This window comes from Aulonocara stuartgranti, assembly GCF_965226115.1.
Source record: "Aulonocara stuartgranti genome assembly, chromosome: 16".
Taxonomy (NCBI): Eukaryota; Metazoa; Chordata; class Actinopteri; order Cichliformes; family Cichlidae; genus Aulonocara; species Aulonocara stuartgranti.
Window position 1 is genome coordinate 10,969,693 of NC_138952.1, and position 72,089 is coordinate 11,041,781.

The window sequence follows — 72,089 nt, forward strand, 5'->3', positions numbered from 1 at the left end:
CTGTACTGTCAAAAACCATACAGTGGGGCAAAAAAGTATTTAGTCAGCCACCGATTGTGCAAGTTCCCCCACCTAAAATGATGACAGAGGTCATTAATTTGCACCAGAGGTACACTTCAACTGTGAGAGACAGAATGTGAAAAAAAAAAATCCATGAATCCACATGGTAGGATTTGTAAAGAATTTATTCGTAAATCAGGGTGGAAAATAAGTATTTGGTCAATAACAAAAATACAACTCAATACTTTGTAACATAACCTTTGTTGGCAATAACAGAGGTCAAACGTTTACTATAGGTCTTTACCAGGTTTGCACACACAGTAGCTGGTATTTTGGCCCATTCCTCCATGCAGATCTTCTCGAGAGCAGTGATGTTTTGGGGCTGTCGCCGAGCAACACGGACTTTCAACTCCCGCCACAGATTTTCTATGGGGTTGAGGTCTGGAGACTGGCTAGGCCACTCCAGGACTTTCAAATGCTTCTTACGGAGCCACTCCTTTGTTGCCCGGGCGGTGTGTTTTGGATCATTGTCATGTTGGAAGACCCAGCCTTGTTTCATCTTCAAAGTTCTCACTGATGGAAGGAGGTTTTGGCTCAAAATCTCACGATACATGGCCCCATTCATTCTGTCCTTAACACGGATCAGTCGTCCTGTCCCCTTGGCAGAAAAACAGCCCCATAGCATGATGTTTCCACCCCCATGCTTCACAGTAGGTATGGTGTTCGTGGGATGCAACTCAGTATTCTTCGTCCTCCAAACACGACGAGTTGAGTTTATACCAAAAAGTTCTACTTTGGTTTCATCTGACCACATGACATTCTCCCAATCCTCTGCTGTATCATCCATGTGCTCTCTGGCAAACTTCAGACGGGCCTGGACATGCACTGGCTTCAGCAGCGGAACACGTCTGGCACTGCGGGATTTGATTCCCTGCCGTTGTAGTGTGTTACTGATGGTGACCTTTGTTACTTTGGTGCCAGGTCTCTGCAGGTCATTCACCAGGTCCCCCCGTGTGGTTCTGGGATCTTTGCTCACCGTTCTCATGATCATTTTGACCCCACGGGATGAGATCTTGCGTGGAGCCCCAGATCGTGGGAGATTATCAGTGGTCTTGTATGTCTTCCATTTTCTGATGATTGCTCCCACAGTTGATTTTTTTCACACCAAGCTGCTTGCCTATTGTAGATTCACTCTTCCCGGTGTCCTTCGAAAGCTCTTTGGTCTTGGCCATGGCGGAGTTTGGAGTCTGACTGTTTGAGGCTGTGGACAGGTGTCTTTTATACAGATGATGAGTTCAAACAGGTGCCATTCATACAGGTAACGAGTGGGAGACAGAAAAGCGTCTTACAGAAGACGTTACAGGTCTGTGAGAGCCAGAGATTTTCCATGTTTGAGGTGACCAAATACTTATTTTCCACCCTAATTTACGAATAAATTCTTTACAAATCCTACCATGTGAATTCATGGATTTTTTTTTTTCACATTCTGTCTCTCACAGTTGAAGTGTACCTCTGGTGCAAATTACTGACCTCTGTCATCATTTTAAGTGGGGGAACATGCACAATCGGTGGCTGACTAAATACTTTTTTGCCCCACTGTAGTTCTAGCACGCAAGCTGGACCCAGAAGCAAACACAATATGCCGGGATGCATGCTGAATAACTTTATTTCTCAAACTAACGGTGACCCGGAATGATCAAAGGAAAACATCCAGTGTTAATATTAGAACCAAGGGACCGAGAGATAACAACTCGGGAACGCCGTGATTGGGACCGTGGGAGGATGCAAAAGAGAAGGGAAGAGAGTTACTGGGGAGCAGGGAGATAACAGCATACAACGGGGTAGAGCTATTTATCTTACAATCAGGGCTGGGCCGTGGGAACCGGAGGGGTGAGGGTCCGCGGGAGAGGGCTCCAGGAAGGCGGAGGAGATGATGACCGGTGGCTAATCTGAACTCCAGGCGAGCAGGAGGACGGGCAGGTGTAGGCTCAAACACGCCGAACAATAACCTTGGCACACAGTAGAAGGATTAACATAGTTCAAAAGAAACCTGAGATTCCACATCCACCTTCATGTGAGGGCCAAGTTGAATGGTGACTAACGGACTGGCGTGAAGCAGCCGGCTGTGCGGGGTTAAATGGTCCTCCTGATGATTGCCTGGAATGGGATGCAGGTGTGGAGACAACAGCCACACCCGTAGGCGTGGGCATCCCATCCGCTCCTCAGGCACCAGGCCGTGGACCATGACACTCTTACTGTATTGACTTTGCAATTTTCTCTGAAAACGATGTGATATTTGCAAACTACAGCTTGTCTATAACAAACATAATGCTTAAAAATAAGGGTATTCATAGATGAGCATGGCACCAGGACACATTAGGCCATAGGTTGATGATCGATTTTGTAATAGTTTCACCAAATTTGCAGCTGGATGTTCTACACTCTGGAGAACAAGATGATAAAAGATAATTAACAAGACCGACGACGGAATGGAGCAAGTGGCAACCACCTCCTATACATGGATGACATCAAGCTGTATGGCAGGAATTATCCATACCACTAGGATCAACATGAACGATATCAGAATGTTGTTTCGACTTGGAAAGTGTAGTTGATTTTTTTTATATGAAAAGTTGAGAATGTGGAAATTCAAATCCAATTTTGGACCACTTAAGAAACATTTGAATTTCCCTTGAGAAGAATAAAAAGGTTATTATCCTCTACAATTCTGAAAACCTGTGGAATTTATGGTAGTTAAAACAAACAAAAAACTCTGCCAAAGAGGAAGAATGCCATTGTCTCTAACTCTGTCTGGACCTCAAATTTAGCCGCGCCCACCTCATTCTCCTCCTCAGTGCTGCAGCCATAAATACTAGCAAAAGAGGTTGTCTTGTTTAGTTGGGAGATGAAGCTGAACTTATTGTTATGTATTCTTAGCATGTGAAGAATCTCTGGAATTGAATCTTGTAAAAGTATAAACCTGTTTGCTTTTTGTTTTGTGATTCCTGATGTTTGATTATTATTAGTTTGTCTTGTTCATTGTGTGACATTATGCAGAAAATAGGAAACTCAAGTGAGAGTGTATCATTTGTGCTGGCTGCTTATGGAAATGTTGGAGCTTTCAAATACCCATATTTTATCATAATATTGTTTTGGTATGTCTCTATATGTGTGGCCAACACAGTCCTTATTGTGGTTATACATGTGGACAGAAGACTGCATGAGCCAATGTATATTCTGCTCAGCAACTTATGTGTGAACGAAATAAACGCCAGCACAGCACTTTATCCTCTTTTGCTCTCACAGATGTTTTCAGATAGCCATGAAGTGACCCTGCCGTGGTGTTTTCTGCAGATGTGTTGTATGTACATAAGTGGGCCTGCTGAGTTTTGCAGTTTAACAGCTATGGCATATGACAGATATATTGCAATCTGCCATCCATTTAGCTATAATGTTATTATGAACACAGAAAGAGTGGGTATGTTGATTCTGCTTGTGTGGATTTTTTCATTTGTTAGTTTTTTACTCTCATTTTCATTCATCTTTGGTTTAAGGTTTTGTGGAAATATTATTGATAATGTATATTGTGACCACCAATTAATAATTAGACTTTCATGTTCAGTTCCAATCCAAAGCTCTATATCTATGATATTCTTTACGTTATTGAGTATTTTCATGCCATTCAGTCTTATTTCAATTTCTTACCTGAAGATTTTACGAGTTTGCCGTAAAACATCCACAGAAAACAAGCAGAAAGCCGTGACTACTTGCACCCCTCAGATCGTCTCTGTGTCAAACCTATTTGTCGGGTGCATTTTTCACTCTATTGATTTCAGCCTTCTAGCCCCTCAGATACCAGATGAAGTCCGTATAATTTTGCCTATGTATCTCCTCATTTGTCAACCAATGCTCACCCCATTTATGTATGGATTTAATTTGCCAAAGATAAGGCAAGCCTGTAAGATGCTTCTGTTTAAGAGAAAATAAATCTTTGTTCAGTAAGAGACTATCTTTCTATCGACAGCATCTCTGCCGTGTAGGAAAGTAACATTCAGCAATCTTCCTATAATTTGGAGATAAGCTGATTTTATTTTCTTAATGTATTTGAATTTACAAAAGACCTATGATATTCAAATTATTTTCTTTATTTTGCTAAAGCTACTTTGCAATATCTAATTTCCTCTAAACTCCAGGGCTCCAGAGTCTCAGCTTTCAGTGCTAATAGTATTAGTCTGGCAAGCAAAGCAATTAAATATACAAAGTTATATCTACATTATTTTCAAGCTGGAAACCACAGTTGACCTAACCTGTCAACTGATTCGCAATTGGTGGCATGTACAATCTCGTGGCAAAGCAAGATTCTTGGGCTCATGTCATATCCATTTCAGTCAGTTAAAATCTAAAATTTTTATCTTTGAGACATTAGTTAATTTAATCAGACTGACCTAAGATACAATGACTTTCCCCTCAAAGAAGATTTTCCCACAGTCATCAACACCATCAGAAAAATGGCAGTTAGGCTCTTTGATACATATTTAATCACTACACTGGTGAGGAGGAGAGAGGCCAGGAAACTACATTTACAATTTACATCACATACCACCTCTTACCTGATTCAGGGTTATAAGAAATAATTTTATTTAATTTTATTCTTTTTTATTTATTTTTTTGCTGTTGTTTAATATTTCATTTGTCCATTCTGAACTAACAACTGAACCGGAACAATTTAGAAATGTACAATGAAATTCGATAAACTACCTAGAAATAAAACTTAGTTAGCACACTTATTCATCAAAACATACACTTGCGTAAACAGTAAAAAAAACTGTCAAATTAGTTCTTTCAAAAATAAAGCACTTATATAAGAAAATTGTGTAAGAAGTACTTTGTAATATATCTTGCACTGAAACCTTTGTCTAATAAAAAAGACTTTTAAAAGAAAGAAAATTGTGCAGAAAAAGAAACACTAAGTTGTCTTGCACTAGATTTGTTATTAATGTATAGAATGTCTGAGTTCAGAGGAGAGTTCAGTGTGAATCTGGGATAAAAGCACTTTTCTTCTACATCATGTAGTGGTTGCTTCAATGGACCTTTAACATTTGTTGGCATTCATACAGCTGATGGGCAAGGTGAGGTGGGTCCTTTAGCATGTGGCATACTTTCTGCAGACCGTGGTCATAAGGTCAACACAGATGTAGCAAACTTGTCTACTTAAACTACGAGTTTCCTTCTTTGACAGTAACTTGTTAGATTTATTCTGAAACCAGAGTAAAACGCTAAACATCAAAATTGGTCAAATGAAATTACAAATATTAGACTTTGATATTTTTGTGTAGGCTGGCATATGAAATATTACAAACCATTCATCTTTGAATTTTAGTCAGGATCAAACCATAACAAACTGGATTCAAAATAGGAGGGATGATGAGGAATTTAATGGCCATGAAGTTCTTTAAATGCTGTGGTAGAGATGCTGAGCCAAACCTCGAGTACATGAGATCAAAAAGCAAAGCAATCGAGATATTAAGAAGACAAAATAAATGTGACACAAAAGTCTGTGTGAACTTTTTCCTGCTTGCTATGAACATGCAATGCATTCACTTTTGTTGAACCACAAGCAAGTTTGACAATTGACAAGTTCACACAGTAAAGCTTGTTTATGTTGGATACAAATAATTTAAGTGATGCTAAGCTTATAATGAGAATCTCAAAGCAGAGAGGAAGGACAGGACAGAGTGACTAACACAGCAGTCCTTTGTACAAAGATTAGAGAGTGATACTCCAGTGGTCTACATATAAGACATTAGGAGTAAAATAGTCTGCTTTTGTGTTTAAATTTAAAACAAAATCTAGAAAAAGGCATCACACATATGAGATTAGATGATTGTCAAAAGCAAATCTGGGGGGGAACCCAGCAGTCGCATAGAGTTAATACACCAAGAACACAAAAATATATACATGGGTTCATGTAGGGTTTGACCTTATAGTTAAAATAAGAGTGTTTACCATCAAAATGAAATAATAACACAATAATGTGAGAGAGAAAAGTTTGACTCTGTAGTTCACTGATGTACTGAAACCAGTCAGAGAAAACACAATTATACTAGACGTATTCATTTTGTTATCTTGATATGTAAAAACATCATTAACTATAATATTGGCACCTTTACTGTAAGTTCACTTGTTTTAGAGAGATGCAAAATTTAAGGCAGGATGTTGGAGAAAACTCCTCCTTCTACAGGGTGGGCCATTTATATGGATACACCGTAATAAAATGGGAATGGTTGGTGATATTAAAGTCCTGTTTGTGGCACATTAGTATATGTGAGGGGGCAAACTCCTCAAGATGGGTGGCGACCATGGTGGCTATTTAGAAGTCGGACATCTTGGATACAACTTTTGTTTTTTCAATAGGAAGAGGGCAAAACTTGCTACAGTGTAGCACTCGCCGCATGTCACTGGAGAGTGGCATTAGTCGAACATCCCTTCGGCGGATATTAGCTACTCACAAATGGCACCCTTACAAACTCCAGCTACTGCAGCATCTCAACGAGGATGACCCAGATCGGCGCACAGAATTTGCAGAATGGGCAAAACAAAAATTGGAGCAGGACCCTCAGTTCACACAGAAGATTTTGTTCAGTGATGAGGCAAACTTTTATGTGAATGGTGAAGTTAACAAACAAAACCACCGCTATTGGTCTGACACTAACCCACATTGGATGGATCCCTTCAAGACTGTTGGAACAACAAAAGTGATGGTTTGGTGTGGTATATGGGGTACAACGATAGTGGGTCCATTCTTCATCAATGGAAACCTCAAGGCCACTGGATATTTGAAATTGCTACATGATGATGTGTTTCCTTCTTTATGCACTGAAGCTGGCACGTTCCCTGAGTTTTTCCAGCAAGATGGTGGACCACCACATTATGGGTGAAAGGTCCGAGCATTCCTAGATGAACAGTTTCCTGGAAAGTGGATTGGTCGTCATGGGCCAGTTGAATGGCCCCCAAGGTCTCCCGATCTGACCCCCTTAGACTTTTATCTTTGGGGTCATCTGAAGGCAATTGTCCACGGTGTGAAGATACGAGATGTGCACCACCTGAAACTATGGATACTGCATGCCTGTGCTGGCATTTCTCCTGGAGTGTTGGTATCAGTGTGTGAAGAGTGGGAGAAGAGGGTTGCATTGACAATCCAACACAATGGGCAACACATTGAACACATTTTATAAGTGGTGAGAAACTTGTAAATAACTCATGAAAGAATAAAGTTAGGTTGAAACCAAGCACACCGTTGTTTTTCTTGTGACATTACCAATACGTTTGATGTGTCACATGGCCCTCTTCCTATTGAAAAAACAAAAGTTGTATCCAAGATGGCCGACTTCTAAATGGCCACCATGGTCACCACCCATCTTGAGGAGTTTGCCCCCTCACATATACTAATGTGCCACAAACAGGACTTTAATACCACCAACCATTCCCATTTTATTACGGTGTATCCATATAACTGGCCCACCCTGTACAGGGAGTGCAGAATTATTAGGCAAGTTGTATTTTTGAGGAATAATTTTATTATTGAACAACAACCATGTTCTCAATTAACCCAAAAAACTCATTAATATCAAAGCTGAATGTTTTTGAAAGTAGTTTTTAGTTTGTTTTTAGTTTTAGCTATTTTAGGGGGATATCTGTGTGTGCAGGTGACTATTACTGTGTATAATTATTAGGCAACTTAACAAAAAACAAATATATACCCATTTCAATTATTTATTTTTACCAGTGAAACCAATATAACATCTCCACATTCACAAATATACATTTCTGACATTCAAAAACAAAACAAAAACAAATCAGTGACCAATATAGCCACCTTTCTTTGCAAGGACACTCAAAAGCCTGCCATCCATGGATTCTGTCAGTGTTTTGATCTGTTCACCATCAACATTGCGTGCAGCAGCAACCACAGCCTCCCAGACACTGTTCAGAAAGGTGTACTGTTTTCCCTCCTTGTAAATCTCACATTTGATGATGGACCACAAGTTCTCAATGGGGTTCAGATCAGGTGAACAAGGAGGCCATGTCATTAGTTTTTCTTCTTTTATACCCTTTCTGTGGAGTACTGTGGAGGACGCGTGTGATGGAGCATTGTCCTGCATGAAAATCATGTTTTTCTTGAAGGATGCAGACTTCTTCCTGTACCACTGCTTGAAGAAGGTGTCTTCCAGAAACTGGCAGTAGGACTGGGAGTTGAGCTTGACTCCATCCTCAACCTGAAAAGGCCCCACAAGCTCATCTTTGATGATACCAGCCCAAACCAGTACTCCACCTCCACCTTGCTGGCGTCTGAGTCGGACTGGAGCTCTCTGCCCTTTACCAATCCAGCCACGGGCCCATCCATCTGGCCCATCAAGACTCACTCTCATTTCATCAGTCCATAAAACCTTAGAAAAACCAGTCTTCAGATATTTCTTGGCCCAGTCTTGACGTTTCAGCTTGTGTGTCTTGTTCAGTGGTGGTCGTCTTTCAGCCTTTCTTACCTTGGCCATGTCTCTGAGTATTGCACACCTTGTGCTTTTGGGCACTCCAGTGATGTTGCAGCTCTGAAATTTGGCCAAACTGGTGGCAAGTGGCATCTTGGCAGCTGCACGCTTGACTTTTCTCAGTTCATGGGCAGTTATTTTGCGCCTTGGTTTTTCCACACGCTTCTTGCGACGCTGTTGACTATTTTGAATGAAAGGCTTGATTGTTCGATGATCACGCTTTAGAAGCTTTGCAATTTTGAGACTGCTGCATCCCTCTGCAAGATATCTCACTATTTTTGACTTTTCTGAGCCTGTCAAGTCCTTCTTTTGCCAAAGGAAAGGACGTTGCCTAATAATTATGCACACCTGATATAGGGTGTTGATGTCATTAGACCACACCCCTTCTCATTACAGAGATGCACATCACCTAATATGCTTAATTGGTAGTAGGCTTTCGAGCCTATACAAGTAAGCCTATACAAGTAAGACAACATGCATGAAGAGGATGATGTGGACAAAATACTAATTTGCCTAATAATTCTGCACTCCCTGTATATTGCTGCCATGTCACTAGCTGACAGTTCAAAGGTTTTAAAATTCATACAGTTTAGGAATTCTATATTTCTATTTCTTTATTTTCTACCACAGTCAAAGGAAAGCAATCTTATCCTGTCTTTAGCCTACAATACTTTTGAAGGAGCAAATTAATGTTTCTCTCTGAGAAAGAAAATTAACAACATTTATCGAGAATAAAAAGTCTCTTTTTTAAAAAAATGGGAAAAGTGTGCCATTTTAATAATTGTTCATTAAGGGATGGATTCTTACATGAGGAAATCAGACAACAGTTTGATAAATATATTACATTAATTTTATAAAAAGAATTTGCATTTTTGTTTAAAAAATGTCCCTTTGAAAAATTATTTCAAACGATAAAATGCTTTTACTACTTTAGCAATGTATTTGGGATCCTTGTTTTACTGAAAAATGAAGATGTTGCCAAACATTCCCTGTGCAACCTCCCCACTGATGCCCCACAGACTTTATGTAAACGTTTGACAGCTTCTGGGTCTGAAAGTGAAGTGCCTTAAACCTGTATTCTTTTAAATGGCCCCTGGAGGATGACGTCAAGGTCAAGTTCGTGCCCATCAAGTTTCAACATTGTAGCAACATTTACCCGTAATGAAACTCTTAGACTCGTGTTCCCCAACCCTGCATGAACATATAGTTTACAGGTATTTTTAAAAACAACAACAACAACAACAACAATAATAATAATAATAATAATAATAATAATAATAATAATAATAATAATACTTATAATAGTATTAAAATGTAATAAAATAATAAAAGTGTTAAAATGTTAAGAGAATTTAAAACAAATAGTTTAGTATTTACAGTTTGTGTAAAACTGTGCAGTGAGGATTTAAGTGGTTTGAAGTGACAGTGTGTAGAGTCCAGCAGTTGTAGTGAGTGTGTGATGGTGTGTGCAGAATGTCAGCAAGCCTGATGGCTTGTGTGTAGAAACTGTCTCTATGTCTGCTAGTGTTTCTGAATGCTCCTGAACTGACTGCCGGATGGCAGGAGTGTGAAAAGTCTGGGGCTGGGGTGGCTGGGATCAGAGAGAATCTGTTGCATCTTCCTCATGCATTGAGATAGAGATCCTGCATGGCTGGCCGTTCAGTCCTGGCGATCCACTGAGCTGATCTCACCACCCTCTGCAGAGCTTTGCGGTCCAGAGCGTTACAGCTGCCATACCAGGTGGTGATGCAGCTAGTCAGAATATTTTCAATGGTGCAACAGTAGACGTTTGAGTATTCTGGAGTTCATTCTGAGTCTTCTCAGGCGCCGTAGAAAACATCTTGCTTTTGTGATAACACCTCGCTGATGTTGATGCCTAGGAATCTGAAGCAGCTGACTCTCTCCATCTCTCCTCCTCTCTCCATGTCTGTGGTTCCAAAAAGACAGCTGGTAAAACTAAAATGTAGTGCTAAGGTTGCCCATTTGATGTTTTGCTCTATGCTGGCCTCTCTCTCATATAATAATAATAATAATAATAATAATATTAATGGATTACATTTATATAGCGCTTTTCAAGACCCTCAAAGCACTTTACAATTCCACTATTCATTCACGCTCACATTCACACACTGGTGGAGGCCAGCTACAGTTGTAGCCACAGCTGCCCTGGGGCAGACTGACAGAAGACTGGCGAGGCTGCCATATCGCGCCATCGCCAGTCAGAACTTTTTTTGTGTTGATTTGCATTAACTCAAAAAAACTTTTTATAGTAACTATATTTTATGATGCTCTTTAGTTTTGTAGTTGTTTTATCAATGAATTATCAATCATTTCTTTGCTTTTTGGTCTACTTTATTCTGTAAAAGTTACATAAGATTGGGGAACTTTTTTCATTAAATATCTCCGGTAAGGAGATATTTCTCCATTATAGACTATTATCTCTCACTTGGGTCCTCACATGTAAGCATCTTAAGGTTTTCTAATTAGTCAGTGACAAATATTTGTCTATTTCAATGTTACTGGCTGTTTACAAGGTGGGAATAATTTCATTTATGAAATAAGCTCTAGTATACATAGTTTTGACTGTTATTTTCAGTAAAGATGAGTGTTGTACACATTGACCTGAGGTTTATTTGAATACAAATATATTTAAAAATAACAAATGCCCACAGAAAATATTTTTCTTTGTTCCTTAGTGCCTGATGTTAGTGGACTTCGAGCAGAGAGTTTAGCCCACAGTTACATCAGCCTGGAGACTGCTGCTCCCTGAGCATCACAAACACAATTAATGTCCTGGGGATAAAGGAGTGCCCTGGACTAATGACCCTGAGGCCTAATCATCATGTTTACTTGATAATCTTTTAGTATATTTTTATCTTCTGTTAGAAATAACATGCTAATCACATGTGCATGGAGTTGTTGTGAAAGAAAGGTCTCCAGAAAGATTGTTTGTTTTATTTCAACATATACACACAAATCAGTCATGCATGATGTTTACATCTTTAACTGAAGTCAGGGCTCTGACAGACAAAAATTTACATAAATGTGGTCATTTATTCTTGATATTATCATTGTTATTAATACTCAGGGGATTAAACATGCAACATTTCAGATTGGACATGCAACCTCTAATTTCCTCTGACCGTGGTTCAGGGGGTTGGGAAGCTCATCTGTAACCGGAAGGTTGCCGGTTTGATCCCCAGCTCCCTCTGTCCTGGTTGTTGTGCCCCTGGGCAAGACACTTTACCCTACCACCTACTGGTATTGGCCAGAGAGGCTAATGGCGCAAAATGGCAGCCTCTCTTCTGTCAGTCTGCCCCAGGGCAGCTGTGGCCACAACTGTCGTTTGCCTGCACCAGTGTGTGAATGTGAGAGTGAATGAACAGTGGAATTGTACAGCGCTTTGGGTGCCTAGAAAAGTGCTATATAAATGCAATCCATTATTATTATTACTCGTTACTTCAGTAATGAGTAATCTAACTAATTACTATTTCTATTGTTACAACGCTGTTACCTTTACTAACAAGAGACCTGCAGGTATCAGGCTTGGGATGTTCTCCTTTATAGTGGACAGAAATTATTTTTTGGAGTGGCACAAATCATTTGTGTGGCATCTTATTTAATGAAGAACACCTGATTGTTATGTAAATAGTTTGAAATGATTATTAAAAAAAAAAAGGTAGAAGGTAAATGGCTGCAAATAACTTTGTTTGCAAAAATTGTGCATAGGATTTTAAAATTTACAGTTTATATTTACATTTAAAGTTATGAAATATGATTCATTAAACATGTTTGTAGTTGTTAGAGTAAAAAGTATAACTTTTTCTATTCTGAGTTTATGTTTTTTTCTGATTTTAGATCAGTTGTGCTAATACAGTATGTCAAACTGAAAACATAAATGGAATTTATGTTTTCGCGAGGTTGTGCTGAAAAGAATGATACCAAACAAGGGAAAGTAAATAGTTTTTAAAGGTGAAATGTAGAGGGAAAATCAAAAGTAGTCATTGGTGGTTCAGGCCGAGCTGGATCGGATAGCGGTGTAGAGGTGGCAGAGGCTGGACCAGGCGAGGATGGTGCTGGACCAGACGGTGGCGTGGCAGCTGTGGATGGTGACGCTGCAGGTGACTGTGTGAAAGCTGCAGGCGATGGAGCAGGTGTTGGCACTGAAGGCAAGGGTGTTGTAGCAGTTGCCGGAAGAACTGCAGGCGACGATGAGGAAACCGTAGGTGATGGAGCAGTTGGTGGCACTGCAGGCAACGCTGATGGCTGGACGGGCTCCTCGGACCCTCCAGCAAAAGCAGGCTGGTGAACGAGCCCCTCGGACCCTCCAGCATAGGCAGACACAGGGCCAGCAGCCATGAGGGCTCTGGCAGACACAAAACAGAACCAGCAGGTTTAGGGGACCCCTGGCAGGGACAGAACAGTACCAACAGGTGCGCAGGTCTCTGGCGGGGACAAAACAGAATCAGCAGGTGCACAGGGAGCTCTGGCAGGTTTGATGCTGACTGGAGCTGAGTAGCACATTGGTTTGGCTCAGGCAGCGACAGCAGGGTGCAGTCCTCTGCTGGCTGAAACAGTTTTCCAACACACCCAACAGAGGATGAAGGTGGATGAGTGAACTCACTAGAGCTCTCAGCGAGTGCTGACGGCTGAGACTGCTCAGTTGAGTTCCCAGGTGAAGCTGCTAGCGTCTTAACCTCTAGGGGTCCAGAGTTGGCTGGTGGCTGACACCCAGCCCTGGAGGAAGTAACTGTCTCTATGAAGGCCAGCTTTAGAGAACCAGCAGATGTTATTGTATAGAGTGTTCCCTGCTTAGGATGAGATGGTGAGGATGGTGGCTGAATCAATGAGTGGGCTGACAGCTGAGCTAGCCGCAACTGAACAGGGGACTGAGGCAGCAGCAGCTGAACAGGGGACTGAGCCAGCGGCAATTGAAGTAATGGTTGAGGTGAAAATGGTGGTGGAGTTAGCGACTGAGCTACAGGTAGCGGGGCTGAAGACTGAGATACAGAGAGCAGAGCTAAGGGCTGACCTACAGGGAGCAGAGAGGATTGTGGTGGAGGTGTAACAGGAGGTGGAGTGGCTGACTGGATGGGTGACAACACTGGAGGCCGAACTGGTGGTAGCTGAGCAGGTGAGACTGCAGACTGAGCTAGTGGCAGCTGAACAGGAGGTTTGGGAGACTGAGCTGAGGGTAGCTGAGCCGGGGATTGATTAGGTGATAAATCAATCCCATGTCTTTTGCTGTACAAAACACAACCCCAATAAGTAATCAGTCCTACAGTTCAAATCAGAAATATTGTCCGTCCTACTCACCACAGCCAGCCGCTCTGAAATCCCGGGATCCGACTGTGGCGAGGGGCGTGGCAGAATATCCTTCGTCGGGCCAAGTAGCAAAACATTAGTTGCTAGACGAGAAGTGGGGGCGGGGAAACAAGGTGAAGCTTGTCCAGAAAGAAACCCTGTGCGAGCGGGTGAAGTAAGTAAGTAAGTAAAGTTTATTTATTAAGTGCTTTTCACAGACAGGCAGTCACAAACCACTGTACACAAATATTAAAATAAACAATACAATCAATAGACATTATACACCATGTAAAAGGTTAAATGTATGATGCAAAAAAATATAAATAAAGTAGATCAACAAAAGGCTTGTTTGAACAGAAAAGTTTTTAACTTCTTTTTAAAAGAATCAAGAAAACTTAATTGTAGTAGTAAACTGTTCCACAGCCTTGGTGCAACAGGCTGAAAGTGTCATGATCCTTGGTCTTTTGACACAGCATTTTGTGTTTTCTATTGTTGTGTTGTATTTTGGTTCTGGTTTTCTATTTCTTTAGGTTTTGTTCTTCCTCAGTTTAGTGTTTAGTCTTTTCTGCCTGTGTATTCCTGTGTCAAGTCCGCGTTTCTTAGTCTGTGTTTTTGCATGTGTGAGTTTCTGTTTTATTTTGTAGGTCTGTGTCCCTCTTCAGTGTTTCTAGGTTCACTCCCCTTGTCTCGTTATGTCCAATTACTCCCAGCCGTGCCTCCCTCCTTTTTCCCATTCCCTGATTGCCCTGTGTGTATTTAAGCCCTGTGTTTTCTTGTGTGCGTTGCTGGTTCGTCTGGGTATCTCCCTCCGTCATCGCTGGTTGTCTTTCTATGTCTCCCTGCGTCTCTAAGTTTCAGGTTTGTTTTCTATGCTTAGTTTTTCCCAGTTTAGGTTTTACTCAGTTCTGTTTTTCCGCCACCCTCACCTTTGTTTGTACATTACTCTCCTTAAATAAACCTAGATCCCACCAGCAAGTGCCTGCATCTTGGGCCCTTCATTAAGCGTGACAGAAAGGCTCTGTCCCCTTTTGTCTTCAGTCGTGTACGGGGAACAACCAACAGACTCTGAGTCTGTGAGCGGAGATGACGAGCATTAGTGTATTTTATAAGAAGCTTTGATAAATAATCTGGGGCCTGGCCATTTAGTGCTCTGTATGTTAAAACAAGAATTTTAAAGTGAATTCTAAACTCTATTGGGAGCCAATGTAAAGACTATAAGATGGGAGTAATGTGAGCACGTTTGGTAGAACGAGTTAGTAGTCTGGCTGCTGCATTTTGTATTGCCTGGAGGCGAGAGAGAGAGATTTATCCAAGTGTGGTAGCACGAGGTGGGAATAAAATAAATACTCTTCACAGTTTGAGAGACAACGACACCCTGGGAATTTCACCCAGAAAATACTAGAAGTAACACTAATCATCAGAAAGGCGCTTAGGTTTGTTTATATTCAGTGCAGAGATGAGGTTCAATGATAAAACAGTTTAACAATTTATTTATAATTATTTAAAACAGCATATAAAAGCACAATCATAAATATAAATATACAAACATTCTAAAAAAAGAACATTCAGAGCCGAGGCTTACCAGTGGAGGGGCCGGGATACCATGCACCAACTCAAAAAAAGAAAAGAAAACCCACCCATACACCATTGCAGCAGACTATCACCCACTCACACTAATAAACTAAAAAAAAGACAGGTGTGTAACACTCAAAAGATCCCGCCACCAAGGCACCCCCAGTCTCCTACACGTCAGGCCCTCCGCATCTGAATAAAAGAAAAAAAGAAAATTATAATATATTACAACAAAACCAATATGCAGCACTTGGGGATAACCCAACTGCAGGACCACACTGGTGATCCGCAGCTAGAAAAAGGGCCTTCCACCAGTGGCGTAACAAAAACCCAAACTACAAATCAAAACAACTGAAAAACAAACATACAACCTAAATAAAACTTTGGACGGAATCGCCGTATTGCTCCAACTTGCCGTCTGCCCGACTATAAGTTAATCATCCAGTCAATCAATGTGCACGCCAGCCGACTCCCGTAGCCGGCATGCATGTGGCCGCTGTCCACGCCGACGTCCAGTAAGGCTACTGGTCCCTCACTAAGGCCCACACTTCCAAGTAAACAGCGTCACGAATCATGAACGGAGTGGCTCATAGGAGGCTTCTACAGCTATGACCAGCCGCGATGAAGGCTTCAGAAGGGTAATCCGCAAATGATCTCTGTAACACCAAGGGAAGTCAGGTGACCAAAAAGGAGATTACAGGTAAGCGATTCAGGAATGCTCAAATGGCCACTATTTATACTAGTGCCCCCCTAATGCGCCAGGCCGAAAGTGGGTTGAACCAAGACATAACATTCATCCTGCCACACAAGCTAGTGAACAGGGAATTACAGTAATCTAAGCGTGATGATACAAATGCATGAATGAGTTTTACCAGTTCAGCTGAAGACACCTTATGTCGCAGTTTAGAGATGTTTCTTAAATGATAGAAACAGGAATGAGACAAAGATTTTACATGAGAGTCAACGCCCAGAGAAGAGTCAAATATTACTCCAAGATTTCGATTATTTGACTTGACAGAAGGACAGAAAGTGGCAAGAACCTGACTAATTTTAAAATGTAGCTCAGGAGGAGCTATGATCATGGTCTCAGTCTTGTTAGTATTTAGAACGAGGTAGTTGCTTGAAAGCCAATCAGAAACTTGAGTTAAGCACTGGACTAAGGTGGACAGCCTATCCAGCTGATGAGGCTTAAAGGACATATGCAGCTGAATGTCATCAGCATAAAAATGATAGGTCGCATATAAAAAGAAAATAATAATGGACCTAAAACTTAACCCTGTGGAACCCCACAGGTCTGTGCAGCAATGTCAGAGGTGAACCTGTCAGTCCTAACAGAAAAGGGCCTATCTGATAAATAGGAAGAAAACCAGTCTAGGGCAGAGCCAGATATATGAGCCAAAACCTTAAGCCTGTTAAGTAGCATTTTGTGGTCAATGGTATCAAAGGCTGCGCTAAGATCAAGCAAAATGATCCCAGAACAATACCCTGCATCAGATGCCATTAATAGATCATTATAGACTTTTAAGAGAGCAGTCTCTGTAGAGTGCTGCTTTTGAAAGCCAGACTGACAAGCAGTGTTGGGTAAGTTACTTTAAAATAGTAACTTAGTTACATTACTAGTTACTTCTCTCAAAAGTAACTCAGTTACTCCAAGTTACTCGTTACTCTTTCAAAGTAACTAGTTACTAGGGAAAGTAACTTTGGTTTTACTCAGAATTCTCTTGTTAATGTGTTGCTTCCATAACTTTGCCAGTCTTCTAGCTTGTTTACTTGCCACAAGTGCACTGTGCCACCTACCAATAGACAGGAAAAGATAATGTGCATATTTCCACGAGAGAAATCCCACGCCTGGACCGTCGTTGACCGCCGCCATGATTCTAGCCTACGTCACAGTGTCATGTGCGCCTTTTACATCCAACACAAAAACTGCAGTCGTGGTGCTTTCGATTGTACTCAGAACTCGGAAATTCTGCCTTCTGAATAGGAAGATGTTGGTAACACCAGACTGCAGATGAGCTGCATACAGGGCTGGACTGGGACAGAAAATTGGCCCGGACATTTTGACTAGAGACCGGCCCACCATTATAGGAAAAATTATAAAGCCTTTGAATGAAAACAAACGCTGTTGTGACAGTGATGTACACTGTTTTGATGGTATATATGTATCAATCGTTTGTTGTAAGACTCAGATAATTATTTTTTAAAAGCTAGACATTTTAAATGAGAATAAGATAGAAAAGTATTTCTTTGTGCCCCCCTCTCCCTGTTAATGCCCTACCTGGCCCCCCTGGCAAAACTTTGCTAGACCCGCCCCTGCACAGTTACCAGCTGTCAGCTACCTAAAAAAGGATCCTGGTGTTATTTGTCTCTCAGAAACAGTTCATAACTTCCCTTCAACTCATTCATGTTAACTAAAAGGTAAGCCTGTTTCTCCATCACCTGTTCAGCTCTGATGATTCAGTAAGGAAATCTCCTGGTTTCATCTTCATGTTTCCCTCTCACCAGATAACCAAACCATATCATGACCAGCAGCTTTTTTGCAGCTATGGCTCCAGCAAACATCAGCTGATACTAGAAATTAATATTAAATAAATTCTAACAACAGCTGATCAAGCTTAAACGTGCTGCTGTTGTTTAGCGCGACATCAGCTGGTTTCCTCTTTCGGTGCAAAGTGGGCGATAAACAAACAAGAGAGCCGATCAGCTGATCACTGATCAGTTTTCATGATTGAAGTAGAAACGGGAGAGGGAGGGGGAGAGGATGAGAGAAGCAGAGGCAGCTGTGCAGCGTAAAGACAGAATAACTCCAGCTTTGTGCCTTTTTCATTGTAGCTGAATTACGGGACAAACTCTGTTCCTTTTCACCTCAATAAGAAACGCGTAATATTTTCTCTGAATACCAGACGGGACGGTTGACAACTCTAATAACTTATGAACAAAATAAAGTTCAACATCATTAACTTCATAGCACCCACCCAGCTGACAGAAAAAGTCAGCATAACGAAAATAAACTCCACCTAAACTTCGTTTATATCTGACCCAGAGAGACTGCAGGTCATAACTTCTTACCTGAAGTTCAGTACACACTTGGACCGGCGGCCGCCTCGGGTCTCTTTTCCTTCTGCGTCCCCTTTCTCCAGCCCGAGAACGTGTTGCTTTCTCTCATCCACCTGCTAATGTTATTGAATCTGTGGAAGCTCCGCGATAGCCACCACACGAAGTAACGACCCTATCTAAATCCCAGTAACGACTAACGCGTTCCTGATTTTGGCATAATAACTAGTTACCGTGCTCGTTACCACAATAATAACGTAGTTACTGTAACGCGTTACTTAATAACGCGTTAGTCCCAACACTGCTGACAAGGGTCAAAAATGTGTAATTTACATAATAGGGACCTGAACTGATTTTCAACAATTTTTTCTAGTAATATACTTAAAAAATGGCCATTTTGAAACAGGTCAATAATTACTAGTGGAGCTAGGATCAAGATTCTGTTTCTTTTAATAGAATAATAGAAGTGAGCTGAATAACCAGAGGAGACCCAATACTAAGCGCTGTAGCCGATTAGCTATGGCTTGGCGAAATTCTTCCCCCTCGTGCTCCAGCCATAAGTTGATTAATCTATCCACCGAGTAAATGATATCCTCCCAGAGATTCTCGGGCGGGTCGAATGCTCCTGGGTCCATTGTGGCTGGTTCATACTGTCACATCCGCAGTGGCAGACGAGTGGAGGTTGGAAGTAGGATCCAAGATGCATGAGATGGTGATAGAACAAACAACAAAGGAGGTAAACTGAACAAACTCACATAAGACAAGGACCTTCAGAATAAAACAGGAAACTAAAAGACACAGGACCAGACAAGACACACGAGCAGACACAGTGACACCATGTACAGACAGAGGGAACATAGGCAGGCATAAAACAAAACTCTTAACACATAGCAAACCTAAACAAAAGACATAGCAGAATATTTTGTAGGTCTGTGTCCCTCTGTGTCCATGCGTCTCTAAGTTTCAGGTTTGTTCTGAGTCGTCATATATATCTATATCTATCTATCGATCTATCGATATATCTATATATATCTCTCTCTGATCCATCTCATTGACTGTATGATATTAAGCAGAAAATAGGAAAGTCAAGTTAGATTTTTTTTCATTTGTGCTGGCTGCTTGGAAAATGTTGCAGCTTTAAAATACATGTATTTTGTAATAATATTGTTCTGGTACCTCTTGATATGTGTGGCCAACACAGTCCTTATTGTGGTCATACATGTGGACAGAAGACTGCATGAGCCAATGTATATACTGCTCAGCAATTTATGCGAGAATGAAATAAATGGCAGCACATCACTGTATCCTTTTCTGCTCTCACAGATGTTTTCAGACAGTCATGAAGTGACCCTGCCATGGTGTTTTCTGCAGATGTGTTGTTTATACACAGGTGCACCTGCTGAGTTTAACAGCCATGGCCAATGACAGATATGTCTCAATCTGTCATCCATTACACTATAATGTCATTATGAAGACAGAGATCATTCTGCTTGTGTGGGTTTTTTCATTTCTTATTTTCATACTCTCATTTTCATTCATCTTTAGTTTGAAGTTTTGTGGAAATATTGTTGATAATGTGTATTGTGACCACAAATTAATATATAAACTTTCATGTTCAGCTTCAGTCCAAGGCTTTATATCTATCATATTCTTTGTCATAATTTCATACCTTTCAGTCTCTTATGTGAAGATTTTGAGAGTTTGTCGAAAAACAATTCAAGAAAACAAGCAGAAAGCTGTGACTACTTGCACCCATCAGATCGTCTCTGTGTCAAACCTGTTTGTTGGGTGTATTTGTTACTCTATTGACTTCAGGTTTTTAGTTTCTCTGGTACCAGATGAAGTCCGTACAATCTTGGCTATATACCTCCTCATTTGTCAACCAATGCTCACCCCATTTATGTATGGATTTAATTTGCCAAAGATAAGGCAATCATGTAAAAGTTTTCTGTTTCTGAGAAAATAAATGTCTTTGTTCAGTAAAGTACAGTCTCTGTTGTCTGGTGCAGAAACATAAAGCAACTGATTTCAGTGTCTACACACACACACTTAACACCTGATGTTCGGCCCCGGGCTGCTTTACTAATTGTGACATGAAATTATTTCATTGGTCAGTGTACATTACCTTTGGAACACCAGATGTGATATGAAAGTGGTAAGAGATTTCATCACTAAGTTTTAATTGAGGACAATGGAAATGTTGCAAGATAGTAAGTAGCACATTACATTCAGCATGCAATTATTCTCAGCTTTGCTCTTTGGCAATGGACAACATGGCAGCAATGCCACTATGTGACATGCTCAACACAAGCTCTCTAAATTTTGAGGGGACCACTAAATCAGGAGCACTGTCTACTTGTACCCCTTTAACTACACAGGCCCACTTCCTCAACAGCATACTAGGGTGTCCTGGTGCCACATGCACCCTATGGACAAATTGTCATGACCCTGTGCCTTCTCGGCTGACTCTGTATGGCTACAAGTGTTTTTGTTGTGCTGCATCTCTCTCTCTCCCCTGCACTGCGCTCTACCGGGGCGGAGTCATGACGGCTCCAGCCCCTGGCTCGAACACCTGCAAGCAATCATATCACTCACTTCTTAAGGCGGCTGCTGAGAGTGCTTCCTCGCTGGATTATTGTGTAACACTCGTCAGTGTCATCACTTATCTGAGCCTTTTTCTGAGTTTCTGTCGTGCCACTACTTACCTGCCTTTCCTCTCTGTGCCAGGATTCTCGCCAGCCTGAGGACCGCCGTTGGTGAGCTAAAGCCGGAGTCCGAGCTACCTGAGCTTCAGTGGATTTTGTACATAGCCCTCTTCTTCCCGTGCCTGTGCTTCCCGGAGACCCTCTTCCTGTGCCCCCTCACCTGTATATATTCGCACCTGGTGTCTGTGTGTGTAAATAAAACGTGAACTTTAGTGACGGTCTGACTCCGAGTCCCTCCTGAGCCTGACACAAATGGTGGTTTGCACAGAAGTCCATGAGCAGAACACAGTTCAGGTTCAGGTCAGGCAGGCTGTTTCTCCCATTCACACCCTTCCAAGTCACACTGTCTTTGCCAATATGAACATTGAAATCTCCCAGTTGGACAACAGATTCACCAGGTGAAGCACACACAAGGACCCCACCCAGGGACTCAAAGAAGGCCAGGTACTCTGTGTCAAGGAACAGGTTGTCCCCGACCTGAATGACAGTTCAAAGGCACACGGAACAAACCCAGCTATCCTTAGCTGCCACCCGGCATGCAGAACAACTGATACCTATGGTGCATCGTGGTATTGGGCCTACAGGAGGGTGATCCCATGTCCTTCTTCGGGCTGCACCTGGTGAAAGAGCTAAGGCTAAGGCACCTTCCCCAGGCCTGGTTCCAGTGAGGGGCCCTGGTAACTCTATCCTGGCCAGGTTAAACTGTTCTCTTGATGTTGTGCTCATAGGGGTTCCCCGCCCAACAACATAGCTCCTGAGATCCCTGGCACACACAAACCTCTCCACCACGATAAGATAGTGATTAACAGAGGGGGCTACTGTTATCTTTTGATAAGTGTTTTTCTACTACATGTTGACAACATTTTGACTCGCTTTAGCAATTTACAATTTCAACATTTATCATAATTTTTTGACAATGTCATAAATGGTTGTTTTTTTTTTAAACACACGGCAACAACTTGAAAATGACAAAGTAAATTGAGACTTTGATGAAATATACACTGTAAGCACAGGTGTACTGTGCTGATTGTCAGTTTTGCTCTCCCCGACTATGGCAAAGAATGACTCTACTTTGAGAAGGTACAAATCTCTGGATTTTATTTTTCTAATGAAATCATGCAAAATTATACACCTGGGTTGGGAAAAATAAGTGTATTTGATAGCTCCAGAACTGTCCAGCATTTTTACCTAAACTAAACTCAAACATGTTTTAAAGACAACTGGAATGAAGAGTGGCACAGATGTATAGTGAGGGTGCACTGGGAGTGTCTGGTAAAGGCCCCAACCTTTGAGATCTTCAATTTGACTTTGATGGTGTCAGGATCTCAACTTAAATGATATGGTTTTGTTGGCTTGTATATTTGACAGTTGAGTTCAGTGGGTCATAGTATAACGTAAAATTAGACTGCTGGACTGTTCAAAAAAATTTATGGTGAAATTTTAAATTTTCCTTAAGAACAAGAAAAAGGTATCTTGATTTCTTTGATGTAATAATTTTACAATGTATATTATTTAACACAAAAAAAAGTGAGAAATAACTTTCAAAAGAAAAGAATGCCATTAATTGGATCTCCCCCTCCAACTCCTCCTCCTCTGTGTTGCAGCTATAAATATTAGCAGAAGCTTATTTTTGTCTTGTTCAACCTGGAAGGAAGCAGCTGAGTTTATTGTTATGTGTTCTTAATATGTAAGAATCTGTGTAATTGAATCTTAAATCGTTTAAAGTATAAAACTACTTGCTGTTTGTTTTTGATTGCTAATGTGGACATTGTACAACAGGTGCAACAGCTGCTGAGAAGGATCGTGCCTTAATCAGGTAACACGTGTGAGTAAAACAGCATTTGAACATCATAGTAGAAACGTTTCTCAGCTATATTGATGTCTGGTATTTCTTTCCATATATCTAATGAATATAACATATAATTATTACTGATCTATCTTATTCACACTGTCATATTATGGAGAAAATGGGAAACTCAAGTGAGACTGTATCATTTGTGCTGGCTGCTTATGGAAATGTGGGAGAGTTAAAACACCTTTATTTCATTATAATACTGATATGGTATTTCTCAATATGTGTGGCCAACACAGTTCTTATTGTGGTCATACGTCTGGACAGAAGACTGCATGAGCCAATGTATATACTACTTTGTAATTTATGTTTGAGTGAAATAAATGGCAGCACATCACTGTATCCTCTTTTGCTCTCACAGATGTTTTCAGACAGCCACGAGGTGACTGTGCCGTGGTGTTTTCTGCAGATGTTTTGTTTGTACACAAGTGCTTCTGTTGAGATTTGTAGTTTAGCAGCCATGGCCTATGACAGATATATCTCAATCTGTAATCCATTCACCTATAATGTTATTATGAACACAGACAGAGTTTTTTTGATGATTCTGCTTGTGTGGGTGTATTCATTTCTTAGTGTTATTTTCTCATATTCATTCATCTTCAGTTTGAAGTTTTGTGGAAATATTATTCACAGCGTGTATTGTGACCACCAATTAATAATTAGACTTTCATGTGCAGTTCCAATCCAAAGCTTTATTTCTGACATATCCTTTGCCATTGTGAGTGCTTTCATACCCTTCAGTCTCATTTCATTTTCTTACCTGAGGATTTTGAGAGTTTGTCAAAAAACATCAAAAGAAAACAAGCAGAAAGCTGTGACTACTTGCACTCCTCAGATCATCTCTGTGTCAAACCTGTGTGTCGGGTGCATTTGTTACTTTATTGACTTCAGGTTTTTAGTTTCTCGGGTACCAGATGAAGTTCGTATAATTTTGCCTATGTATGTCCTCATTTTTCAACCTATGCTCACCCCATTTATGTATGGATTTAATTTGCCAAAGATAAGGCAATCATATCAAAGGTTTCTGTTTGAGAGAAAATAAATGTCTTTGTTTAAAATGAGGCTCTTTCAGAGCATCTTTGCTCTGTAGGAGAATAACATTCAGCAGATATATTTGAATTTTAAAAAACATGCAATACTTTAAAGTAAAATTGCAAAAGCTACTTTGCAACATGTAATTCTAAACAAAGCAATTTATTAAACACTCCAAAATTGTGTCTTTTTTTAAATTTATTTTAACTACCAGGCTCAGGTCACAGTGTAACCCTCTATAGTATTGTATTGCTCTTAATCAGGAAACAAAATACTCCAAAGGCCAAAGATGTGATATTCAACCCCTTTTCATGAAGTTCCACATAGAACACAGGAACACATAGGCCTACAATCACAATACAGATTAACTCATGCATGAACATACAAACAGAACCCCAGTTATTTTGTAATGAGAAAATCAAAGAACTGGATTTCTTTGCCTAGTGCCAATTCCACACCCGCGATAATGTGGCAGCTGCATGAGGCTCTAGTTCCAAAGTGGTTGCTGCCTGTAGTAATGGTAATCCCTGAATATGATAGTGGGCACTAAATTTCACTATATGTTTAGATTAGTTTTGGTAGGACAAGCATAGTGCAGTTATAAAATCAGCTAAAGCAAAGACTGAGGTGTGGGAGGCCATGGAATAAGACGTAGGGCCTACTGGGTGCAATCTTTGCAAAATTTAAGTTCACTCAGGAGAAGAAAACAGTCCTCTACTCAGACAGAGAATAGTGCTGGTCGGGTGCCACTTACTTTAAATTAAGATACCAAGATAGCAACAGACTCTGTGAGGGCCAATCTGCTCCACTGTGTCACTCAATTCTGGCCACACGGACAGGATTTGACCAACCTGCAGACAGCACATCATCAAACAGTGGACCGACTGTTTAGCAAACACTTCCTTTTCTTGATCTCCAAATTTTAAGAGTGGCTCTTACACAGAAAGTACTGAACTGGACAATAGCATTTTCCCCAAAAGAAAAATATGTCAAAAAATATGTCTTGTCATATATGCTTCATTCATGGTGTTACCTGTTCTGTGAATTTATACTGGTAGGGGATAATGATGGTAATTCCTTCCTTTGCCATTTTATAAATGTGAGATTGTGTCGAGCTGACACAATAGCATGAGCTGTTTATAGCATGACAGACACCAACCAGCAACAACCTTACAGCCACAGAGTTGCAGTCTTACACGCCTCTCTGCAGCTTCTCCCCTCCTGTTAACCCCCCCCCAAAGAAAAAAAAATTCCATTGAGACTGTGTCAGCTCCCAAACAGACAAAAAACAAACTAAAAACCAGCAATAAACAACTTAAACATAAAAAATCAAAAAGAAGAACAATATAGTATCCACATCTGAACCAAAGAGTAAAACAGTTAAATGTGGATTATTATATATTAGGTCTCTCTCCTCCAAGTCTCTGTTAGTGATGCGCGAATCATGAACAAATCGTTCAATACTCGAGAATCACTTTACTGACTCACGATTCACAAGCCCAACTGACTCACTGACTCATCCCTGTTGCTGTTAGCAAACTAATTTCATTAGTAGAAATATATCTAGCTTGTAATTAAAATTGTGGAGAAAAACACCACATCCAGTATCTTAACAAAAACATTTCTGCTCTGAACTGGAAGAAAGAACCCTGAGTAGAAGCTCACATCAAGACAATAGCTCCTTGGTTCACAGTAGCATCGCTCTGCTAACATGCTAACAGCTCATTTGAGCTACTCACTCCCTCCTTTCCTGAGCTGAATCTTAGCGTAAGCGAATCACTCAGGATTCACTCACCCCTTCCCTTCCCTTGCTGAATCATAGCGCAAACGACTCACGCAGGACTCACTCACCCCCTCCCTTCCTGTGCTGAACCATAGCGCGAACAATGGGCCTTTCTCAATATGCGTATTTGTGCATACTTGCGTTTTCGTGTACTCGTGATACGTCATCAGTCGGAGACCAAGTACTGTTCCAATTCAAAGTACGCATCAAGCTGAGAACGCGAAAAAGTCCCGGATGTGTTCTCGCTCTGCCCGTTTTATCGAGCATGCATCGGTGGTGACTTGTGTGGACTTGGTACAGCTAAATATCCCAGAATGCATTTCATCCAAAACTCAAACGCGGCAATGGCGGACGAGCGGGGCTAAAAACTTTTAAATATTACTCTTTCTGGGTCACAAAATAAACTTAAGTTCTTTTCAAGTGAGAATGTAGCTGTGTAAACTTCAAATACCTGCTCGATTTATCAAGATATCATATATTTCCAAATGCGCTCCGACGTTTTCGGAGACGTCTGTGACCTGCCAGCTCCATAGCAGATAGCGAGGATTATTACAGCCGGCGAGAACAGCGGATTCCCGGCACATCGTTTTCCACCCCCCTGCGGTCTTTTCGCTACTCAGGTTAAACAAACACCAAACCCCAGTAGCTGTCTATTGTATTGAGTGTCCACTAAAATAAAAATAAAAGCGTTCCAACATCTCACCTGCTTGTTTTTATTAAGGTATGTACACGTATGTACATGTACTGTCAGGGCTCTGTGTGCAGGCGGATGGAGAGGAGGATCCAAATGCGAGACTCTGAGACTGAATTGAAACTGAGAACCTTAGCTTTATTGCTGGTGCTAAACGACAACGTGAACTGAACAATGACACTGAGAACTGAACACACAGGCATAATTCTGAGGGTACGACACGACACCAAGCATGGGAAAACACAGGGCTTAAATACACAGGGTAGTAATGAGGGAATGGGCCACAGAAGGGAGACACAGCTGGGGGAGATCAGAGCTAACGAGACAGGGGGAACAAAGCTGCACACACTAACCTAAGACAAAGACTTTCACAATAAAACATAAAACATGAAACACTAATAATAAACATCACTACAACAAGAGAATGAGAAAACAATCCAAAACACCAAGATAACTGAAACACAAAGTACCAGAGAAACAAAGAATAATCCATGATGCAAAAGTAAACCAAAACATAAACTCAATTGCTGGGTCCAACGGACCCAGAACCGTGACATGTACACTATTTTTATTAATAGAGATTTCATTACTGAGGTTAAACATGATATACAAGTCACTTAGATCACTTCTAAATGTTAATGTTTGGTTTATTTCAGTGTTTTATTTGTTCCTGAGTAAACCGGTTTGGCTGTGATTAAAGTTAAGCTTCATAACATATTACTCATAGTTAAATTAAGAGGGGACGGCAGTAAAAACTCCGGACCTGTGACATCATCAAGTACGCTGGTGTTCCAATTGTACAAATCGCGAGTCCGTGCTCGTGTTCTCGGCGAGTCCGTACTCTCAATACTCAATACTTGAGAATTGAGAAAGGGCCAATCACTCACTCACTCACTCACCCCCTTCCTCCTCCTGGCTCACAGCTTCTTCTTCTTGCTTGCCAACCAATGTTAAGGCGCATTACCGCCCCCTGGCTCACAGCTCAGTGGACATTTAGATAAGAAAATATATATTTGACACATTTAAGGAAAATACTAATAAAATAAAAATAAACAAAATAAATGTTCCCTTTAGAATTTTTTTTTTTGCTTTTTTTTTGCTCTATAAAATAGTTATTTTCTTTTAGAATCACTCATCTTAGAATCAGAATCAGAATCAGAATCAGAATGGGTTTATTGCCAGATGTTGAGGTTTACAACATTAGGAAATTGCTGCATTAGGAAATATGCATGAAAAGAGAAACAAATTAAGTTTGAGTGAAAATGTACATTTTTTGCACTCTCTGGTCAACTGACTCAGTGACTCAAATGATCATATTACAAATGATCTTCTTATGGCCTCTGACAGTGGACTCATCTCTGTGCTTGTCCTGCTAGACCTCAGTGCAACATTCGATGCTGTTGACCATAATATCCTATTAGAGTGATTAGAACATGCTGTAGGTATTACAGGTACTGCACTGCAGTGGTTTGTATCATATCTATCTAATAGACTCCAATTTGTGCATGTAAATGGAGAGTCCTCTCCACACACTGAGGTCAAATATGGTGTTCCACAGGGTTCACTGCTAGGACCAATTCTGTTTACGTTATACATGCTTCCCTTAGGCAGTATCATTAGAAGACATAGCATAAATTTTCACTGCTATGCTGATGACACCCAGCTCTATCTATCCATGAAGCCAGATAACACACACCAATTAGTTAAACTGCAGGAATGTCTTAAAGACATAAAGACCTTGATGGCTGCTATCTTTCTGCTTCTTAATTCAGATAAAACTGAGGTTATTGTACTCGGCCCTGAAAATCTTAGAAATATGGTAACTAACCAGATTCTTACTCTGGATGGCATTGCCTTGGCCTCCAAGTAACGCTGTGAGGAATCTTGGAGTCATTTTTGACAAAGACATGTCCTTCAACGCACATATTAAACAAATATGTAAGACTGCGTTCTTCCATTTGCGCAACATCTCTAAAATTAGAAATATCCTGTCTCAGAGTGATGCTGAAAAACTAGTTCATGCATTTATTACTTCCAGGCTGGACTACTGTAATTCATTATTATCAGGATGTCCTAAAAGCAACATCCTGGGACTAGAAAGAGAGAGCATATTTCTCCTGTTTTGGCTTCCCTTCATTGGCTCCATTTGTTAAATCCAGAATTGAATTCGAAATCCTGCTCCTCACATACAAGGTCTTAAATAATCAGGCCCCATCTTATCTTAATGACCTTGTAGTACCGTATCACCCTATTAGAGCACTTCGCTCTCGCTCTGCAGGCCTACTTGTTCCTAGAGTATTTAAAAGTAGAATGGGAGGGAGAGCCTTCAGTTTTCAGGCCCCTCTTCTGTGGAACCAGCTTCCAGTTTGCATTCGGGAGACAAACACTATCTCTACTTTCAAGATTAGGCTTAAAACTTTCCTTTTTGCTAAAGCATATAGTTAGGGCTGGACCAGGTGACCCTGAATCCTCCCTTAGTTATGCTGCAATAGACATAGGCTGCCGGGGAATTCCCATGATGCATTGAGTTTTTCCTTTCCAGTCACCTTTCTCACTCACTATGTATTAATAGACCTCTCTGCATTGAATCATATCTGTTATTAACCTCTGTCTCTCTTCCACAGCATGTCTTTATCCTGCCTTCCTTCTCTCACCCCAACCGGTCCCAGCAGATGGCCGCCCCTCCCTGAGCCTGATTCTGCCGGAGGTTTCTTCCTGTTAAAAGGGAGTTTTCCTTCCCACTGTCGCCAAAGTGTTTGCTCATAGGGGGTCATATGATTGTTGGGTTGATGGTAGCATAAACACTCTGCTGTCTCACCAGCAAGTCCTGCCAAAAAGTTCTCCAGCACAATGGCATCCAGCAACCGATCCTCCTCTCTCATCAGACCAAGCTCCAGCCACCTAGCTGTAGCATCCCAGAGCTGACAGTTATACTTGCCTTCATCCAGCTAACCAGGAACAAACGGCAGTGTACCTCCAGAGAGGCCCAGCCAGTCTAGGATCGCTGTACTTAACATTATTAATATATATATATATATATATATATATATATATATATATATATATATATATATATATATATAAAGATTTTAGAACAATGAAATGTCCCAAGTACGGCTGGGCTATATCACACCGTTCACGGTAATACTGGTGTAATTTTGGGAAACGACAGGAAAATGAAATATCGTGATAGAATATGGGTAAAACGCGCATGCGCAGTGCCTATGTTTACATACGCACATGGCGGCGACGCAGAATAAGAAGAGCGAAAGTGGAACGTTAAATTAAACAGATGAACCAGAATTGGTTTGTAAAAATGCTGCAACTTCAGTGATGTGGAACTGGCGCTCGAAAATCTGTCAAATGTTTTAGTACAACTTTGCTAAGCTACGAAGCCGCACCGCTTGATGGATTGTCGGAGCATTACGGCTATATTAGGCAGGCGCCTTGCAGAGTGAGGAGCCAATTTCCACTGGAAATGCCTTTTGGTTAAACTGTCAGCAAGGAATTTGCAATCGCACTGTTACATTTTTATATAACTTTAATGGACATAAAAAAACAGCTGCTTGATTAAGTGAAAATACATTGATGGGGTTTTTTTGCACTAATAAAGTTGTGGAGTTGTAAAGTATTTTGTGTAGTGTCAATTATATCGTCAGTTATATCATCAGTTATATTGTTATCGCAAATTTTCAAATGTATATCGTGATAAATATTTTTGGTCATATCACCCTGCTCTAGTCCCAAGTACTGATTAACGAAAGGGAATACTGATACCTTCGGTTAAAATGTTTTTTGAATACATGTTGACAACATTTCGGCTCACCTTTGCATTATTACAATTTGAACAGTTCTCATAATTTTTTTGACAATGTCATAAAACAGAAGCACACAGCAACACCTTAATCAAAAATGACAAAGTAAATTGAAACTTTGATCAAATATCCACTCTAAGCAAAAATGTACTTTGATGATAGTCATGTTTTGCTCTTCCCGACTAGGGCAAAAAATGGCCTTGGCAAGGTACAAATCCACAATCGCCTTATCTCTGGATTTTCTTTTTCCAATTAAATCCTACAAAATTATACACCTGGCTTGGCACAAATCAATGTATTTGATAGCACCGGAATTGTCCAGCATTTTGACTAAACTAAAATCAAAGATGTTCAAAAGATGACTGGAGTGCAGAGGGGCACAGATGTATAGTGAGGGTGCACTATGAGTGTCTGGCAAAGGCCCCAACCTGTGAGATCTTCAATTCCCAAAACTAGCAAGGAAGGAAGGTAGTCTCATTTTTCCTCCTGGAAGAGGCTGGGAAGATCAAATCTGAATTGACTATGTTTCTCACCTCCATTGTTCAGGCAGCTGCACACATTTGTAGTTTCAAGGTAGCTGTTGCCTGTTGACACAGAAATACACAAACCAGAGGTGGACATGAGGTGTCAGTCCCATTGCTACTAGCCATTTGATGCACTTAGCACTAGCCACAACAACACTGATCGCAAGATGTGTGACTTGTTCCTGGTGGGACTTCACCAGGCCTCCACATTTTTATTGTTTATGTTCATTGTTTTTATGGATAGAATTTCTTGGCAGATTCAAATGCAGGATGCTTCAACTTTGGTGGTGTCAGGATCTCAACTTAAATGATATGGTTTTGTTGGCTTGTATATTTGATAGTTGAGTTCATTTGGTCATAGTACAACATAAATGACAACTGGATTTGAATGTGTAAGCTTAAGTTAAGTTTTGGACTACTTAACCCTCTGGGGTCGACGGACACGCCAGTGCGTCAAAATCAGGTGACAAATTTACGACGACACAGCAAAAAGATGCAGCGACCCAGAGTCTCCATTTCAACTTGGGTCGCAAGTGTGGACTTCGAGCTATACACCAGTTTTTAAACTGCGTTGATAGGCCACGTAAAAACAGAGTTATGATAAAAAAAATACATGCCATGTGTTTTTTCTGAATAAAACAGTGGTGTTAACAGCGGGAAGAAACGGTAAAAACAGCATTTTCTACAGATACTGCTAGCAAACACTCTCTGCTTGCGAGTGAAAAAAAAAAAGATGAATGTCATAGTTGCTCCAAAAAAGGTACCAAAGGCAGATTCCAGTGTAAAATCTGTCTCCACACGGAAAACAGGAATGATACACCTCCTGCTGTCAGACCTTCAGGGTTTAGGCCTCTGTTGTCATCCTACAATGTAAAGAAACTATATTTTGGAGTGGCACAAATCGTTTGTGTGCCTTCCTATTTGATGCAGAACACCTGATTGTTCTGTAAGTAGCTTTGAATGGTTATATAAAAAACGCCTGAGGCCTTGGCTGCATTTTTAGGTAAATAGTACCATATAACTTTGTTGTGTACAAAAAACTGTGCATAATTTGTAGACATGTACAATTTCTATTTGCATTTAAAAACATTGATGGAGAAATTTTAATTTCTCTTAAGACTAAGAAAAATGTATCTTGTTCCTCTACAATACTAAAGACTTGTAATATCTGATGTGTTGATGTAATAATGTTACAGTGTATCTTATTTAAAACAAACAAAAAAGTCAGACACGACTGTCAATAGAAAAGAATGCCACCGTTTGGCCCTCCTGCTCCTCCTCCTCTGCGTTGCAGCTATAAATATTAGCAGAAGCTTATTTTTGTCTTGTTCAACCTGGAGGGAAGCAGCTGATTTTAATGTTATGAGTTCTTAATATCTAAGAATCTGTGTAATTGAATCTTAAACTGTTTGTTTTTGATTGCTAATGTGGACATTGTACAACAGGTGCAACAGCTGCTGAGAAGGATCGTGCCTTAATCAGGTAACGTGTGTGTAAAACAGCATTTGAACGGTATCATAGTAGAAACGTTGCTCAGCTATATTGATGTCTGGTATTTCTTTCTAATGAATATAATATATCATTATTACTGATCTATCTTATCCACTGTAACATATTATGGAGAAAATGGAAAACTCAAGTGAGATTGTTTCATTTGTGCTGGCTGCTTATGGAAATATTGGAGGGTTGAAATACCTTTATTTCATTATAATACTGGTCTGGTACCTCTCTATATGTGTGGCAAACACAGTCCTTATTGTGGTCATACGTGTGGACAGAAGACTGCATGAGCCAATGTATATACTACTTTGTAATTTATGTGTGAACGAAATAAATGGCAGCACATCACTGTATCCTCTTTTGCTCTCACAGATGTTTTCAGACAGCCACGAGGTGACTGTGCCGTGGTGTTTTCTGCAGATGTGTTGTTTGTACACAAGTGCTCCTGCTGAATTTTGCAGTTTAGCAGCCATGGCCTATGACAGATATATCTCAATCTGTCATCCATTACGCTATAATGTCATTATGAACACAGAGAGAGTGTTTTTGTTGATTCTGCTTGTGTGGGTGTATTCATTTCTTAGTTTTATTTTCTCATTTTCATTCATCTTCAGTTTGAAGTTTTGTGGAAATATTATTCACAATGCGTATTGTGACCACCAATTAATAATTAGACTTTCATGTGCAGTTCCAATCCAAAGCTTTATTTCTAACATATCCTTTCTCTTATTGAGTGCTTTCATACCCTTCAGTCTCATTTCAGTCACTTACATGAAGATTTTGAGAGTTTGTCGAAAAACATCAAAAGAAAACAAGCAGAAAGCTGTGACTACTTGCATCCCTCAGATCATCTCTGTGTCAAATCTGTTTGTCGGGTGTATTTTTTACTTTATTGACTTCAAGTTTTTAGTATCTCAGGTACCAGATGAAGTTCGTATAATTTTGCCTATGTATTTCCTCATTTTTCAACCTATGCTCACCCCATTTATGTATGGATGTAAGTTGCCAAAGATAAGGCAATCATATCAAAGGTTTCTGTTTGAGAGAAAATAAATATCTTTGTTCAGAATGAGATTATCCTAGAGCATCTTTGCTCTGTAGGAGAATAAAGGAATTTGCTGCATATCTAACTGAAGTCACGATAAAATATGACTCCTTTCTTATTGTCGGGGATTTTAATATTCATGTGTGCTGTCCAGAAAAGCCCATGATTAAAGAATTTTTTAATCTTACTGATTCTTTTAATTTAGTTCGATGTGTGTCTGCACCCACGCAACATTGTGGTCACAGTCTCGATCTGGTTTTAGCGCAGTGATTGCCTGTTTTTAATCTGAAAGTCTCTGACCCTTTTTTCTCTGATCATATGCCGGTTCTGTTTGACATTTCTTTATCTAGAAATGAATTCAGGAGGCATGTCCTTGCTAAGACAACTCGTTTGTTAAATTCTTTCACTGCAGCTCGGTTCTCCACCTACTATAATCAGTTCTCCATTCCTGACACACTCCAATACGTAGAGGAACTACGGTTTCATACCAGTTGTCAGACTGCCTTGGATATTGTTGCCCCTCTAAAAATTAGGCATCCTAAGACTAAGTTTGAACCCTGGTTGAATGATGAAACTCGTTCTGCGAAGCGTGAATGTCGTAGGGCTGAGCGGAGATGGAAAAAAAGATAACTTACAGGTCCCTTCACAAAATTTAAGAGAGCGCTGGGCCTTATATCAGCTTACAATAAAAGAAGCAAAGCGGAAATACTTTGCAAACATTATTATGGTGAATTATCAGAAACCACATATATTGTTTAAGTTAACTGAGACTATTTTAAGCCCTCCCTCTGCTCTTAGTTCTAGTTCTTCACATGAAATGTGTGAAAAGTTTCTGCACTTCTTTATGAACAAGGTAGCCTCGGCTAGGGCGTGGATTATTTTGCCCACATCTGACCCCTCTGATCTTCCAATTTGCTCAGCTGTCTTTCAACAGTTTGAGTCGGTTACTCTTGCTCAGCTACAGGAGGTGGGGGATCATTTAAAGCCTGTAGGCTCACCTTATGATGCTACCCCTCCCCGTTTTCTGAAAGAAGTTTTTTCTACCATAGGTCCAACTATTTTAACCATTTTAAATAGCAGCCTTACCTCAGGTGTGGTTCCAAAGAATTTCAAAGATGCAATTGTGCAACCACTTCTTAAGAAACCTGGGCTAGATACAGGCTAAACTTTCTTTGCTTTGACAATTCTAAAACTGAAGTAATGGTGTTTAAACCTGCCTCCACTGCTGTTCCGTGTGTTGATTTGCAATCCCTGAAATCATTCTGTAAAACAGAGATTGTTAATCTGGGTTTTAAAATGGATCCTGAGCTTAAGCTTGAAAGCCAGTTCAGGTCGGTTGTAAGGTCTAGTTTCTTTCATCTCAGGCAGCTGGCCAAAATTAAGCACTTTCTTGCGAGACAGCAATTTGAAACAGTAATCCATGCTTTTGTAACCATTCAGCAGGATTACTGTGATTCTCTTTATTTTGGGGTGAGTCGATCTTCTGTTTTTTGACTGCAGCTAGTTCAGTTTCAGTTTGACTGCATGCCTTTTAACTGGGACTCGTAGATGCGAGCATATCACCCCAGTTTTATATTCACTTAATTGGCTGCCCGTGCATTTTAGGATCCATTTTAAGCTGCTTTTATTTGTTTTTAAATGTTTGTCCAATGCTGCCCCTCTGTACCTCTCTGAGCTTCTTCATCCATGCATACCTTCCCGATCCCTCAGGTCGGAAGACCAACTCCACCTGAGTGTGCCTAGTGTGCATTATAAATAATAATAATCTTTATAAATAAAGATGCTATGCTATGCTTATAACATTCAGCAATCATATTATGGTTCAGAGATATATTTGAAATTCCAAAAGACCCATGCAACTCTTTCTTTTTAAAATAATTTGGCAAAAGCTACTTTGCAACATGTAATATTCTCTGAACTGTAAACAAAGAAACGTATTAAATACTTTAAATATGTGTCTTTAAATGAATTTATTTAAAATTAACTATCAGGCTCTTGTCACCAGTGTTGGTCAAGTTACTTGAAAGTAATCTTGTTACATTACTGATTACTTATTTTCAAAAGTAATTAATTACTTAGTTACTTAGTTACTTTTTAAAAACACAATTTACAACCTGAATAGGTGATAAAGCGATAGATCTTTCAGCCCAATTCTACTTTTTCTGCATAATCAATCATACAAAATGTAATCAAATGGAAAAGTCTCTTTTTAAAATTTATTTTTATTAGTTTTAATCTTTTAACTTTATGCATCAAGCAAAAATTAAATTATATGCAACATTCTCTGACTGGAGGAAATTTGTTTAATATTTAACCCTATTTTCTGCACATTCCAGCACATAAAATAAAATTATTATTTTTTGCTTAGACTCAGTTTTTCAAATAAATGCAAGTGAAACACAGCAGAAAATAAATAAAATCAAAGACTCAGCAGTCCTGTTGCTCTATTTTCATCTGTATAGCAGGCGGATGTTTGCCCTGGTGCAGATGTGCCCTATGAAATAGCATAAAGGGTGGCACTGGCCACAACAGACTCGCAAAGAATCCTGAGCATTGTCTGACAAATGTTGAAAGACCTCAGTCGCCTTAGAAAGTAGACATGCATTCCTAGAAGGGTCATTTAGAAGGGATTCAAGTGGAGAAGGGTTCCACTTTGGTGGTTCAAGGTTCAAGGTTCAAGGTTCTTTATTTGTCACATGCATAGTTATACAAGTATAACACACAGTGAAATGTAGCCTTACATGCTCCTCGACATGTGCAAAAATTTGGGGGGGGGGGGGGGGGGTGTAGAGGAAGAACATTATATATATATATAGTATATACACTGGGTGAATGTGCAGTAGTAGCAGCAAGCAGGTGAATTCTGTACATTAATATGAATAGACATCTGACTATTTTACAGGATCGACAATATAAACATATTTAAAATTAAAGGAATTTGGAATGTACATTGTGCCTTGGTTTAGAGTGTCTGGAAGAGAGTCCTGTCTCAGTCAATTATAGATGATGTGAGAGGGCGGGTGTGTGTGTTTAGGGCACAGATGGCTTGGGGATAGAAGCTCCTCTTGAGTCTCTCTGTCCTTGCCCGGATGATGCGGAACCTTCTACCAGATTGCAGAAGTTGGAACAGTTTGTTGCCAGGATGGGACGGGTCCTTCAGTATCTGCGCTGCTCTAGTCCGGCATCTCCTGGTGTAGGTGTCCTGAAGCGGGGGGAGAGCAATCCTGCAGCAGCGTTCTGCTGTACGGATCACTCTCTGGCGAGCTTTTTGGTCCTTCACACAGCTGTTCCCAAACCACGATGTCATGTTCTGTGTGAGGATGCTCTCCACAGCGCCTGTATAGAAAATCCTGAGGATCTTTGGAGAGACTCTGAACTTCCTCAGTTGTCGTAGGTGATACAGGCGCTGCCTAGCCTTTTTGGTCTGGACCTGAATGTGGGCAGCCCATGTCAGGTCTGAGGAGATGTGGACACCAAGATACTTGAAGGACTGCACCCTCTCCACTGGAGCTCCATTGATGATAATGGGCTTGTAGTCTCTGTGCTGACCCCTTCTGAAGTCCACCACCAGCTCCTTGGTCTTGCAGACGTTCAGCTGGAGGTGGTTGTCCTGGCACCACAATGCCAGATTCTTCACTTCATCCATGTAGGCCGCCTCATCGTTGTTGGAGATGGCACCCAACACCACTGTGTCGTCAGCAAACTTCACAATGGTGTTGGAGCCATGGGTGGCCACACAGTCTGAAGTATAGAGGGAGTAGAGCAGTGGCGAGAGGACACATACCTGAGGTGCTCCTGTGTTGATGGTGATGCTGTTGGAGAAGCACCTGCCCACCCTCACCACCTGAGTTCTGCCAGTGAGGAAGTCCAACACCCATGCACACAGACGGCTGTTAAGTCCCAGATCCCTGAGCTTTGTGAACAGTCTGCAGGGCACTATTGTGTTAAACGCTGAACTGTAATCAACAAACAGCATTTGCACATAGTTACCCTGTTTCTTGTCCACGTGGCTGAGAGTGGTGTGTAGGACGTGGGCGATGGCATCCTCTGTGGATCTGTTGGATCTGTAGGCGAACTGCAGCGGATCTGTGGTGTCTGGGATGGAGGAGGAGATGATGTTCTTCAGCAGCCTCTCAAACACCTTCATTACTACCGAGGTCAGTGCAACTGGCCGGTAATCGTTCAGGGATGAGGGTTTGCTGTTCTTGGGCACAGGGATGATGGTGGATCTTTTGAAGCATGTGGGGACCACAGACTTCGCCAGGGACTCGTTGAAGATGTAAGTGAAAACACCTGCTAGCTGGTCAGCACAGCAGCGCAGCAGACGGCCGGTGATGCCGTCTGGCCCCGCCGCTTTCCTTGTGTTCACTCTCCTCAGTGCCGCTCGGACGTCATGCTCCGCGATGCTGGTCACCGGTCTCTCGCTGATGACGTCACTATCCTCGGTAGTCAGGCGGTAGATAGCATTAGCCGCCTGGCTAACCTCGGTGTCAGGATCTCAACTTAAATGATATGGTTTTGTTGGCTCTATTACTACTTTGGGGGAAATCAGCTTTTAGTTCGTATCCCAACCATAGGGCCTTTGTTTGCAGTGGACCAAGACGACTTGGAAGGGAAACACCAGCTGAATAGTGTGATCTCTTAGCAGAGATCAAAAGGGGGATTGTGAGAAAGTATTTGAGCAGGTGGCATGTTTCAGTTCCCTTATGATGTGCAGAGATAAGGAGTAGGTTGTAAAGAAGAACAGAAAAGCAGGAAACTACAGAGGAACAGTTGGGGAGTGTACCCTTCTATGTGAATGTTTGGGGGTGTGTCCTTGGGTGTGGTTGATAAGGAAACAACATGTATTCTTTTTATGACTTGTTTTGCTGACTGTAGCGAGCATGAGGGTGGGCTCACCTGTAGCCCCTGTGACTGAGCATGTAAGCTAAAGGTTGCAAGATGCTTGTGTTACTACTAGATAACTATAGGGGCAGTCCCTTAAGGAAGCGCCCAGAGCCTTTATAATGAACAGACTGAGGAGTTGCTGCTCAGATCCACTGCTGTGGCTGCATGTAGTGTGATCTCTCAATGCGCATTGGTAATAAAGCTTTGATGAAAGGATACTTCAGCCTCATCTGACTCTTCTTCTCCAGCTGCATTATTAAAGGATCGGTGAGGTCGAGAATTGAACCTCAGCAACCTCATCCTCCTCTGTGTTGCAGTTATAAATATTAGCAGAAGCTTATTTTTGTCTTGTTCAACCTGGAGGGAAGCAGCTGAGTTTATTGTTATGAGTTCTTAATATGTAAGAATCTGTGTAATTGAATCTTAAATCTTTTAAAGTATAAAACTACTTGCTGTTTGTTTTTGATTGCTAATGTGGACATTGTACAACAGGTGCAACAGCTGTTGAGAAGGAACGTGACATAATCAGGTAACATGTGTGTGTAAAACAGCATTTGAACGGTATCATAGTAGAAACATTTCTTGGCAATTTATACCTGGTCGTTGTATTGCTGTCTAGCAAATGTAATATATATTATTGCTGACCTATCTTTGTCACTGTGGGATATTATGGAGAAAATGGAAAACTCAAGTGAGATTGTGTCATTTGTGCTGTCTGCTTTTGAAAATGTTGGAGAGTTAAAATACCTTTATTTTGTAATAATACTGGTCTGGTATGTCTCTATATGTGTGGCAAACACACTCCTTATTTTGGTCATACGTGTGGACAGAAGGCTGCATGAGCCAATGTATATACTTCTTTGTAATTTATGTGTGAATGAAATAAATGCCAGCACATCACTGTATCCTCTTTTGCTCTCACAGATGTTTTCAGACAGCCACGAGGTGACTGTGCCGTGGTGTTTTCTGCAGATGTGTTGTTTGTACACAAGTGCTTCTGTTGAGCTTTGTAGTTTAGCAGCCATGGCCTATGACAGATATATCTCAATCTGTCATCCATTACGCTATAATGTCATTATGAAGGCAGAGAGAGTGTTTTTGTTGATTCTGCTTGTGTGGGTGTATTCATTTCTTAGTTTTATTTTCTCATTTTCATTCATCTTCAGTTTGAAGTTTTGTGAAAATATTATTCACAATGTGTATTGTGACCACCAATTAATAATTAGACTTTCGTGTTCAGTTTCAATCCAAAGCTTTATTTCTGATATATCCTTCGCAACTGTGAGTGTTTTCATACCCTTCAGTCTCATTTTAGTCTCTTACATGAAGATTTTGAGAGTTTGTCGAAAAACATCGAAAGAAAACAAGCAGAAGGTTGTGACTACTTGCACCCCTCAGATCATCTCTGTGTCAAACCTGTTTGTCGGGTATATATTTTACTTTATTGACTTCAGGTCTGTAGTTTCTCAGGTATTAGATGAAGTTCATATAATTTTGCCTATGTATGTCCTCATTTTTCAACCAATGCTCACCCCATTTATGTATGGATTTAATTTACCAAAGATAAGGCAATCATATCAAAGGTTTCTCTTAAAGAGAAAATAAATGTCTTTGTTCAGCAGATTTACTTATATTCACAAAATAACCATGCAATTAATTTTTTTAAGTTCTTTGCAAAGAACTACTTGGCAACATGTAATTTTTCTAAATTCTAAACACAGCAATTTATTAAAAAGTCCAAAATTGTGTCTTTTTTTGAATTTATTTAAAATAAACTAACAGGCTCATGTAACCCTCTATAGTATTGTATTGCTCTTAAGCAGGAAACCAAATTTTGGTTCTTACACTGTCCTTAACATCGTCACCCCAGAACAGTGAGAGAGGGAATATATATGCAGACAGATCATGCTCATGATACCATATACCAACGTACAGCAAATGCACACAAGATCTTTTCCCTGGATGCAATGTTACTCCAAAGGCCAAACAACATAATTGTGATATTCAATCCCTTTTCATGAAGTTCCACATAGAACACAGGAACACATAGGCCTACAATCACAAATGCAGACTAACTCATGCATGAACACACACACAAAAAGAACCCCAGTTATTTTTGTTATAAGAAAATCAAGGAACCGGGTTTCTTTGCCTAGTGCCAGTTCCAGAATTGGGTGACACAGTGGAGCGGATTTGCCCTCGAGTCAGTACATCCATTCCACTGTATCACAGAGTCTGTTGCTATCTTGGTATTTTAAATTAAAGTAAGTGGCACTGCCTCCTCGTGCAGGTGCCGCATTCACCTGCAATAATGCTGTAATTCCAAAGTGGTTGCTGCCTGTAGTAATGGTAATCCCTGAATGAGATAGTGGGCACTACATTTCACTATATATTTAGACTAGGTCTAGTAGGACAAGCATAATGCAGTTATAAAATCAGCTAAAGAAAATGTTCCGCTCTTCTCCCCTCTGCTCTTGTTCCCTTTTCTGAGAGGCAGTGGGGAGGAAGAGCATACAGCCTGATCCGGTGGGGAGGTGTGGGAAGCCAGATCGGGCGCTCCCCTTCCAGCTCTCCTTCCTGCTCCCTCCTAACTTACCTTACTTACTTGTTTTACTTCTCTCTAACACCTTTTCTGTCCCTTTGAAGAAATAAGGCTCCATGAATGTTAAAGAGGTAAGTATTTCTCAGTTGCAGTGAATAGAATAAACTGTAGAAAACTAAACAGCAGAAAGAAGAAGAGAAATAACAATTTTAACAGTGTAGGGGATAATGAAGGTAATTCCTTCCACAACCAGTCCAGACAATCTTCTATACTAAAGAGGAGACATCCGTTCCTTCAGTTGTTTTTAAGTTTTTTATAAGTGCTCAGTTTATTCACCAAGTTCAAAGGTCTGCATCTCTAATGGGGGCACTAATGTTTATGAAATTGTGGAACTCATCAGGAATGTTATTATTCATGATTAAAGGTGTAATGATACCTTTGGTGATAAAGGTTTTAGAATGAATGAATGGTATGTGCATCTACAGATGAGAATTTGCATGTGTGTAAAAAAGATTTGTGTTTGTAAAAAAAATATTTACACGAGTTACAACTTTTTTTTGTTAAGGTCTGGTTACAGATACAAAGAAAAAATAAAAAACTCTGCGCTCAGATTCTTGGCTGTGTGTGGATTTCAACTTACAAGTACAAATTTAGACCCGAATTTTCTTCCTTTCAGCTGATTGATCAATGTCATGTCAATCACAAATTTAGCACTCCTTCAACAGCCAAACACATCTGTTCGCTGATTGGATTGTTACATTTGTGATTGATATGACATTGGCCAATCAGCTGAAAGGAAGAAAAATCGGGTCAAAATTTGCAATGTGTGAGCTGTCAGTAAATGAGATATCTTGTGTGAGATAAGAGCACCTTTGTAAATAGTTGTTTAAACATTGCTTGTAATTGTGTATTCACTGTATATATTGAGCACTGCAGCAGATTTAGTAGGAGTGAGAAGCCCTTTTTTGTTGAACCCTTTTTCTCATGTTTTTGACAAGGGAGTGTAGGTTAGAAAATTGTCTTTTGTTCGCATTTGTTTTAAAAGGAAAGCTTAAGGAACATTAGAAATCTTTCTGTTTGTTATTTTGGGCACAGCTCATGTCCGAAGTAAATAAATTGCTGCTAGCACCTTCATGCGCCTTTGCTGACCTTTCTCAGGAGTGGTTGGAGCGCGGAGTTGCACCTTCATGTTGGGTCCCGGTTACTCCTAGGCCGGGACATAACACCATGCGGGACGCGTCCCTAGAAATGCTATTAAAGTCTGCCAGAAGTGAGAGTCTAGGATCTCGCTGACTGGGCCTCTGCTAGACATTCCCAGTGCACCCTTACTATACACTTGAGTGTGCCTGGTCTGTCCAGCATCCTCCCCCCCCCCCGCCACCTGATCCAACTCACCACCAGATGGCAATCAGTTGATAGCTTAGTGCCAATCTTCACTCAAGTGTACAGAACATACAGAACTGAAGATACAATTACAAAATCAATCATCCTGGTCCCATGTGCACCCTATGGACAAATGGTGGTTTGCACATTCATCCAGTAACCGAACACTGTTCAGGTTCAGGTCAGGCAAGTTTTAGGCTGTTTCAAAACATTTGTGGAGAAATTTGAATTCCCTTAATAATAAGAAAAAAGTTATCTTCTACAATACTAAAGACTTGTAATAACTGATGTGTTGATGTAATGATTTTACAGTGTATCTGTCATGATCCAGAGTTTGTGACTCCGTGTTTATGTTTTAGTAGTTATTATTATTCTGGGTTTTGTTTTCATGTTCCTATGTGTTCCCCAGTCTGTGTGAAGTTTGTGTGTTGTGTCATTGCGTGTATGTCTTTCGATCGTGGCTCAAGAGTTAGGAGTTCGCCTTGTAATCGGAAGGTTGCCGGTTCGAGCCCTGGCTTGGACAGTCTCGGTCGTTGTGTCCTTGGGCAAGACACTTCACCTGTTGCCTACTGGTGGTGGTCAGAGGGCCCGGTGGCGCCAGTGTCCGGCAGCCTCGCCTCTGTCAGTGCGCCCCAGGGTGGCTGTGGTTACAATGTAGCTTGCCATCACCAGTGTGCGAATGTGTGTGTGAATGGGTGGATGACTGGATATGTAAAGCGCTTTGGGGTCCTTAGGGACTAGTAAAAGCGCTATATAAATACAGGCCATTTACCATTTCCTGTTTTATTTTGAAGGTCTGCGTCTTATGTGAGTGTTTTCAATTTGCCTCCCGAGTCTCGTCACGTTAATCACTCCCAGCTGTGTCCCCCACCTGTGTGTGATCTCCCTGTGTTCTCTGAGTGTTTTTAAGTCTTGTCTTCTGTCTTAGTCGTTGCTGGTTCGTCTATGTTGTTTCCCCTTGGTCTCCCTGTGTCTCTCAGTATGTATTTCCCCGGACCTCCCTGCATCTTCGTTTCTGGTTTGTTTTGTTAGTTTTACCCAGTTTAGGTTTTCCAGTTTCATGTTCACCCACCATTGCTGTTTGTACCCACTCCTGTAAATAAATACTCACCTGCACCAGAGCTGCCGCCTTTTGGGTCCTTTCTACAACTCCACACGTCTGCCACACCGGACGTGACAGTATCTTATTTAAAACAAACAAAAACTCAGGAATATCTGTCAAAAGAAAAGAATGCCACCGTTTGTCCCTCCTCCTCCTCCTCCTCTGTGTTGCAGCTATAAATATTAGCAGAAGCTTATTTTTGTCTTGTTCAACCTGGAGGGAAGCAGCTGAGTTTATTGTTATGAGTTCTTAATATGTAAGAATCTGTGTAATTGAATCTTAAATCTTTTAAAGTATAAAACTACTTGCTGTTTGTTTTTGATTGCTAATGTGGACATTGTACAACAGGTGCAACAGCTGCTGAGAAGGAATGTGCCATAATCAGGTAACATGTGTGTGTAAAACAGCATTTGAATGATATCATAGAAACTTTGCTCAGCTATATTGATGTCTGGTATTTCTTTCTAATGAATATAATATATCATTATTACTGATCTATCTTATCCACTGTAACATATTATAGAGAAAATGGGAAACTCAAGTGAGATTGTTTCATTTGTGCTGTCTGCTTATGGAAATATTGGAGAGTTGAAATACCTTTATTTCATAATAATACTCGTCTGGTACCTCTCTATATGTGTGGCAAACACAGTCCTTATTGTGGTCATACGTGTGGACAGAAGGCTGCATGAGCCAATGTATATACTGCTCAGCAACTTATGTGTGAATGAAATAAATGCCAGCACATCACTGTATCCTCTTTTGCTCTCACAGATGTTTTCAGACAGCCATGAGGTGACCGTGCCGTGGTGTTTTCTGCAGATGTGTTTTATGTACATAAGTGCACCTGCTGAGTTTTGGGGTTTAGCAGCCATGGCATATGACAGATATATCTCAATTTGCCATCCATTATGCTATAATGTCATTATGAATACAAAGAGAGTGTTTTTATTGATTCTGCTTGTGTGGATTTTTTCACTTGTTAGTTTTATACTCTCATTTTCTTTCATCTTTGGTTTGAAGTTTTGCAGAAATATTGTTGAAAATGTTTATTGTGACCACCAATTAATGATAAGACTTTCATGTTCAGTTTCAACCCAGAGCTATATATCTGAAATATTCTTTGCCATTGTGAGTATTTTCATCCCATTCACTCTCATTTCAGTCTCTTACTTTAAGATTTTGGCAGTTTGTCGAAAAACATCAATAGAAAACAAGCAGAAAGCCGTGACTACTTGCACTCCTCAGATTGTCTCTGTGTCCAACCTGTTTGTTGGCTGCATTTTTCACTCTATTGACTTTAGGTTTTTAATAGCTCGGGTACCGGACGAGGTCCGTATAATTTTACCTATGTATGTCCTCATTTGTCAACCAATGCTCACCCCGTTCCTGTATGGATTTAATTTGCCAAAGATAAGGCAATCATGTAAAAGGTTTGTTTTTAAAAAGAAATAAATCACTTTGTTCACCAAAAAGGCTCTTTTAGAGCAGCGGTCCCCAACCCCCGGGCCACGAACCAGTACCGGTCCATGAGTCATTTGGTACTGGGCCGCGAGAGTTGAGGCTCAGGTGTGAAATGTATGGTTTTCAGGGTTTTTATCGGTTTTCAGCGTTATTTTGTTATCGTTTTTATCGTTAACTCGGTTTTCCTGCGTCTTTTCACGTGTGTTATGAATAAATCTTCTTTTTTTCGGTACCGGTACTAGTTTTATTTTGTTGTATTTATCCGCGACACCTTAAAGGCCGGTCCGTGGCGCAAAAAAGGTTGGAGACCGCTGTTTTAGAGCATCTCTGCTCTGTGGGAAAGTAATATTCACCAATCATCTGATAGATTTAAAATGTAAAGAAAATAAAATCTGCTCACATCATATCATGTCATTTACGCAGTTTATATTGTAATTATTGCATTTTTAAAATTTGTTTTGCAGTAAGGCAAGGCAAGGCAAGGCAAGTTTATTTGTATAGCACAATTCAACAACAAGGTGATTCAAAGTGCTTTACAGAGACATTAGAAACAAGAACAAATAAAAAGCAGTAGCAGCATTTCAACATCTATTTTCTTTGTTACTCCTACACTCTAAAAAGTAATTCAGAGGCTTAGTAAATATCACTATAAATATAAGTTAGATGAGCCTGATAAAATCTATGAATATCCTTTTAGTAATTATTTGAGTTTGATAAGTTGAAATAAATGTCTAAAATGTTAACGTATGTGTTTGTGTTAAATTAAGGTATTCATTTACATTTATCTCAGACAAAAAAATTCAGTATGCAGTTCACAGAATACCTTCTTTGCATGAACTTAATATTTTTGTTTAAAATTGAATCAAAATATTTGACAAATAGGTATCTATACTCATCAGTATCCTGTACTAAAATCATTAATTATTCAAATCAATATTATTTATTGTCAGCAACTACAACTGAAAAGTTTAAGTAAAACACAATAATATAGAGTAATTGAGTACCATGAGCCTTTTACATTGTTCTGTTCATTTTGTTTTTTAAATACTCTGAGCTTTTGTGTTTGCTGTCCTGGTTTGCCATTTATCCTTCAAGTATGTAAGGCTTTGAGCTAAAAGGGGAAAGGCTCTTGTCTTTTTAGTGCTTGTTTATTTCGAGTTATTGCCATGTTTATGAAAATTAAACTTTCATTTGGAAAAATGTTTAACATGTGGTAATTTTCATACATAATTCCACAACTACATATTAGTTTGTTTGGTTTTTAGACTACCAGTGGCTCAAAACAGTCTCGGTCACCTACTGCCTACTGGTGGTGGTCAGAGGGCCTGGTGGCGCCAGTGTTCGGCAGCCTCTGTCAGTGCGCCCCAGGGTGGCTGTGGCTGCAATGTAGCTTGCCATCACCAGTGTGTGAATGACTGAATGATTCACACACACAGTCAGGATGACTGAAAGTAGTGTAAAGCGCTTTTCAGTCCATAGGGACTAAGCAAAGGGCTATACAAATACAGGCCATTTACCATATTTAATATTAAGTACAATTTTGATTACATTCAGTTTACAATATTAAGTAAATGGAACAAAATTTTGAATTAACCGACCATCTATATTTCAGTTACATTGACCAAGAATGTCAGTGTTCTTTACTCAATTTTTTCATGTTTGTGTAACAACTACAATTACTCATTTCAACTTAATATGTTTAAGCTTTAGTTATTCAATTGATCAAGTATATTGAACAGATTTTTAAGTGTAAAAGTGTTGCCTCAAAAATTTTAAGTAAATGTCAGTTTTAGTTTTTAGGGTGTAGGATGATCAGCTTTCAGCAGAATGCTAAGAGTATTATTCTGCACTGACAAAACAATGCATGACACTAAAGGTATTGATGGATTAATGGATTGTATAAATCAACCCAGTGCGCTCATTTCTGGTTATCATACTGTCCTTAAAGTTATATATTTTTTAAGAGATTTTAATACATGGTTATATGAAAATAATTAGAAATAATTTAAATATGAGGATACATAAATGAATTTATGAAGATGTATATGCATTTTTGAAAACAGCTATCTATGCATCTACCTACCTGTCTTTCCACACACACACACACACACACACACACACACACACACACACACACACACACACACATATAATTCCAAATCTTTGGATTCATGTGGTCCAATCACTTCCATGGCCGCAGGTGTATAAAATCAAGCACACAGGCATGCAGTCTGCTTCTAGAAACATTTGTGAAAGAATGGGTCACTCTTGGGAGCTGAATTCCAGCATAGTACCTTGATAGGATGTGCAAAAGGTCCAGTTGTGACATTTTGTCGCTACTAAATATTCTAAAATTAGCTGTTAATGATATCATAACAAAGCAGAAACAGTTGGAACCCAATATAGTAAGAATGGGATGTCACTCAAGTTCATATATGTGTGAAGGCAGACAAGCAAATATTTTTGGAAACATTGTGGATATAGATATACTATATAGGTAGACCGCAGGGTGTGGTCCAACTCTAGGAGGAATTACACTTGGCATCACTGAAAAGGTCTTTGCCAGAATACTGGTGATAAGAGGCTGTCTGTTAGTTTAACCTTATATTCAGGACAAACAATGTCAGTTTCTTTCTGGTCCTAAAATACTGTTTTCCTCTCAATGATAAAATACTGTTTTCCTCTCAATGATATTTGATCAGTGTAGTTTGGAGTTGACATAGCCAATCTTTTTTTTTGCTGAATTTTTGTGGCATTTGAATAACTCCCTCTGGGGATCTTCTGGGCTCTGTAGGATGTTGGACTTCATCTTGGGTGAACTCGTCACTGATTTTTTTTTTTTTTTTCAGAATTTTGAACAGTATTTCTAGTGCCAGTCAAATGGTAGAAGGCTTCCACTTTGGTGGTCTCAGGATTTCATCTCTTCTTATTGCAGATGATGATGTTGTTTTTGTTGACTTCCAGCTCCAGTGTTAGTGGTACTCTGCCCAGCATAAACTGGAAGGAATGCATGAGAGCCTCTTAGGCTGTGGTTCACAGGTGGGAATAGGTGACATACCTGGTCTCCGTTATGTATGAGACGCTATCCCAAGTGAATGAGTTTACTTGTCTTGGGGTTTTGTTCATGGTGGTGCAGCGGGTTCAGAGGCAGTGCCACGGGAGGCTGGCCAGTGGAGCTGGAGATTATTATCAGGTCATATCTGTGCGATTTGAGCAGCACGCTGGGATCTAGAGGGGAAGAGTAGCTGAGAGAGAACAGTAGTGTGTAACAAAACACAAACAAAAACGCTGAGTATGCCAATTGGTAACAGCCTGTAAAGGCAACAGTGAGAATGAAGAACTGTCCACTAAAACACTCGGCTTGGCAATAAAGCACAAGCGTGTGTTACAGCCCCCTTCTTAAAATCAACAGTCATCACCTTGATCTCACTGGTGTTTATATTCAAATGTGTGCCACACCACTTTCAAAAATCATGCCTTTCAGGTCCATGATTCTGTTTACCATCCGGAAGCAGACTTAGGACAAATGTATCATGTCCAGCATTTAAATTTATTTATGTATTTGTTTCTACAATCATTAGAAACAAATGCAAATGCACAGAGCAGATGGGGCTCACAGTAAATGAAAGGCAGTGGAGGAAAAAAAAAACGCAGCCCTGAGGAAAGCGAGCTGGGCCTATACAGCCCATATTATGCTCTGACAAATTCACATTTTCAGTTCAGTTTTTCTATTTACTTATTTTTATATCTTTATTTATATAGCACAAAATCACCACTACGGCCACCTCAAAGGGGCACTATATTGTAAGACAAAGACAATAATACAAAGAAAACCCAACAACAATGGTGATAAGGGTGGAAAAACTCCCTTTTAACAGAAAGAAACCTCTGGCAGAACCAGGCTCAAGAAAGGGTAGCCATCTGCCATGACCAGTTGGAAGTGAGTAAAGGGAGACAGAACAAAAGACACACAATGGAAGAGCACCAAAGATGAATAATAATTAATGATTAAGTGGTGTATAAACAGAGAGTAAAAAAAAAGCCCAGTGTGTCATGGGAAGCCCCCAGGAGACTAGCTCTATTGCAGTGAGAGGTTTCAAGGTAAACTGATTCAGCCCTTTATTTAAGCCTTATCAAAAAGGACAGATTTAAGCCTAATCATAAAAGAAGAGAGGGTGTCTGGCAGGAGCCTGTGGAAACAGAGGCAGCTTACGGGGACGGCTGTCCATAGAGGTCGCGATCGGAACCATGGGAGCTTTGCAACAAAGGGAGAAGCAATTACTGACAGGTAAAGGAGCAGGTGAGTAGGTGCTGTTGGCTTACATGCAGGACAGACTGGGAAGCTTCAGGAAGGGTTTCTGTGGGAGAAACAATTCTCTGAGTTGCCAAGAGTGTCTTGGAGGACAGGCAGGCAAAGCGATAGGTTGACGATTTCCCTAGTGAGCAGATTACCGAGGTGGAACAAGGAAGCCAGCGCTGGAGAGCATACAACAGGTGGTGAGTCCAAGTAAAGTAAGGGATTACTATTGCAAAAATGGTAATTAGATTACTTTCCCGTAGGAACGCTGCCTCACTGCGATACTAAAACCGTGATTTTTTTTGCGAGAATGTCTCATGACAGTGACGTAAGCGAGTACGACGTTCGTGACAACAGCTGTGTGCAGATCAACAATGGCTAATATGTCTGTGAAGGTTCTCAGTCATCCAGGTCATTGTAGTCAAAGGAGCTTGCAAAGAAAAGCGTCTGGACTTCTTTAAGTTACTTGAAGACGTTTCACCTCTCATCCGAGAAGCTTCTTCAGTTCTAAGGTCAAATGGTGGAGAGTCCCAGATATAAACCTAGTGGGAGTTTCCCCCCACAGAGGGACAAAAGGACCCCCTGATGGTCCTCTAATCGCCTGAGACAAGGTGTGAAACTAGGTGTGGGTCCCAATCAGCCAGAGTTTCGGGTGAGTTCATTGTGAAACCTGGCCCCACCTTATCATGCGAATTCCTGAGATCAGATATCCCAGGATGTGAGTGGGCGTTAAGGCGTCTGGGAAGGGATCTCAAAACTGGATTATAGATGGCAGAGAGTTGGTGTCGTAAACCCCCGCCTCTGTTCAAAGATGGTCGCTCACAGTGGACATAGATGGCTTCTTTCACTCCTCTTTCAAACCATCTGTCCTCTCTGTCCAAAATGTGAACATTGGCATCCTCGAAAGAGTGTCCTTTATCCTTAAGCTGCAGATGGACAGCTGAGTCTTGTCCTGTGGAGGTGGCTCTTCTGTGTTGTGCCATGCGCTTGTGAAGTGGCTGTTTGGTCTCTCCGATGTAGAGGTCTGGGCACTCCTCGCTGCACTGTACAGCATACACCACATTGTTAAGTCTGTGTTTTGGCGTTTTGTCTTTCGGATGAACCAGTTTTTGTCTGAGCGTGTTAACACGCTCAGACAAAAACTGGCAGGAGCCTGTTTTTGTCCGAGAAGCTTCTCATCCGAGAAGTTTCACCGAGAAGCTTCTCGGTGAAACGTCTTGAAGTAACTTAAAGAAGTCCAGACGCTTTTCTTTGCAAGCTCCTTTGACAATGGCTAATATATCGAGTGCAGAAGAGAGAGTATGAGCGTGGGAAGAAAACTTCTTTTTACAGCGGAAAAAAATCCCTAAACTTCCAAGCAGGCTCCGAGTGCGCTACGACGTAATGTGAAATTCACAGAGAAACTCGCGGATTCTTCAACTGACCGCTGCGGCACACCTGCACCAGGGCAAACCTCTGCCTACCCCACTCCTGCTTTACAGGTGAAAATAGAGCAACAGGACCGCTAGTCTTTGATTTTATTTATTTTCTGCTGTGTTTTACTTGCATCTATTTGAAAGAGTGAGTGTAAACACAAAAAAATATTTTATTTTATGTGCTGGAATGTGCAGAAAATAGGTTTAAATGTTAAACAAATTTCTTCCAGTCAGAGAATGTTGCATATAATTAAATATTTGCTTGATGCACAAAGTTAAAAGATTAAAATTAATAAAACAAGTTTTTAAAAGAGACTTTTCCATTTGATTACATTTTGTATGATGGATTATGCAGAAAAAGTAGAATTGGGCTGAAAGATCTATCGCTTTATCACCTATTCAGGTTGTAAATTGTGTTTTTAAAAACAAACTAAGTAATTAATTACTTTTGAAAATAAGTAATCAGTAAAGTAACAGGATTATTTTTTGGGGGAAGTAATCAGTAATTAGTTACTGATTACTTTTTTCAAGTAACTTGACCAACACTGGTGGAGACCTGTACAGTTAAACACAAATAAAGGGCGAGGGAAGAGTGGAGCGTAGATGAGGCCTAGTTACCACAGTAGGTGGAAGAATGAACTGGCAATGAGTAGCAGGCAGCACTGGCTTATATAGTCCTCCTGTAACTGACAGCAGATGGGGCTCAGGTGCCATGCAGGCAGCTCCACCCAGGAGAATACCCAGTAAAACAATCCTTTTTTGTTTTTTAAGGCCATTAAGAGTTTGGGTTTGTTTTTTTTCTTTTGCTTTTAATCAAACATTTTCAATATCATTATTGATTTTACTGATTCTTTTCTCAGTAGTTTACCCATGACTGCAACGGTCATGTGTAGCCATGAGAACTCAAAAGCAGAATGCCCCCAGAAAGAAATCACGAATTAGATCAAATATAAATTCCAAAGTAAAAACAAACAAATCCTTTACAGGAATCCAGGCAAAATTAGGAATACATTGAGAAGGTAGACAGACAGTATGACATAATTTAATTGGAAGTGTATAACTAATCCATTAAATGGACTATGTGTATAAATAGTTCATTATATTGACTATTTATACACATAGGGTTCAAGAAAGTGAAGACAGCCAGAGGAATGAGACACGGGTGAAAACAATCAAACCAATCACAGGGGAGTAAGTAAAACTAAATTTTTTTTTTTTTTTTTTTTTGCAAGGAGCCATCCTAATGACAAATACAATACCCCTCAGCTGCTCCCACGAACAATGACAAAACTGTTGAATTTTTTTTTCTGCATCCATTTTTACATAAGACAAATTGAACAATATGCCGTTTTCTTTTTGAAGAACATAAAACAATATCAAACATACACTCCCACCTCATAATTATAGGAGTACCAGTGGGTGTACAAAAAGAAAAAAGAATGGGTCTAAAAAAAACTGTTGAAATTGATCCTGCCAAAAATGAATTCTTCATAAAATCAATCTGAAATTCAAATTACTACGTTTAATGTTTTATTACTATGTTTGATATTTTACCCAAATAGATTTAAATTCAGTTCTGAAACCTTTAACAAACGTTTTGTGGGGAAATTTGAATTTCACAAAGGTTATCTTACTCTACAGTTCTGAAAAGTTGTGGTACCTGATGAAATGTGTATCTTGATTTTTATTATTTTTTGATGCAGAATTCTTTTTTTTTTTTTCTTTTTTTTCTTTTTTTTTTCTAAATGACATCAGAAACAGCAGTATGCAACATTACGTGATGGCAGAGCTTCAGTTCATCCTTTGTCATTTTTTTTTTTTTTTTTTTTTTTTTTTTTAATAAATAGGACAGGGGGAATGAATGAGAGAAAGAGGGGGAGAGAAAGAAAGAAAACCAAAGGGGAGAAGAGACGGTGAGAAGGGGGGGGAAGAGAGAGAAAAAAAAAAGAACTCCTGGGTCACCTGTATGGAAAAAAAAAAAACAAACAAACAAAAAAAACAAACAGAGGAGACAGCAAACAACAAAGAGTAACATAATAATAGAGAAAACAAAGCACCATCACAATAAACTAGCTAGTCATAGATATCAATATTTACTAAATAATAAACGATATTGTGCAGCACGCAAGATAGACAGCGCACAGTGTGCTTTGAGGTAGCAGCCAAGAAAGCTTTAGTCCGCGTCTGTGAATACCCATGTGTGCATACCTGTGTGGATCAGCATGCTTGCATTCCAAAGGTTTCTCCATGTAATGATCTGCTAGGGAGTGTGGGGGGGCCACAGCCCCGTCCTCCAGGGTGTGAAGCGGGTATGGAGGAGATCAAAACTCCAGACATCCAGAGGCCCCCAGAACACAAGAGACCATGGAAGACCAACAGAGGGGCAGCCGCGCCACTGTTCCAGTAAGAGCTGAGGAGAGTCCCAGATGAGGGCTCGCCCAGCAGCCGCGGAGCAGAAGTCAGGGGGAGTTGCAGTGACGCGCCCGTGAGCTCCGCCGGCCCCCAGCTGTGCCTGAGTGACCGAGCCCCAGGCCGAGAGGCCGGGGGCACCCCACCTCCAAAGGGGCCCGAGCGAGCCCCAGGCCCCAGGCCCCGACAAGCGGCCGCCAAGGAGTGAGCCGGTGTGTACCCGGACGCCCACCCCCAGACACAAAGAACCACCAACACACCGACACCTGAGGGAGTCCGCCACCGGCAGGGGAAGTGGTGGTGGGTGGAGATAGGCCTCCAAACCTTGGCGGGCCTGAGGTGTCCCCAGAGAGGTGGCGTCTGATACCCAACCTGACATATAGACACAGACATACAGGCACACACAGACACAAACATCCATTCCCACCCTCATGCTCTCATATGCACTCACTCCACACTCAACCAACGTGGAGACAGACATAAAGAGACGCTGTACACACAATCACACTCCCCAAGCGTACTCTACAAACCGGGTCTAGGTACCCTTGCCCCTGGAGGGGGGAATTGCACCCAGACCCAGGTGGTGTTACCCTTTTCCCTGCGGTGGGGAGAGGCAGACCACCCCGACTCCGCAGCAGCAGGGAGGCCCCACACCCCAGACCGCAGTCGGACGGCCAACTCCTCCTACTAGCCCTCCCGCTCCAGCAGGCCGCAGAGAATGGGGGTGGGAGAAGACTCCAAACCTCCCTCCACCCGCTCATTGTAGTGTTGATGCATATGTGTTCTAAGGTGCAATTAAAACCCAGGAGGGCATGGAGCTACCTGCCAAGGAGCAGCAGGTAAGCGCATAGTCCCTCCTGCTAGCCCTCAATGACTAAGTGTATTTAAAATTGAGAGGTGGGCAATGACGTCAGGGGTGAGGTATACACCCTGATGGTGATTTGGACTCCGTGATTGTGCCCACCCCCAAGATCCTATATATATGTGTAATGAGAGTGTGAATAATGTGAATGTCTAAGTTGTGGGATAAAATTGAGGCAGAGGCAGCCAGAAGGGGACAGGGGGGGGGGGGGGGTAGCCTCCTCTGCACCCTGGTGACATACCCCCACTCCAAGGCCCTGCATGTGTGGGTGGTTGTGGAGGAGCGGGAAGAGGGAGGCAGCTGGAGATGGGGAGGGAAGGAAGGGAGGGGCAGGTAACCCCTCCCTGGGGCCAGCTCCCCCGCTGACCCCAGTAGGCACTCCCACCCTCCGCGACCCGCCAGGGAAGGGGGGCCCAGGCCCATCAGACCGGGGCCCAGTGCAGTAGCGCCCTCCGGCTCCACAGAGCCCTGGACAGTCCACCCAACCCCACCACAGAGAAAACTGCACCCACCCCACCATCCACACATCTTCCAGACTACATAAGACGGTAAACGCCCAGGCTGAGATCTTCCTCCACCTCTCCTGTATCTCCCCCTCCTGCAGAGAGTTCCTGAAGAGAAGAAAGCTCCTGCAAGATGTGACCATCCCCCCCACCAGTTGAAGAGCCCCCCAGGCGGCTCGACGCACCGGCGGCACCCTGCTCCAGGGCTGATGCAGAATTCTTAAACAAAACTGTCAGAAATGTTTGTCAAAGAAAAGAATTTCATTAACTCTAACCTAATCCTCAAGTTCAGCCCCACCCCACTTCATTTCTCCTCCTTTTTGCAGCAGCTATAAGTATTAACACATGCTTTTGTATCATTTAGCTTGGAGGGAAGCAGTTGAGTATAATGTTATGTGTTTACATCTGATGAAAAATTAGGTTTTAAAGTTGTATAAAACTGGTTGCTGTTTGTTCTTTGATCACTAATGTGCTCATTTATTAACAGGTGACTGAGACAAAAATATGTGATAATGAGGTAACATCCATCTGTAAAACAGTTTTTAAAGAATAGAATTAAAGGAAACCTGAAATACTCTACAAGGATCATTCTTAACATTATTACTGAACTATAATTTTTACCATGGGATATTGTAAAATTGTTTGTTAATTGCTGATGTGCACATTCTATTAGAAGTGACACACATTCTAAGAAGACATGTGTCATAATGATGTAACAATTATTTGTAATACGGTATTTAAACAGTATAACAGAGAATTTGCTCAGCTGGTTTTCGTTCTTATATATTAAAAGACTATTGATAAAATATTATCAATAAAGGATCATCCATAACATTATTATTAAATTGTCTTGTTCACTGTGGGATATTGTGTAGAAAATGGAAAACTCCAGTGAGATAGTGTCATTTGTGCTGGCTGCTTATGAAAATGTTGGGGAGTTAAAGTACCTGTATTTTGTAATAATATTGTTCTGGTACCTCTCTATATGTGTAGCCAACACAGTCCTTATTGTGGTCATACGTGTAGACAAAAGGCTCCATGAACCAATGTATATACTGCTTTGTAACTTATGTGTGAACGAGATAAACGTCAGCACATCGCTGTATCCTCTTTTGCTCTTACAGATGTTTTCAGACAGCCATGAAGTGACATTGCCGTGGTGTTTTCTGCACATGTCTTGCATGTACATAAGTGGGCCTGCTGAGTTTTGCAGTTTAGCAGCCATGGCCTATGACAGATATATCTCAATCTGTCATCCATTACGCTATAATGTCATTATGAACACAGAGAGAGTGTTTTTCATGATTCTCTTCGTGTGGATATATTCATTCCTTAGTGTAATACTATCATTCTCATTTATCTTCAATTTGAAGTTTTGTGGAACTATTATTGAAAATGTGTATTGTAACCACAGATTAATACTTAGACTTTCATGTTTCGTTTCAGTCCATAGCTTTTTATCTGATATATTCTTTCTCTTTGTGAGCATTTTCATACCATTCACTCTCATTTCAGTGTCTTATGTGAAGATTTTGGCAGTTTGTCGAAAAACATCCACAGAAAACAAGCAGAAAGCCGTGACTACTTGCGTCCCTCAGATCGTCTCTGTGTCAAACCTGTTTGTTGGCTCATTTTTTCAGTCTATTGATTCCAGCGTTATAGTTGCTCGTGTACAAATCCGTATAATTTTATCTATTTATCTTTTCATCTGTCAACCAATGCTGACTCCATTTCTCTATGGATTTAATTTGCCTAAGATAAGGCAATCATGTAAAAAGCTTTTGTTTAAGAAAAAACAATAGCTTTGCTCACCAAGAGACTTTTCTAGGGAATCGCTGCTCTGTGGGAGAGTAACTATCCACAATCATCTTATAGTCTGTAAACATAAAGAAAAGAAAATCTGTTGATGTCATATATTTCTATTTACAGTAGGCCTTTGTCATTTGGTGCATCTCATGTTTCCACACTTTACTGGGCTGAGTGTTATGCTTGCAAGCAAAATACTGTATTAAATGCATGGGTGTTAATACAATGATTTTTTCCTCATTTCAATTTATTTGTAATAAATTTATTTAGACCAATTTCCCAGTTTAACCCTCTACGCCCTTGACAAGTAAGGTAAGAAGCATTTTTCCATTGCAAAGCTTGGAGGTTTTCATTTCACAATAGCTTTTGATCCTCTTTACAAATAATCTCTAAGTTTACGAATGTTGAAAAAAATTTATAAGGTTAAAAGCTTGATATAGACATAACAATATGTAAGCAGTATCCCCATAAGGCACACAACAACTTTAACACAAACACTGCACTTGTGTGTCGGGCGTGGGTTGTGGATTTGGGATCTAATCACATCAGCTCAACAGTGACACAAAAATATGTCAAAATGATGTTAAAATGACCTGGTCAGCAACAAAAGCGAAGCCACAGTTACACAAAGGCATAAGATGTATGTCCGCAAGTATTAACTAAACATTTCTATATGCTACAACATGGACATAATGGTAAATGTGCTTATGTGAAATTGGCCTTTCAGTCACTTTACCACTGTAGTTTGTTAACTAGAAAATTAGTCTATGCTTGTTAGCTAACGAGCGCTCTTGCCTTTAGCAACCTCAATCAGAGGCTAATATTAATATTTTTCAGCATTAGTCAAAAAGGTCTGAGGTTAAAACGAAGATTAAAAGTAAAGGTATCTGTAAAAGACAAGTTGTTATTATAAAACTAATTAGAGTCCCAAATTATTCTTTTCTGTCTATACCTTAGTACAGTGGTTCTCAAACTTTTCACAGTAAGTACCACCTCATAAATGATATGGCTCTTGAAGTACCACCCTTGTGACCGACATTAAAGTACAGTAGTATAGGCCTATTAAACACCACATACAGTTTACACAGACAATTTTATTTCTTATATGATTGTTATTTACTGTACTGCATTAAAACATTCACAGCAGGTTAGATATCCAATCTTTAAGCGATGACCTGTTGAAACCTGCTTCCGGGTCCAAACTACTCGGCATTTATTAAGGCCGTTGTGTTTTTAACATGTTTTAATGCTTTGTATTTTGTTCTATTTAATCTGAACAAGCCCCTAAAAAGGTCAGTGATCGCTGTCGGCCTCTCGGTTTTTATCATCACTATTCATTTTAAAGCTCGGTTTTTAAAACCTGACAATGTAACTACAGCCCAGCCCATGCAGCAGTATATTAATGACTAACCTTATACTGCAGTTGTTCTCCTGACTGAAGTTTGGCCCGTTAACAGCATCCTGCCATGTGATTACATTTGTCCCTAACCATCGGTAACCCTCATTGAGTGGAAAAAAGTTAGCGTCCATCCTCCAGCGTCACAGTGTTTATATTATGCTAACCATAGCTGTGTAGCTAGCCACCACACAGCAACAAATGCCACTGCTGTTTAGTTTTCTGTCTTCATTTTTGTCTGAAGTGATAGCAGAGTTGTACGTTTTTATTTTTGCTGTGGCAGTTAAGCTGCAGGATTTTTGGCATCACGACCCTCCTTTGTGCACATCGAAGCTCAGTTTGCTCTTCGTGGCGTTTCAGATGACGAAACAAAATACCATCATGTGGTGGCCTTGTTGGATCCGTTGTCCACTCACCATGTGATGACTCTCCTCCGGGATCCCCCCACCCAAAGGAAATGCACCGCTCTCAAGAAACTCCTCTCTCTCTCGGGTCTGGGTGATGGTACCGCTCGCGAGGTCATTGAGAGCACGCTGTCCTTGCTAGGAACACATGATGGCAGATTCCTCTTCCCCTGACAGTTGCCGGTGCGAGCTGGCCTTGCCAACTCCCCGCTGTTGGACGCGAAGAATTAACACTCACTTGCAGAAGAAGCGGATCGCATTCTCCTGGCTACCAGGAGCTTCAGCATCCAGGCGATAGTTCCCGATCATCAACGGCATCTCCCGCGCCCCCACTGTTTCTCCCGGGGGCCTCCAATTCATCCATGGTGGCTGGGATCGCAGCACGGCGGCACCATGTAAAAGGGCTGTGTTTTTACCATCAGCGTGACAGCGCCGTGCCGCCTTTGCAGGGAAACGAGCCCGCCAGTTGCTCCATAGCGGCCGCGGCCGCTGGCGATAAGGAAAGGCTACTCTTTATAGAGGACTCACGCTTTTCTCTTTTACTCCGGCTCCCAGAAGAGCCTCAGGATCTCTCATGTTGTCTTTGCATACCTCCACAATGGTATATTATTTAATCTTTTAAAAAAATTGGAGATTTCCTGCGTACCACCAGAGAGAGCCCAAGTACCACTAGTGGTACGTGTACCACAGTTTGGGAAACACTAGTGTAATGTGAACATCATATGAGTTTGTGAGATCTGCAAATCATTGCACTCTATTTTTATTTACATTTTACAGTGTCCAAAGAGGGCTGAAATTTATTCTGCCAACAATTCTGCTGTGTTCAACAGTTTGCCACTCCAAAACTGACTATCATTAAATTCAAATTCAGTTCTGAAACGGTTAAGAAATGTTGTAATTTCTGAATCAAGCATACATAAATAAACCAAAAAAAGTCAGACATGTTTGTCAAAGGAGAGAATTTCATTGTCCCTAACCTAAAGCTCAAGTTCAGCCCCACTCCACTTCATGTCTCCTCCTTTATGCTGCAGCTATAAATATTTACAGATCGTCTCGTTCAGCTGAGAGGAAAGCAGCTGAGTAAAATGTTATGTGTAATTTATTAACATCTAATGAAAGTCTGAATATTGTATAAAAGTGCTTGCTGTTTGTTCCTTGATTAATCTGCTCATTTATTAACAGGTGGCTGAGAAAGAATATGTCACAATCAGGTAACATGTATTTGTAAAACAGTATTTAAAGAACTGAAATTTCTTTAATCTGGTCAAATACTCTTTTTCATATCGAAAAGGATCATCCATAACATTATTATTGAATTGTCTTTTTCACTGTGGGATATTGTGTAGAAAATGGAAAACTCCAGTGAGATAGTGTCATTTGTGCTGGCTGCTTATGGAAATGTTGGGGAGTTAAAGTACCTGTACTTTGTAATAATATTGTTCTGGTACCTCTCTATATGTGTGGCCAACACAGTCCTTATTGTGGTCATACGTGTGGACATACAGCTGCATGAACCAATGTATATACTGCTTTGTAACTTATGTGTGAACCAGATAAATGTCAGCACATCGCTATATCCTCTTTTGCTCTCACAGATGTTTTCAGACAGCCATGAAGTGACATTGCCGTGGTGTTTTCTGCACATGTCTTCCATGTACATAAGTGGGCCTGCTGAGTTTTGCAGTTTAGCAGCCATGGCCTATGACAGATATATCTCAATCTGTCATCCATTACGCTATAATGTCATTATGAACACAGAGAGAGTGTTTTTCATGATTCTCTTCGTGTGGATATATTCATTCCTTAGTGTAATACTATCATTCTCATTTATCTTTAGTTTGAAGTTTTGTGGAACTATTATTGAAAATGTGTATTGTAACCACAGATTAATACTTAGACTTTCATGTTTCGTTTCAGTCCATAACTTTTTATCTGATATATTCTTTCTCTTTGTAAGCTTTTTCATACCATTCACTCTCATCTCAGTGTCTTATGTAAAGATTTTGGCAGTTTGTCGAAAAACATCCACAGAAAACAAGCAGAAAGCCGTGACTACTTGTGTCCCTCAGATCGTCTCTGTGTCAAACCTGTTTGTTGGCTCAATTTTTCAGTGTATCGATTCCAGTGTTATAGTTGCTCGTCTACCAGTCCGTATAATTTTATCTATTTATCTTTTCATCTGTCAACCAATGCTGACTCCATTTCTCTATGGATTTAATTTGCCTAAGATAAGGCAATCATGTAAAAAGCTTTTGTTTAAGAAAAAACAATAGCTTTGTTCACCAAGAGACTTTTCTAGGGAATCGCTGCTCTGTGGGAGAGTAACTATCCACAATCATCTTATAGTCTGTAAACATAAAGAAAAGAAAATCTGTTGATGTGATATTTATTTACAATAGACCAGTGTCATTTGGTGCATGTGATGGGGGGGGGGGGGGGGGGGGGGGTTCTCTTTTGGGGAGGGGTGACACTTTCCACTTTGCTCCTGGGATGTGTGTGATGCTCTCAAACAAAACAATGTATTAAACATATGGGTATGAATACAGTGATTTTTTTCTTAAGAAGAATTTATTTAGAATAAACCATCAGACTAATTTCACAGCTTAACCCTCTGTTCTATACGGTTACCCTTGACAATTAAGATAATGAACATTTTTCTTTTGCAGGGTTTTTTCATTTGGGAATAGCTTTTGATCCTCTTTACAAATAATCTTTAAGGTTATGAATGTTGAATAACTACATAAAAATATTTCTGCTTATTGTAAGCTTGATATAGACATATGTCTTATGGGGACACAGTTTATACTGTATATGATCTTTCATATCTTGAGTCTGAAAGTGCAGGCACCAATTTAAATGATGCAAACAACTTCTCCTCCTCCTTCGGCATGCTACATATGTCACTGGCAGGGCTGGACTGGGACAAAAAAATGGCCCAGTGACCACCTCCACAAACCGCAAACTCACTCTTATGTAGTTTTTAAGAATTATAAGTTTTCAGAATGCATTTGTTTGCTGGAAGGTGTACTTAGACATTACTGCATCTATATTTATGAGTACAGTGTCCTTTTTCTCTGGAAAAAAAAAAATCAAAAATTACTGACTGTACCTTTAAAATAAAACATGTCAACAAACTGCATGTATAATTCTGACTACTCATAGATGCATTCAGCAGCTGTGGCCACCAGAGGTCAGTACTACACCTGGCATTGGAAACCTGAGTACTGGGATAGAGGTAGTTCCTCTGAGATGCCTGCTGGATAGTTTGAGAACGGCTCCTCAGGAGGTAAATCAAACCGTACTCACAACATTTGCAGTACTGTGGCATTTTTAATATACAAGAGTCGACCATTTATTTTCTGCTTAATGGCATCACAGTGTTGCCTGTACATCTCTGTTAGTGTTTGTAAAGTTATGCCCATGCAAGAAAAGTATTTTCACTGTCAGGCCTAAGTGTCTACATGATAAGTGAATGTAATAAAAGCTGAGCTGGCTGCTGGGCAGTTTAAGGATTGCTGAAATAGGGAGTAAATCACTGCATCGCATAGGACAGTGTTTGTTCTTGTTGAATTTTTAATATACAGGGTGGGCCATTTATATGGATACACCATAATAAAATGGGAATGTTTGTTGATATTAAAGTCCTGTTTCTACCACATTAGTATATGTGACGGGGCAAACTCCTCAAGATGGGTGGTGACCATGGTGGCTATTTAGAAGTCGGCCGTCTTAGATACAACTTTTGTTTTTCCAATAGGAAGAGGGCCATGTGACACATCAAACTTATTGGTAATGTCACAAGAAAAACAATGGTGTACTTGGTTTCAACTTAACTTTAAACAGGACTTTAATATCACCAACCATTCCCATTTTATTATGGTGTATCCATATAAATGGCCCACCCTGTATACTATTACAAGTCTGGATCTTTAAAGTCCTGTTTAATAGCTTCACATATTAACTGTTTATGTTTGATAATGTTCTGAAAGTAAGAACCATGCACTAAAGGCCTCTTTCAGGAATTTTATGATTTATTTAAAAAAAAAAACAACACAGCATAATTCTAATAATTTCTTTCTAAATTTTTTTTCTTGTTTGTTTGTTTGTTTTTTTGTTTTTGTTTTTAATTCTGTGGTAGCTGGGATACAAACACCAAAATCACCATTTGCCATTTCACCACACAAGGGAAGTTTTGTGTTTCTGCAGCAATATAAAGAGTAAAAATAGTTCCAAAAGATAATTTTTAGTGGCTGAATTTTATGTTTAATTCATTTCTGACTCCAGTGTGAAGTCCAGTGTGCCGGCTCAAATCTGAGTATCAAGCATGAATTTTGTTTGGTATTTGTCTAACAATATAAGTTTTAGCTATAAACAAGTTTTTAATAGATTTCTAAAAATATTTGTCTCTTTTTGCTTTTATAACAGGTGGTCTGATAAATATGTTGAGAACTGTACCTTACTTTATTGCATCTTCAGTCACTTTCAAACAGACCAGCAAACAGTTCTGCTGCATCAAGTTTAGATGCATTTTTTCATATGAAGGGCATTTTTCTCTCGATGTTGATACTTGCATTCCCAGTGTTTGTTTAGTCTGCAGATCATTATGTTAGCATCAGCCATGTTATGTTAGCTTTTCCCATTATATGACACTCCTGGGCTGAGACTACTGATGCAGTGAATGAATGACCTGATGCAGTATATAATATATGCTTTCCACAAACCCTAAGACCCAACGCTTAGCCTTCTCATTTGAGAACCACTGACTAATATAATGCTTTCTGTCCCTGAAAGGGTTTCGAGATGACTGGGAGACATGATTCCCATTACAACCTTACTGATATCAGCAGATATCTCTCCCCGTCTTGCCTGAGAATGAACCATTGTGTCCTTCTGTTTGTTTGCATGAAGAGTAAACACAAATTAATACAATTGTTTAGAAATTCAGGATGTAAGAATATTTATATTTGGTCAGAAAGTTCTGTTGTTCTGTTTGAGAGTCTGGACTGTTGCCATGCACATACAAACAATTCATGCACCAAGTTCAACAAAAATTGAGTGTAAGCACACTCAATTAGAATAACTTTCTCTTGTATGATTAAAGCAGCTAACTCTACCTCAGTGCTGTATTTAGGATATTTTTTTTAATTATCATTAATCTTTGTAACTTTTGTTGCCCACTAGTTTACCAGATTCCTCATGTATATGTTTCCTAATCTACATAAACTAATGCCCATACAGCTAACTTTATTGTGGCACTTTAGTATTTAAGTTAGTGAAGGCATGCCTTGGCTGGGGTGATCAAAAATTACTTAAAAATATCCACATAAAGTGTGAAAACCTTCTACTTGTGCTGCTGACATTTGTTTAACAATACACGTGACTCACAGTTTGACAAAACAACCCAAACTCAAGCCCAACTTTGACTGATTTCCAGGGTCAAAGACTGTAAGAGCTACTACATGCCCTTATTTGGTAAAATATGTTGTCATAACATGTTATGAACATTGACTGATTTAAGCATATTATTGTGTCATGCATACACAATACGTCCAGCCTGAAAAGGCTTACAGCAACATAAAACCAGAGCCAGACTAGCACCATAACTTACAAATACTGAACAAATAATCCAACCTGAGATCTTTCCCAAGCTTCAGAAACAAAGGCCGCTGACTTATAAACACCAAAATTATTAAACAAACATTTCATTCAGTACATCAAAATATTTCTGGGGACTTTAACAGACACCTCGCGGATTATATATGTTCTTTTCTCATTATAATAACAACAAGACAGAATAAAATGTAATTTGTTTGTTCACTTAAAGACCTTTGACTTATGGATCGCTTTGAAGTCACAGATTGTAGTGCTGTACTTTTATTTTACACTAAATAAACTTTCTGTTTGTAGATGTGAGATATTGAATATATTTTACATCACCATTTTGGGGAAGTGTTTGCCTCGAGGCCTGTGCAGCAGTAAATCCTGCTTCTCCAGTGTGGGGTAGCCATAGTTAAGAGTTAAACACTACAATACAGTGACTGCAAATGCTATAAAAAAGGGGTTTCATTATTCCAACAACAGTGGCCAAGTCCTGTAAGAAAAAAAACTATGGAAAAAGTCATGATAGGAATTCTTCTGATGCAAACAAACTTCACTAGGTTTGAGTCACTGAAAGTGAAAATGACAAAATTGTTAGTTGGCTCTATTTTTCATGATATGCTATTAGGTCAGTTCTAATACCACAAGTTTTTAATTTAAACCAGAAATGAATAAAATACATTTTGACTCTTTTAGCAGCAAGAAATGTGCAATGCAAAGATCCTGGTACCCTACAGTGTTAAATATTTTAACAGGTTTGGTTGTGGCCAGAACTCTTTTAGGAATTCTTACATGTAAATTCTTTAAGTAGTCTTTAATAATAGTTCTCCAGGCTACTTGAAGAACTCAAAGTTCTTAGTAAAAAGATTTAAAGAAACCATATTGAGTAGTATATTAAACAAAAGGGCACTGAGATAGCTGTACCACACAATTTTTATTTTTTTCAATGCGATGCCCTATGACATCACATAAGCCATAACAAGCTTATGTCATCATATTGTAATAAAAACAGGCTGAAGTCAGCATGTTATAATAAAAACATCACGAAACATCAGTTTTACTATAGTCCTTGCCTTCTGGAGAGTTGCGCTCTTTAAATGTTCTTTTCCATCAGTTTTGGCATGAAGCTGAAATGCAGCCCCAAACTGTGACAGAGCATCCACCGTCTTTAATAAGATGGCCGCAGACACTCACTGTCATCCCTCTTTACTGAACTCCTCTGCACATACAGAGTGATAAACCCAAATTTGAAATTTTGGGTTCAAATCATCACTCCATAACTACCATCGCTGCTTATTTTCAGTCCAGCTCTTGTGTAATGTACCACATTTCAGTCCTTTCTCCCTGCTTCTGTTTCTAAAGAGTGGCTTCTTGACAACCATCTTTTCACAGAGACCATTTAATGAGCCTTTAGAAAACAGTAGCTGAACCAGCTTTGGCATTATATTTGTATATTCAACTAAAGAGGTGGAAACAAATGATGTGCTTTTATGACAGGATCCTAGTAACAAAGTGTCTGACGATACAATTAAATGTCGATTCTCTGGCAAGTTTTCTTGTTATGGGTAAACACATCACTGCTTCGACCCTTGAGTTAGGCGTCTTTTTTGAGTGATTCATTGTTTTAAATGGCTAAACAAACTGAAAGAACATTGCTCTGAAAAATGAGTGAAAACACAGACAATGTCCAAAGAAAAACTTCACAAAACCTGGACAACTAAAACCACCCAAATGCACTTTAAAAAATGACACAAAAAAAACAGTCTGGCTTCTTGGAAGAAAAATGAAGAAATGAGCAATGGCTTAAGACTTTTGCAAATGTGGTAAAATTCTGATAAATAACTGATAAAACTCAACATCCCACCTATACTGATATCTGTCTCTAAATGAAAGACCTCTTTATAGACTATTTTTCTGATTCTAAAATTGTTACATGATGACAAAAGGTGAACTATCACTAAAAACCATTAAATAAATTACAAAATTTAAGCTCACAATGTGTGATTAAAATCTATCTAATATGTTTACATAGCTGTAACATGTAAAAAGAAAAAAAGAAAATATATTGGAAGAAGTTGCTAATCAGCTTCTTTAAGGGTCCAATTTGGATTCATCACATCAGAATAAGAAATAACAAATTTTATCTCCAAAGCAGAGACACATAAAGCAGATGTCATGAAAACACGACACAGTCACTTAAAGGTTAACACTATAGACACAATTTGTAGTTTAGGACAAGTATGCAGGATTTTGATGGTTGAATACACACAGAAGCATGACTTCCACAAATAATTAAAGATTGAGTCTTTTTTACCACACTTTACAGACATCTGTGCATTTTCCTTTTATTTTTGGGCCTTCTTTAACAAACTGATTCGGCTCTCCTGCCACAAGGGCAGCTATAGGAAATCTTTGATACCAGACAATGTCTCCATTTATAACTTTTATTACCTATTTATTTCAGGTTGAAAGCCATCATTAATTTCATAAAGGTTCTAGTGGAAAACAGATTTTTGTTAGTTATGTTTGTTTTTATGCAGGTCGCATGGTAATACAGATTTGGCCTGTGATTCTTGTGACATGCTGGCGTTAGAATGATAAGTCAGCAATGACTCGAGCTGAGGTGTAAGTTTGGATCACCTGCCATATCTCTGGATTTAATGCTTGAAGCATTGCCAATAAGACAGATTCATTAAAAATATGAGTGGCAAGAACAAATCACAGAGGTCAACAGATTACAAACTTTATCGCTTTTTATTCAAACTGTACACATACATAAGGCTTATCTCATTTTAAAAAACAAGTAAAAAAAAAAAAGAAGACACAAATATGAGTACCCCCCATAAATACATTATGCTTTTTAAAAAATCAGTCTGTTTACTTGGTACCTTGCATATGTTGTGATAAAAACACTCGTATTCCTTCTGAAAACACAAACAGTGCAGTCAGCCTGGTAACACAGACCTGCTCTGTATTGTTAGGTGATGAGTGAAGTGAAACGTTTCCTAACTCAGTCCTACAAACAAATTGTACCCAGGCTTTGAGGTATGTGGTAAATTCACATGGGAACATTGGCATTTCCTATATACACACTGCTTTAACATATAATATGAAGACTGGTACAAAGTACGCAGTTTTAGTATTATTATTATAACACAAGGATTCAGGACACAGTACCAATAACAGCTCTGTAATACGAGTCATCCCTCATTGCTGGAGCGTTCCAGTTCATTACTTATGTGTATGCATGTGTGTGACCTATGCAGAGAAAATGTACTGCATGGAAAGAAACAAAAGCTTCAGGCACTCGTCTGCTGCCTAACGGCTGACTCAGGGTGAAAACGTGTTTTTCTGCTTCCCCACAATGACTCCAACTGATTTCATTACTCAAGTCTGAGAGGTCATTTTCTCATTTGACCAATGCTCTGCGAGGAATAGCGGCCTGGGAAGCAGAACAAATCACTGATAACTTGATTGCTATTGTCACCAATTACAGAGGCGCCAGCAGCTGTAATCCTTTCACTATCTTGCAAATACAATTCAGAGAACTGCAGTGTCTGTCTCTCATCTTAGCTGCATCAGCATTTATGTGATGTGAAACCTGGTAATTGGTGTTAATGTCACACAGAAATAACGTTTTCTTTTTTATTAAACCTGTGCGGTGTGATCTGAGTTCTACTGGCACCACTTACTAAAAGGCTTTACATTTCAACACTATAAAATGCTCTGTCCTGAAAATGTTTTATTTCAACAGTAATTAAGTTTCCCTACTATTGTATGAAAAGACTGCAAGTTATTTTAAAATATATATATTAACTTGTTTTACTGCCCTTAGATTCAACACTGCTGAACTCCCACCTGGCTTTGACCTTTTGACTCTCTGCTACCTTCCAGATAAAAACCTCAAGTTTCTCTGTGTTTTGAGGAGTTTCGTGAGGCAGCATAGACACTAAAATCATAACAATTTAACAAAAGTTCCAACATGTTCAGTCTACTTGGGAAAAAGAGAAACCTTTAAACACTTCAAGTGAAATTACAAGAAAACCGGCATGAGTGTGTACAGTCATCTTAATCCAGGATGAAACAAAAACCCATAGCAGCCATTCGAATTAAATCTGGATGGGTTGAAATGGTGCTTTGGATGTCTTAAAGGATCAAACAAACAAAAAAAAAAGAAGAAAAAAGTCTTTTAGATAGGAGACCACACACAGAGACAAACAATGAGTTGGTGTGTCTTAATTACAGAGAGTGGAGGTGTATGTGTGTGTGTGTGGTCTCTCTAAGTGTTAGATCCAGGTCAATCTGTGGTGTAAATCATATTTTTTTTTAACACTTAGCATAAATGTGCAAACAAATACATAAAAACTTCATTCACCTTCGGAGTGAACATTCAATACAGGAAAAAATATTTAAGAAAAAAAAAGGAAGCAAAAGTTTTGATTTGTGGGCAGCCACTTGGCACATAATGGCAGAGCTGGTGTATAAAACAAAAACAAACAGATTGTACTCTGCAAAATCTAACATGTGTATTAAAGCTTTTCAGTCTTTAGCTAAAAGCAGAGTAACTTACAACGCCCCAAGTATTGAATTCACAGTCAGAGGGGGTGTGGCTGTTGGAGGGATCTGAACTTTGACCTTTTCTTGCAGTTTGCAGTCTTTTTGTGACAAATTCTTAAAAGAGCTGAGAGGAAGTACATTCAAATAGTAATACAAGGATATAATGGATAATATGTGGGAAGTTTCATAACAAGTCTGGCATTACAGTCCAGTAATCATTATGATCATTTAGGCTAAAATCCAACTTTTTTAAAAATGCAAAAGCAAAGATTGTGGGCAGAAAAAAGAGAGAAGTATAATGAAATTTAAGCCAGCTTTTGGGGCACTTGTTAAAAGTTTTGGTTGTGTTCAAAGGCCTGTATTTGCGCCACAACCTTGTAACAGAAAAAAACTGATCAAAAAATACATCCATAAGTGTGGTAAAATGAAAGCTATTCGACCTCATTCTCAGGTAACGGGAGCTCCAAACTTCACACCGTCGTCTCTCCGTGGCTGCCGTTACTGAGCCGCTTGTAGAACCGCCGCCACGACTGAAGCGTTTTCCCGGACCAGACCCAGAAACCGGAGGTGATCCCGACTATCATGGTCATCAGGTATTTGATCATGAACACGGTGAAGTCCGGGGTCATGGGGGCGAAGTTGTGCACCGGGCACGGCACGGCGAAGCGCTTGCAGGTCTGCATGTGCCAGGTGCGCTCCCAGTGCTCCCTGAAGGCTTGCTCATAGAAGTAACAGGCGATCACGATGGTGGCCGGTACCGTGTAGAGGACGCTGAAGACGCCAATCCGCACCATCAGCTTCTCCAACTTCTCTGTCTTGGTGCCGTCGTGCTTCATGATGGTGCGGATCCGGAATAGAGATACGAAGCCGGCCAGGAGGAAGGACGTGCCGATGAACAGGTAGACGAAAAGGGGGGCCAGGACAAAACCGCGGAGGGCGTCCACGTTGAAGATCCCCACGAAACACACCCCCGTAAGGACGTCCCCGTCCACCTGGCCCATGGCGAGGATAGTGATGGTTTTGATGGCCGGGACAGCCCACGCGGCTAGGTGGAAGTACTGGGAGTTGGCTTCAATCGCTTCGTGGCCCCATTTCATCCCGGCAGAAAGGAACCAAGTCAGAGACAAAATCACCCACCAGATGGAGCTGGCCATGCCGAAAAAGTATAACACCATGAAAAGGATTGTGCAGCCCTCCTTTTTGGTCCCCTGAGCCACTGTCCTGTAGCCGTCCGGCTTGAATTTATCCACGCAGACTACTTGGTCTTCTAGGAAAAACCCGGCAGCATAGGCTACCGCCACCATAAAATAACAGCCAGACAGAAAGATGATGGGCCGCTCGGGGTATCGGAACCGTCTCATGTCCACTAGATAGGTGAGCACCGTGAACAAGGTACTCACACAGCATAGGATGGACCAGATCCCGACCCAAAGCCGGCCGAACTTTGCCTCATCCTCTCGGAAGTACATGATCCCGGTTGGTTTGGTAGGTTCGCAGGGGGCTCCGCAGTCTTTGACCCCCATGAATCTGTAGCCCAGGTAGGAGGGCACTTCCAGCTGCAGCGGGCAGGAGAACTGGTGGTACTGGTTTGGTTGTGAAGGGTGCTGGTTCGGTCTTGCCATTTTGGGAGGGGGAGTAATTGGGTCCGGTGCAAAGGGAGAAGAAGAGGAGGGCGGGGTGCCCGGTTCCGACGTATTCTGGCCGACGCAGATCTCCCCGGCTCCGTGGACGGGGAAAGCCTCGCAGCGCAGCCGTTCTGGCCACTGGAAGCCGAATTTATTCATCAGGGCTTCACATCCCTGCCGTGCCCGCTCACACAGGGACCGACACGGGGGGATGGCCTGCTCCAGCACGGTGCACACGGGAGCATACATTGAGCAGAGGAAAAACTTCAGATCCGCAGAGCATTGGACCTTAACGAGTGGGTAGAACTGGTGCACCTCAAGCCCGGCGTCCTCCTGGTTCGTGTGGCCCAGGAGGTTCGGCATGATGGTCTGGTTGTAGGCGATGTCGGTGCAGAGCGGGATGGAGATGGGCTGACAGAAGCCGTGTTCCGGGATGGATATTCCACTCTCACTGTTGTAATGCTGGGCAGAAGCGGGTGAGAAAAAGGAGAGCCCGCACAGCAGCCACATGATCCGCAGAAACACGGAGCCAGTGGTGAACCTGGCCGCCGCCATAGTTGAGGAGGAGGGGGGAGGGAAGGAAAAACTTTGATCCAAGTAGTGCGACTCAAAAATGGTGGAAAATGGAAAGAATTTTTCAATAAATGTCCCAATACTTAACTAGAAGTCCAAGTAATTTCAGTTAAAATGATTGTAATCGACTTTTCTCCCGTGTGTAATGAAGATAAATCCAAGAGAAACACTCGTCATGTCATGACTTCTTAATGGTCTTTGTAAGTGACTCCAAGCAGTCCACTCTGACTCCCGGTCCGTTTAAAAGTCCCGTTTTCTCCAAACAATGCAATTTCACCTTAGTCCAGCTTACTGAACTTTTACAACTACTTACTTTAGCGCTAAACAATGTAGGATAAAGGCGTAAATGCCTAGTATTTCCACTGTTTGTCGACTTTAGTTCGCGCAGCGAGTCGCTTCACATGCTGGGCGGTTGGAAGTCCGGAGGCTCGCGCTCCTCACTCTGTGCAGATTCCACCGGTTTCCAGGCGCCCATTCCATTCACTGGACCCCCTCCCCTCCGGCCGAGCGCGAGGCGCCTTGAAACCGCCGCAGTGTCTCGGCCAATCACCGTGTTTGTTTTCCTACAGCAATCGTTCCTGATTGGCCGTTGGACCCCCACCACAGGAAAATATGTTACAGTAATTACATTACACCAGAGATTTTAACAAATATTACCCAATTAATCATTTTTTTCTGTATCATACCATTTCGCCAATAATTGTGTGTTTGTAACACTTGGAATTAATGGTCCAAGTTTGGGTTTAGTTCTGAAAAACAAAACAAGTATGTAGGTTAATCCTAAACATAAGAAATACCTCATATTCTCTTTTTGTAGATACACACACATACGTATTGTTTCTTTACTGGGCTGTAAAGCAGAATAAGAAAAATGAGATATGCATTTTTATTTGTCCCAAAAAAGTTGTAAAATTACTTTGTTTCAGCAGCCATAACTTTAAGCACATCAATAAAAAAGGTTAAAGAATTTAGATCAGCACAGTAAAATAAATGCATTAGCTCAATGCCGTAAAAAGGCAGGAGCACAAAAGTGAAGCAAAATACAAATGATTTGTATTAATAAAAATCTAGATATAATACAATAAGCAAAAATCTAAACAAAATAAACAGAAATGAAGTCCAGTTGCCCACTTTTGTGTATGACAACTCTTCAGCTCTAATTGTGTACTAAAGGACTTGATTTTTCTTTTTCATGTTTTATCAAACACACCTTTTAATGCAGTTTTCTCTGTTCAGTGTGCAGCTTTAAAACTGAGTTCTCCCCATCGCCCCACACAGTCGCTACACACAGCCACTCAATGTGTGCAGGACATGTAAACACTCTGCAGCACAGTGAGCAAACCATGAAAAAAAGAGAAAAAATTCACGAAAAAAACTAGTCTTAACCACTCAACCACAGAAAGTACCTGTTGCTGTTTAAGGGTTTTATGGCAAGCACTCAGATGCAGCTCTTGAGCTGATATTCAGTATTGTATGGAGGAACAACAGCCAAAGGAAGAGTAATTTGGACTGGCAGCATGATCGATCTGCTCAAAGGCAGTGTGGGAGGTGCAGGCGGTTCCTGGGGGCCTTGCTGCATTTGGTGTCTTTCTACCCTGAGTGGGATAAAAGAGGGTGGGGGTAGGCTTGCAGTGGGGGAAGGGACAGGAAGAAGAGAGAAGGTCGAAGAGGGCAGGGGGAGAAGGAAAAGGAGACAGAGAAGGAAGAGAAGCTGAACCAAAAGGAAAAGGTTTAGAGCTCTGTGCTGTAATCTGCAAAGAAAACTCAGTATAGATTTCTGACTGACCACACAGAGATTCAGCACCAAGTTCTCAAGCGTGCTTGTGCTTCATGTGATACAGTT

At 40.5% G+C, this 72,089-nt stretch overlaps 7 protein-coding genes and 1 pseudogene across 8 annotated transcripts; 6 read left to right on the forward strand and 2 right to left on the reverse strand.

Annotated features, from left to right (window-relative positions):
- Positions 1 to 3,051: 3,051 nt before the first annotated feature.
- On the forward strand, positions 3,052 to 3,987 carry LOC309691110 (olfactory receptor 4D1-like; the record flags this gene model as incomplete). Its single annotated transcript, XM_082508658.1, has 1 exon — positions 3,052 to 3,987. The coding sequence occupies one exon, from the start codon at positions 3,052 to 3,054 to the stop codon at positions 3,985 to 3,987; it is 936 nt and encodes a 311-aa protein (XP_082364784.1).
- A 1,376-nt stretch (positions 3,988 to 5,363) lies between these two features.
- LOC309690457 (olfactory receptor 52N5-like) lies at positions 5,364 to 5,791 on the reverse strand (annotated as a pseudogene). The gene is made up of 2 exons: positions 5,741 to 5,791; positions 5,364 to 5,706 (listed from the first exon to the last, which is right to left on the reverse strand). The product of its transcript is annotated as an olfactory receptor 52N5-like (transcript).
- A 17,348-nt stretch (positions 5,792 to 23,139) lies between these two features.
- On the forward strand, positions 23,140 to 33,431 carry LOC309691302 (olfactory receptor 11A1-like; the record flags this gene model as incomplete). Its single annotated transcript, XM_082508931.1, has 2 exons — positions 23,140 to 23,199; positions 32,556 to 33,431. 2 exons carry the CDS (start codon positions 23,140 to 23,142, stop codon positions 33,429 to 33,431), a joined length of 936 nt encoding a protein of 311 aa, XP_082365057.1.
- Positions 33,432 to 38,988: 5,557 nt separating this feature from the next.
- On the forward strand, positions 38,989 to 39,915 carry LOC309690956 (olfactory receptor 11A1-like; the record flags this gene model as incomplete). The annotated part of the gene is made up of 1 exon (XM_082508442.1): positions 38,989 to 39,915. One exon carries the CDS (start codon positions 38,989 to 38,991, stop codon positions 39,913 to 39,915), a length of 927 nt encoding a protein of 308 aa, XP_082364568.1.
- Positions 39,916 to 43,865: 3,950 nt separating this feature from the next.
- On the forward strand, positions 43,866 to 44,792 carry LOC309691371 (olfactory receptor 1500-like; the record flags this gene model as incomplete). Its single annotated transcript, XM_082508990.1, has 1 exon — positions 43,866 to 44,792. One exon carries the CDS (start codon positions 43,866 to 43,868, stop codon positions 44,790 to 44,792), a length of 927 nt encoding a protein of 308 aa, XP_082365116.1.
- A 10,373-nt stretch (positions 44,793 to 55,165) lies between these two features.
- Positions 55,166 to 56,089, forward strand: LOC309690212 (olfactory receptor 10A6-like; the record flags this gene model as incomplete). Its single annotated transcript, XM_082507136.1, has 1 exon — positions 55,166 to 56,089. The coding sequence occupies one exon, from the start codon at positions 55,166 to 55,168 to the stop codon at positions 56,087 to 56,089; it is 924 nt and encodes a 307-aa protein (XP_082363262.1).
- A 3,153-nt stretch (positions 56,090 to 59,242) lies between these two features.
- Positions 59,243 to 60,166, forward strand: LOC309690481 (olfactory receptor 10A6-like; the record flags this gene model as incomplete). The annotated part of the gene is made up of 1 exon (XM_082507508.1): positions 59,243 to 60,166. The coding sequence occupies one exon, from the start codon at positions 59,243 to 59,245 to the stop codon at positions 60,164 to 60,166; it is 924 nt and encodes a 307-aa protein (XP_082363634.1).
- Positions 60,167 to 66,226: 6,060 nt separating this feature from the next.
- Positions 66,227 to 70,724, reverse strand: LOC309691346 (frizzled-7-A-like). Its single transcript, XM_082508959.1, has one exon. It carries the CDS (start codon positions 70,226 to 70,228, stop codon positions 68,519 to 68,521), a length of 1,710 nt encoding a protein of 569 aa, XP_082365085.1. The 5' UTR covers positions 70,229 to 70,724; the 3' UTR covers positions 66,227 to 68,518.
- Positions 70,725 to 72,089: the final 1,365 nt, after the last annotated feature.

Coding starts and splice junctions, on each gene's coding strand:
- LOC309691346 (XM_082508959.1), bottom strand. CDS start 70,228: ATGGCGGCGGCCAGGTTCACCACTGGCTCCGTGTTTCTGCGGATCATG.